This window comes from Martes martes, assembly GCF_963455335.1.
Source record: "Martes martes genome assembly, chromosome: 8".
Taxonomy (NCBI): Eukaryota; Metazoa; Chordata; class Mammalia; order Carnivora; family Mustelidae; genus Martes; species Martes martes.
The window spans coordinates 3,768,357-3,830,836 of record NC_137895.1 but is presented as its reverse complement, the minus strand read 5'-3'; the positions used below and the strand labels follow the sequence as shown (position 1 = coordinate 3,830,836).

Below are 62,480 nucleotides of genomic sequence, written 5' to 3'. Positions count from 1 at the left end.
GGATAAGGTCTGGGCCACAGTGTCCCCAAAGGCTGGCCCGTCCTGGGGACAGAGGTGAGTGGAAGGAAGTGGGTCCCTGTGAGATGCGGACCCAGAGTTCTTCGGTGACAAACCTGGGGACACCTCCTTCCCGGGCTCGCAGCCCCTTCTGTGCCTTGGGGCACAGCACTTACACCTGAGAAATCAGACGTCTCTGCCTCCCCTTGCACCCCGCCCGCTGTGCTTCCCGACCTGTCCCCAGACGCGAGGCTGCAAGTCTTTGTCCCCAGGCAGCCCTTGACCTTGGAGTCCCCCCGCCCCCCTACTTGGGTTCTGCTCCGGGTCGCCGACAACTCCCAGTGCGCCCACCAGAGGGCGCGCTGCAGCCGGGAAAGGACGTGGCCATGGGCTCTGGCAGTGAGTCAGGGCGGAGGCTGGAGGGACAGACGTCCAGAGAGCCGTGTGTCCCCCGCACGGCATTCACCTGTCCGTGGTGGTGCCTGCCTGGGGGGTGGGGGGCTGTGAGGTGGACATGGCGAGGACCCAGGTAGCTTCCGGCTGCGCCCCCGCCCCACGGGGGACACGGGGACCCAGTGGGCAGGAGGAGTGGAGTGTTGGAATGTGGGGCCCCCATGGGGCCGAGGGCGCGGAACGGGACTCCCAGAGGCCACCCGAGATGGCTGACGAAGACTGGCGCGCAGGGCTCAGGTGTCGCACCTGCCCTCCTCCTCCGGCAGACACATCCGCTGTGTGTCCACTCCGGGCCATTGTGGCTGGAGCTGCTGGGGACGTGGGGGCGTGGGCGCGGCCAAGCCCCTGCTCTCTGCTCTCCTGGGGTTTGCCCACGCGTGGGGCCCAGGGTCAGAGACTGTGTTTCACTTTTTTTTCTTTTTTTTTAAGACTTACTTGTTCGCGAGCGGGAGCCCCGGGGGAGGGCGGAGGAGAGACTCTCCGGGGACTCCCTGGGGAGCGCGGAGCCTGACTGGGGCGGGGCTCGATCCCAGGACCCCGAGATCAGGACCTGAGCAGAGGTCAGGAGTCCCGCACTTGACCAGTGGAGGTCCCCGGGCACCCGGTGTTTCAGTCTTGGAGGAACTGCCAGACCGTGTTCCCGGGGCCTGCGCCCTGGACACCCCCGCAGGAGCGCCCCGGTTTCGCCGAGCTCTCTTGTCAGCGTCCCCTGTGTTGTATCTTCATCATGATTGTTGTAGCCTCCCAGTGGATGTGAAGTGTCTCCTTGTGCTTCGTGCCTTTCTGGGGTCGGATAATACCCTGTGCTCTCCCTCATGGTCCTGAGGGAGAGGGACCGCGATGCCCAGCTAAGTCCCCAGTGGTGGCTAGGGCAGCGATAAGGGCCGAGGAGCTGGGGAGAAGTCAGCGCTTCGGGGAAGTTTCTAGAAGGCGTGAGGGGCGAGGTGAGTTGGCCAGCAGAGCAGGTGTGAGTCTACTGAGGCTGGGGACACCGGGGCAGCAGGGGACACACAGACGGTCCTCCTTGATGGTGGCAGAGACCCGAGGGGGGAGGGAGAAAGGGCCGGAAGCTACACACATAGACACACACACATCCCACACGCACACACCTTACACACACCACACACGTGCACACCCCACACAGACACACACCAGAGAGAGACACACTCGTACCCCCCCCACACACACATGTTCTGCACACACAGGTGTGCACGCACACATGTGCACACACACTCTCTCCCTCAGTCTCTGAGGACCACGGACCGCGCCCCCATCGCAGCTCCCTCACTCAGCAATATGTCGAGCAAGATCCTCCCAGAGGCTTGCTGTGTGCCGGGCTTTATGCTTCGAGATGTTGGAGATTCCAGAATAAGCAAAAACTTGAACGCCTTCCCCTTGGAAAAAAAAGGAACAAACAATGGGGCCGACTCTAACGGGTGAGAAAGCTGGTCAGAGCTGCCGCAGGCCCCTTCTCAGTGCTGGAAGAGTCCTGGACGCCCGAGAGAGCAGAGAGCCGGCAGATCCTGGAGGGCTTCCCAGAGGCAGCCCTGCTTGGCTGAGTCTGTGGGGTGGGGCGCAGAACCCACAGGGTACAGGATGCACATGGCCCTGGGCACAGCGGGCTGGGGGACCTGGTTGAGGGCCACAGACAAGGGACAGCGGGCAGCAGGTGGGGCCTGGGACCTGGGACAGAGCTGCGTCCTTGGCGGGGGACCAGGGAGGCTGGGCAGGGCTGCGGCTGGGGCTCAGACCTCAGGGTGGGGAGGGCAGCTCCTCGGTACACATCTGCTCCCTGGGCTCCCAGCGGGCTACGCAAGCCGGCCTCTTGGGCCACAGGCCTGGTGGCTGGGCAATCATCCGTCACAGGGGCCAGCCCTGGGGTCACAGAGAAAGGGGGCGGCCAGCAGCTTGGACCCCGTCTGGGCACCAGAGTACCCAGCCCCCCTGTTGCTGGGCTGCACCAAGAGTGGGGCTGGTCTGTGGTAAGATCACAGGTGACTTGCCCAGAGCACTCTGCAGAGAGTCTGTCAGCTCCCTTGGCCCAGGCTGGGGGGGCATTTCCAGGGTGGAGAGACAAACACACTTGGGGGGGGGCAGTATGGGGGTCATGATCGCTGAGCCCTGCGCAGGGCGTAGAGGGGACTGCCAGGTTGGGCTCGGGCAGGGAAGGCAGGGTGGGAGTGAGTGGGGAGAACTTACGCAGTCCCCTGGATACGGCAAGAACCAAGACAGGCAGGTCCCAGCACAGCTCAGAACCCGTGTTTGGTGTGGCGATGAGGTAGCGGATGACGTATCAGCACATTTTTTTAAAAATTTTTAAAAGATTTTATTTATTTATTTGACACAGAGAGAGAGATCACTAGTAGGCAGAGAGGCAGGTAGCGAGAGGGGAAGCAGGTTCCCTGCTGAGCAGAGAGCCCGATGCGGGACTTGATCCCAGGACTCCGACTCCGAGATCATGACCTGAGCTAAAGGCAGAGGCTTAACCCACTGAGCCACCCAGGCACCCAACACATCAGCACATTTAACAGGAACAGCCTGATGGGGAGGGACACTCCTGCAAGGGCAGAGATGAACGCGAGCCATGGGGCAGCACTGCAGCTGAGACCTGGAGGAGAGCAGGTCAAGCAGAGGGCACAGCTCGTGCAAAGGCCCTGCGGTAGAAAGAAGTTCAGCCTAACCCAAGGGCACTGACTGTGGAAGAGGCACAGAAGAGGAGGGTGAGATTTTCTGAAGCCCCCCACTTACCCACCCCCCAGACAGGGTCCTAGGGCCCCTCATCATTTTAAAGTTGAAAGGAATCAGTTTGAGTCGAATGGAGACAGCATCTCTGGGAATCTGGCACCCGAAGTCACAGCGCCTGGCTGCGGGTTCACTCCAGGACACGCTGTCTTCCTGTGTGGCTGGGATGGGGGGGGGGGGTCCTGGCGCGAGGCCACCCCTCCCCCACTGGCGCATTGTCTGTGCTGCGGCAGGCCGGAAGCAGCTCCTGCCCAAGGCAGGCGGGGCGTGGGGACAGTGAACCAGTGACCGGCTCCTTGTCCGCCCAGAAGCCTCTAGCGGCGCCACTCTCTGTGATCAGCACCCCGCTCCCTGGCCTGGACATCGGGGCTGGGGGAGGGTGACCCCCCAGGTCCCCCCAGAACCTGAAGTTGAGGAGGCTGGACATGGCTGTCTGGCCCCCGCCTGCTAGCAGAGGTGCCCAGGCTCAGATCCCATCCCTGCCCTTCGGCCCAGCCCAGGACCACCCAGTCAACAACTGGGTGGGCAACCAAACCACCATTGCCCCTACTGCAGATGGCGGCCACTCCTGGGCCAAGACAGAGGAGAGAGAAACGCCAAGACCTAATTTACAAGTGAAATGTCTCCAGGACGGGCCGCCTCCTCCTCCTCCCCAAAGAAAAATAATCCAGGCTTTGGGTTCCCACTAAGCCAGTGTAGCCACAGAGCCTCAGTTCCTGGCCCCGTGGGAATTTGCATCCGAGACTCTGGAGTCCAGTCACTGGGGATCGGTGGAGGGGGGCGCACAGGTCAAACTTGGGACCCTGTAGGCGTCCACTGGCCCCCATGGTGCACTCTGGGCTGGGGGCTGCAGGGACTGAGACATCCCAGCCTGACCCTCCCCCTGAGCACTCTGTCCCTAGAGCATCCTCGAGGATAGATGGGCATGTCCAGCCCTGGGAGGTGGGGCTCTGCTGACCCACGATGCTGGTGGTCCACAGGGTAAAGTGAGTCAGCTCGGAGTCCTGCTTCTTCTCCAGCTGCCCCTGACTGTGACAGCACCACGGCCAGGGGTGTCCAGCCTCAGACACCGTCTGTCCAGACGAGCCTCAGGGACGGCACGTTTTCCTCAGGGTGTCTGGAAATGGGGACCTGCTCCTCCGGCCAGGACCAGGACACCAGCAGGCATCAGCCAGCCCTGCCCTGTCCTGAGGCTCGGCGACACTTCTCGGGTCTGGCCCCTCACCCCATCGAGCCCGCAGCAGTGCCTTCTCAGGGTCACTTGCTCATCAGTCCCCCACAGCCGCTGTCTGGGACAAGAACACATGTTGGCTGGGGCTCTGGCTTCTAGAAGCTTCTTTTATTGTTTTTCTTTCAAAATGTCTCAGCCATTTGCTTTCCAAAGTCTATTTTAATGTCAGAAGCTGGCAGGAATCGCTGTGATCCCTCCCCGAGATATCTGCCTCCTCTCCGCGGCTGCCTGGCCGGGTGTGGGCGCCAGTGTTGGGGAGAGCGGCACATCCCCCACGGCAGGCAAGGATGGTTATGTCCCTCGGTCCGAGGAGTCACGGAGTCTGAGTAAATGAGCAGATTAGAATTGGGCGTTCAGTGTGAGCATCTGAGGGCCTGGCACCCACACCCCCCATAACCTTCTGTGGCTCCCCATTGCCTCCCTGAAGGCACGGCCCTCCCGAGCCTCCCACCTGCTCCCTCGTCCCCAGGCACATGGGAGCCCCACCTCCCGGTCTTTGCAAACACAGGCCTCTCTGGCCCGGCAGGCGAGCTCACAGGGTCAGGGTCAAGGGACCTTCTCGGCTCCTTGGCTTCAGGGGGCCTCCATCCCCTTGATCTCATCTGTCTTCAGCCTCCTTCCCACCTGCTCTCCCCAACTTGGCCTCCTCCTGGCTGCCCGTACTCGGCTTCCAGCTCCCCTTTGAGGCGCCCCCCATAGGCAGCCTCCCCTGATGGTCCTCGCCTGCCCCCAGGCTCTCACGGCCCCCTGGGTCCCCACGGTCCATCGCCCATCGCCCTGTCCCCTGGGCTCCTGGGGACAGAGGCCTGGGGTGCCACCAGAGAGCCTCGTCCGATGGGAGGAGGCAGCTCAGCGGAGGGGTGGGGAGCGCGGGGGGCACTTTTGTGCTGCTGAACTCAGGAGCCCAGGCCCAGGCTGAAGGAGACGCGCGGAGGAACAGAACAGGAGAAGAGAGAGAAACGGAGAAGAGAGGTACCGCTTAACCTCTGCCTGTGCATTCCCCTCCTCCTCGAAGCCTTCCGCATGCACTGAGCACTGAGTGGGCACAGGTGTGGGTGGAGGGGTCCCCACCCCCCACAGAGGAGGGGAGCGTGGATTTGAGCCCAAGCCCAGGGCAGGAGCGTCTCGGGCCCCTGCCGCCGCGCTTTCCCACATCACTCAGGGGTGGGAGCATCTAGAGGGCTGTGGGGGCTGAGAAGCCTAGAGAAAGGAGTCAGGCCTTGCCCAGAAGAGATTTAGGGGTGCAACAAAGATGCCACAGGACATGTAATTAGGAGATAAAAAAGGAACAGAAAGCAAGGGCAAGAAGTGAAGTCTAAGTGGAGCCAGAGATGTACTCATGGCTTTAGTTCAGAGCTTCCCAGCAGCCCAGGCAAAAAGAGAAAGTGGCAATTTACCCAAATGACAACTCCAAGGGTAGAGTTTGAAGGCATCAGGCTTTAATGCCAAAGCTTCCCTCCTGGGGAAGGTGACATGGGGACTGGGGCCTTAAGCCCAGAGAGTAGTGCCTAAAGCCAATGACTTAGTGTGGGACTTTCTTCCATTCTGTGTACACTCTGACCAGCAGCTCGGACCAGACCTGGGCTGAGCTTTGGGGGAAACTCCAAATCAGGCTGCTGGGACATACTGACCGCCCCCCATCAGCCAGGCCCTCAGCACGTGCCCACCTCCGCACCTGGCTTCGTCCTCACAATGGCCTGGACCTGTGTCTGTCACTCCTTCAACTGTACAAGGGAGGCTTGTACAGGACCCTCGCAGGCTTGCAGGTGCAGAGCCCATGACGGCCAGAAAGTGTCATTCGGAGAGAGACCGGAGAGACCGCTCACGGACGCCGGGGGCCAACCTCTGTCTTAAGCTTGCCCCCATTTGCTCTGTTGGCTGCTGACAGACGGCCCCCAAAGCTGGAGCCTCACCGTGCCCATATTCTTAGGCTCACAGACTGGGTCCAGAATTTGGCAGGGCACGGCAGGAAACACCTCGTCTCTGCTCCACCGAGTCTGGGGCCTCGAAGGGGGGCAGGTGGGCCGGCCGACCGCTCCCTGCTGTGGGCTGAGACCCTTCCAGGCAGCTGCTCCAAACCGGGTGGTCCCCAGAGGAACGCCGAAGGGGGCCGGCAGAAGGGTGGGGCTGCTCCAGCCTTAGACCACCTCCTACCCTGGGAGGGGAGGGGAGCAAGATGCTGCCCCCTGACAGGGCCTGGCAAAGTTCTAGAAGAAACGCCATCGAGCTCCTGCTGATGGTTGGCTTTAGGCCCTACTCTCTGGGCCCCGCAAGGGGAAGGACAGTCTCTTGAATGCTGAGGGGCACTCGGAACGGCGGTTTTGCTTCTGAGGGCCTTGGCGGACCTTCTGAGGCCCTTTACGTTGTCGGACCCACCGTCCTCCCGCTCCAGCCGGCCCTGCAGGCTGGCCGAGACGGACACACGCGGACTCCGCATGCACTGACAGTGGGTTCAGCGGTGGAAGGTGCTGGCGGGAGGCCTGAGGCTTGGGACCCTTGCTCCCCTCCCCCCGACACACACACCCCTTGGCTACCACCCCTGCAAACTCCCTCCCTGCAGCCTTCCTCAGGTCTGCCCGAACATGTCCCTTTGTCACATGCTCCCCAGTGACCCAGACGGAGAGTGCGGTCTGCTTCTGCAGCACGGGGACCTTGTCCGGCACAGGAACAGCAGGGGGAGAGGAGACGTCCACGCTGAGAGGGTGTCCCCCACCCCGGGCTCCCACTGTCCACAGGGCTCTGGCCGAGGGCCGGCCCACAGCCCTCCACTCGGTGGCTGGCCCTGGAGGCCTCCTCCAGAGAAATCCTGCTGTGAGGTCACTCCCCAGGGTGGGGACAGGGCTGAGCGTTTTAACTCCAGAAAGACCAGGCCTGGGTGGGGGAGCGGGCGCCAACTCCGACAGCTGAATAAACAGCCACAGTCATGTTTGCAGGCCCTGCAGCCTGGCCGCCCCCCATGCTGGAGGCCACTCGAGGCCAAGAGCAGGGCGGTGTCCCTCGGTGGAGTGGGGAAGCCACCCACCCCTCCGCGTCCCAGGTCCCACAGCAGGCCCTGGCGCGGGCGGCAGGAAGAAGGGACGGACGGATGGAGGGACAGACTGTTGGGGCCATATGAGGGCCAGAGTCGGGGTGCAGCGTGAGCCAGGCAGAGACTCGGCGGGAGGTGGACGGAGCTGGGATTAGGACGGTGGGGCGGGAGGCACCCAGGCCCCCCAACCCGGCGAGGCCAGGCCCGGTGGTAACGTCACCCACCCTGTCCTCTTCCCTCACATCCCTAGAGTCCAGGGAGCCCACTTCCGGGGCCCGAGGGCTACATCATGAAAATGCTTTCTGGAGGGGGCCCGGCCATCCCCTTAAGGAGATTCGTTTTGATTTAACCCCCAAACAACTTCTCCGCTTTCCTAATTGCAGCCGGCTGTGCCGGGCCGCCGGGCGTCATGGCCGCTTCCCTCCCACCTCGGTACCCCCGGCCTGGACCCGAGAAGGGAGACCCTGGGACATGGGGGTGATGAGAGCCCGACGCCTCCCATCTGCACCAGGCCCCGCGGGGGCAAAGCTCCCCTCGGCCGGGCCCGTGGGGCGTCATGGCCTTCTGCAAAGGGGACAAATGGATGGCCTGACCGGCCACTTTCCCTAGGGCCACTCGCGGCGCAAGGTCAGACTCCTAGAGGCTGCCGGCCCGGGAGTGACCTCTCCCTGCACCCCTAACCTCCTACACCCCCACCCAAACCTTCCGAGACGCCACTCTCCTCTTCGGGGCCACTTGGTCTCCCCAACCTCCTGACAAGCCCCAAGTCCCCAGGAATGAGTCCCTCTCTCCTGCCCCCAGGTACCCCCTGGCGGCAAGAACCCCCAGAACCGGACCATGTCTCTCTCCTCCCCAGATCCCTCCCCAGATCCCTCGTGAGCGCTGCTGTCGTTACCGCTCTGCGGCACAGAGAGGTTGAGTGAGCTGCCCAGCGACTCACAGCCAGATAGGCGGGGGCTGCCCAGGGTCCAGTGGCTGAAGGGCCTGGCGTCAGGCCCCGCCCTGGGTGTGTCTGCAGCACAACCTTCTTGGGCCTGCTTCCCTCTATTGACTTGAAGGCCGAGGTCACAGGCAGCAAGAGCGATTCCCCTGGGTCCCCTGTGTGCAGGCCCTCCTTCCGCATCAGAGCATCCGATCGGGGTCTTGACCCCCAGGGGACCACCGCACACTTCCCAAGCATCTGTGCATTCAGAGGCCTGTCTCCCAGAGCAGTGGGGGCTGAGGGCACCTAAAATGACAAGGGAAGTGGTAGTAAGACTGGCTGTCTGGCTGGGCCCTCCGGCCCTGACCTCCAAGGCTGAGTGTTCCTGGGACAGCCTGGGCAGGAGCGGGAGATTTGGTCTCTGCCCCCTGCCCTCTGTCCCCGACCAGGACCAGGCTAAGCCTCCCACCAGCCAGTCTTGCCACTGCCATTCCTGTCTCCTTCCTGGTGGGAAATTCAGAGACGTGGAGGGGCTGGGGAGAGGCTCACCTGCCCTCCACCTGCCCTGTCCCCCTGGGGACTCAGTGGCACAGATGTGGGGCTGGTGATCAGACCCCTAGATGCTGGCCCCGGTCCCACTCCAACTTCATGTAGGGCCCAACCTAGGCCTGGGCAAATCCTCCCTCTATCTGGGTCTCGGTTTCCCTGTCAGCGAAATTTGACACTTGGGCTCAGTTGGAGGATGCCCCGTCCTCTAAGACCTTGCAGCTCTGCTAGACCTCCGGTGTGTCCCCAGCCTGGTGCCAGCACCATGCCCACTGTGATAGGTACCCAGGCTGGGCACCAGAGACAGTGATGAAGTCTGGCTGAAGGGGCCTGCGCGTGCTTTGGGGATACGGGGAGGTAGAGGGTGTCCCACGTTAGAGGCCAGGGGGCACTCACAGGCGCACGCCCCTGGAGACGGGATCCAAGGGCACATCCTAGCCACGGAGCAATCAGCCCTCCCACCGCCACCCTGAGGACACCGCTGGGAGCGCATGTGCCCAGAAATGCATTCACAAGGCTCCCTCCAGGTACCCTCAGGCAGGCGGATAGACCCCGCAGAGCCTGACTGCCTGTCCTGTGAGGCCTCGGTGGTCAGCCGGCCTCCGGTCAGGGGCTGGCACATGCTGGGGACTCGCCGAGTGCAGGGCCTGGACCTGGAGGCTAAAGCAGGCGGTGGATCTGGGGGCTCCTGGGACGAGTGTGGGCCCTTGGCTCCCCTCTGCCCCCAGGGCTGGTGGTCTCAGGATCTTGAAACCACCTCATCCCCACCTCTGCCCCTGGGGCCCAAATGCACACCTTCCTGTTCCCATGAGCCGGGCCCTTCTCTTCTCCGGGTTGGTGACCCTTGCCCCCGCAGAATAGGGAGGCTCAGCGCCCTCATCGGGCCCCAGGTGGCTGCTGACTGGGGTGGGGCACCTTTCCCATGGAGGCAGGACTGCAAACATCACCAGCCACCAGCTGAATCATCTCCCGGCGGGGCCGCCCGTCTGGGCCACTGACCCCTCTGGACCTCTATGCCACATCTGTAATGGGGTCCTCACGACAATACCCCGCCTGTGAGGGGACGAGAAGCTCCCATGGGACAAAGCTCTCAGCCAGGGTGCCTAGTAGGTGCCTAGTGGGTGCCTAGTGGGTGCCTTGTGGGTACCTCTGGGTCTGTGGGCGCCCCCCACCCCGTAGGTGTCACCAGGCTAGAGGGGCCCATATTTGTGGGCTTGGGGTTTGGGGATTGGGCCGCCATGTGCCCATATGGCCACCAGGGGACAGCAGAGGGGAGCAGTTCTGCTCCGGGAGCGGGAGTCGGGCCCTCCCCAGCCCTGCTTTGTGCAGGGAAAGCAGCAGGGAGACGGAGGAGGCCCAGCGGGGTCACTCTGGGCCAGCAGAGGAGTCTGGGCTCGGATCCTGGCCCAGCCACTAATTCCCGCACCACTCAGGCCCGCCTGGCCCTCCCCGGCGCCCCCAGTGCTGCTCTGTGATCCCTGGGTCTCTTCCAATGCGGAAATTCGAAGCGAGGCCGAGAGAGAGGCTTCCCCCACACAGCTGCAGCCCCAGGCCCACAGACAGACCTGGGGGGCTCCTGGCATCCAGCTGAGGCCCCCTCTCCGACCCTGGCCCCCAGGCGCCTCCAGTCTGCAGATGGGGAAATTGAGGCCCAGCCAGGAGCAGGGGCTCGGCCCCCATCACTCAACAAATCCGAGCAGACACAGGACGGGCTGGGCCTGTAGACACCTGGGCCTGCCCCACTCCCTCTGCACACCACCAGCGTCCCAAATTCCACCCAGAGCTGGGGTCCTGCTGGGCCCAGCCTGAGAGAGGGAACCTCCCCCTGGCTCCCAGGGCCGGGTAAGGGCCCCACGAGGTCCCTGTGGCCGTTTCGGATCTTAGGGTCCCTTCCTCCACCTGGGAGGGTGGGGGCTGCGAGGCCATCTGAGCCCGTGGCCCCAGCCACCCCGTATGGAGCCCGGCAGCAAGAGGGGAGCTACAGGGGAGGGAGGTGAGTCACCCCTCGGGACCGCCCTGCTCAGTGCCCACGCCCCTCACCCCAGCGTCCCCGGCCAGGAGCCCCGGGAAGGGGAGCTGGAGCCTGCCTTGCACGGGGCCCAGAGAGGCCCTGCAGGGACACCGGGTGGACGGCCTCGGCAGCCTTCCGCGCACGCCGGCTCCACGTTTGCTCTCGCTTCGGGCACCGGGCACCGGGCACCGGGCACCGGGAGCCGTGCGGCCTCGCGCTCTCTGCTCGGCGGCCAGAACAGACTCTGTTCCAGGAAAATGCAGGCCGGCAGGGCAGCGCGGGCCCAGCATGCAGTTCCCAGCCGTGATCCCGGAGCAGGGGTCCTCCCTCGCCCCCGAGGGGCGCGTGCTTTCCTGCTCTGGGGCTGGGCCGAGCGCACCCCCTCTGGGCCACTGGGTCACCACGGGGTGGTGGCGCAGTTGCAGGGTGGGGACTCGGGGTCAGTGGGAGGCCGCAGGCCGAGGCTGGGGCTGAGGGGGCCGAGGCCAGGAGATGAGTCAATGTCTGGGGTCTCCCAGCTGCCTCGGAAGGAGGCCGCCAAGCGCTCGGCCCAGAGCCCCGCTCCCCCCCACCTGGCTCCCTCCGTGCCCCCGTGGGCAGCCTCGGGCCGGGCAGGGCAAGGAGGCCACGGGCCGCCATTTTCCAGCCGAGCTGGGGCCTGGCCAGCAGCGTTTCCCAGTGGCCTCCTCCCGCGCTGCAAGCTGCATTACCTCATCAGGAAGCCATTCCGGAAAGGAGCTGCAAAGCCCCTGGGAGTGGGAGTGGAGAGGAGATTTCCAAGGGCCCTCCTGGCAACCTCGGGTGCCAGACGAGGGCAGGCGTCACGCCTCCGGGTGTCTGCCTGCCGAGCGACCGCTGCGAGGGCAGCTGGCTTTCGTCAGCTTTTCGGGGTGACCAGGCCAGGCTGGAGCAGGCCGGCAGCGGGGCCCTGCCCTTGGCCGCCTGGCTACCAGGCAGGCCGAGGATCTATTTCAAGAGCCGGAAATGAATGACTGGGCGGGAGGGGGAGGTCAGGTTCGAGCTCGCTGCGGAATCCCAGCCCTAGTGCCTCCTGGGCCTCAGTTTCCCCCACCCCAGTCCAGCAACCCCCTTCGTTCTTGCCCCCCTCCAGCCCCGCGGCCACGAGGCGCGCTGGACATAAGTGGGCACGTGACCGTGCTCCCTGCCGCCTGCTGATGTAAAGCAGAGGTCCCGCTGCCGGCAGCTCTGAATGGGCTTTTCTGGGCCATGCGGTCAGGGCTGAGAGGGGTGGGGAGCTGGTGGCGGGGGAGCCAGGGTGCTGGGGAGAGAGGAGGAGCTTCCCGCACCGCCTGGGGTGGCTCCTGAGGGTTGAGGGCCCGCGGCGGACAAAGGGAGCACCCAACCCCGGGTCCCGGCCCTCTCACCCAGCTTAGATGCCAGAGAAACTTCTCAGCCTCAGTTTCTTATCTGTAAAACGGGGCGAACAGTGGCCACCCAGCCGCCGCAGGGGACGGTTGAAAGGACCCTTGAAACCATGTAAAACAGAAGAGGAGGCACAGGCAGGCAGGCTCCTGTGGGAGGCCTGCGGGCAAGCACCGGCTCTGGCCTTCACCAACGGTCAGGACAGGCGGGGGTGGGGGGTGGGGGGTGAGGGGGTGGATCCTCCCAGGACACAGGTCTGTCTGACGCACTTCCCGACTAAACAAACCCTTGTCCCGGAGTCCGTGAAACTGTCCTCCAGCCACAACTGACTGCGCCCATGCCCAAGCTCACCATAGCTTTTTGCCCACTCCCTGGGTCCAGGGAACTCCTACTCATCCTGCAAAACTCCAGGTGAGAGGCCCCCTCCTCTGAAATGTCCCACAAAGTTGCCGTGAGAAGCGGCACACACGTGTGACTACCTGGGCACAGTGCCAAGGAGAGGATGGCACGCTCGTGGCCGTCCTCGTGATTAGTTAGAAGGAGATCCAGAAAGAGCTACTGGGGCAGGAGTTTGCAGGAAGGTTTTCCGGCTTGGGATTTAAGCCCAGCCCCGGCGGAGGGTAGAACTTTTCGAAGAGGAGAGGAGGGCCTGGCAGGCCGGGACGTAGCCCGCGGCTTCTAACCATGGCGGCCAAGTCCTCGGTGCGCCTCCCACCGAAAGGCGGGTCCGTGTCCGAGCCCCCCGCATCTGGGAAGGCTTGTGACTTCTTCAGCCGACAGAGTGGCAGCAGGCTGCTGGGGGACTTCCAAGGCTGAGTCATAAAGGGCCCAATGGCTTGCATCCCGGAGCCCCGAGCCGCTGCGTAAGAGTGAAGTTCAAGTGCTCCCAGGCCTCCGGGCTGTGAGGAAGCCCAGGACGCCCAGAGAGCCCGCGTGGAGGCCCGCTGGCTGACAGCTCCAGCCCGCAAGTCCCCCCGGCCCCAGCGCCAGACCCGTGGGTGAGGAGGGACCCCACCAGGTGCAGCCCCTCCCGCCCCAGCAACTCGGGGGCGTCCCCGGGGGAGTCGGCCCCACCGGACCTTTCGGGGTTCCTGACCCACAGATTCCATAAGCAGAATAACATGGCCGTAGTTCTCTCGCGCTGTTCCGGAACGGTCTGTCACACGGCACTCGCTGACCGTGCCGGGTGGCCCTCAGAGCCAGGCCCGCGGCGAGACGGTCCGAGCCCAAAACTCAGTAGGTCCCAGGAACAGTCTCCCCAGGCTCCTGAGGCATCCGCAGCCCGGCCCGATCCATGACCGGTCCCGGGGAAGTTTCCTCAAATGAGTGGATCCCGTCTAGCCTCACCCCAGCCTCATCGCAGAGCCGTTCCCAAGTCACTCTCCAAACCCAGAAGAGGGTCTCCCCTTCTCAGAGCTCCCACGGGCCTTCGTAGCTTGGATATTTCGTGGGCCAGAAGCTCTGGGGAGTTATCGACACTGCATGTCCTGTGTCCATTCCCCTGTGCCTCAGTTTCCCCACCCATGGCATGGGGCGCTGGACTCATGATCTCTGTGGTCTCTCTGCCTGACTGGGGGCAGCTGTTGGCTCGTGTGTCTCCCCCTCACGTCCTCCTATCCACGGACTCTGCCTCCCAAGAAGGCAGGGGCCCTACCCGGATCCCACATTTCATGCTCAGCACCTGGCACCGGGCCTCAGCCCAAAACGAGGATGCCACTGTTGCTGACTGAACAAATGAGTGGGTCGGCGAGTGAATCCTTCCCGGCTCCTTCATTCCAGCAGCGCGTCTCGGCACCCACAACAGCTACCCTTACACAAGCAGCTCCAGGAGGCGGCTCCCACACGTGCTGTGTGCTGGGGAGTTCACCACCCTCCAAGGCAGCCCCCTTCTTCTTGGGGCAGCTCTGATTGGAGAGTTATTTCGCTGAGCTGACCTCCTTCCTGGGCCCCAGGGGCGGGTGGCTGGAGAAGGAGGGAGGAAGAAGCCCTTGGTAGCCTGGTCCTCAGAGCCTGCGTGTGAGGAGCGCTAGACGGCTAGAAGTCTCTGGGCTCTCTTCGGCCCAGCTGTGGCCCTGGGCACGCTGAGAGCAGAGCTGGGGCGGGACAGGTGGTCTGTGTCGTTTCCATGGCTTTGGGGCCTCTGCCTGCCCAGCCTGGCCTGGGAAAAACAAGCCGGGCACTGAGCAAGCGGGCCTGTGACTGCCAGGGACAAAGGCTGGGCTGTTCAGGCGCTCCTGGCCGCCAACTGGGCCTGCCTGGCGGCCCAGGGGCTTAGACTAGGCCAGCAGGGCTGAGCGGCCAGGCTCCCAGACGGTCCTTTGGGCCCCTGGGGAGCAGGCGGTGCCTGGGGGGCCTAGAGGGGGGAGGCGAGGGGGCTCGGGCTGGTGTGGGGGGCAGTTGCCCAGCTCCCTCCCTGCCGAGCCTATCGGGAGACAGAGAACAGCAGAAGCTCCTCGGATAAAGGAGTAGCATTTCTCCCTCCGTCTCTGTCTCTGAGTGACATGCCAACAGACCAGGGCGTCAGCTGCCACAGGGGGACCCCCAAAGACAGACCAAACACAGGCCCGCGTGGGAAGTGTTTTCACTGACTCCGTGGACAGAGGCCATCTCTGGCGGCAAGCCAGGCAAACACAAAGTGGGACCATGCTGGGGTCCCGAGGCAGCCCCCCCACCTCCAGGGATGGGGGAGCGGATGGACAAACGCCCCGCAGCCGGGCACTGCGGCCTGGCTACCCTCAGAGGTGACTTGTCGGGGCCACATTCTGTATTGTCTGGTCCCCTCTCTGCCACTTTCTCCACTCCCTCCGGGTGTCTCCTGGGGTCCCTCCCGAAGAAGCAGGGCTCACATGAATCAGTGCTCCAGGGCCGGCTTCTGGGGAGACTCAGAGCAAACCAGGAGCTCACAGAGGGTCTCTGTGTGCATTTCAGTCCTGGGGGCGTCCTGGAGCCCAGAGACAGAGGAGGCGGGGCTACATCATCCCAGGAGCTGTGACTCTGGGGACCGTGGGAGCCTCAGCAAGGAGGGGCACTGAGGCCAGAAGGACCCGGAATCCATAAGCCAAGAGATGCTGGGGTGCACTTATAGGAAAGGGGCCCAGAGCAAGGGGCCCGCCCGAGAGCAGCTCCCAGGCCTATGGAATTCCCTTCCACCCCTCCATCTGGGTTTGGGGGGTTCCCTGCCGCCCTCACCTGCACAGATCTCAGCCGCTACAGGCTGCTGGGCTCAGCTCGGCCTGTGTGACAGTACAGGCTACGGAAGGCCACTAGGAGGCAGGCTTGTGGGAGGGGGTGTCAGAGACAGCCCGGGAGCAGAAGGTGAGGGGTAACGTGCAGCCACGGACAGAGGCATGACCGTGCAGGGGTTCCAGAATGAGGGCGGCCTCTAGAGCCTGGGTTGGCCGGGCCGGGCTTAAACTCCTGCCTGCATCCATCACTGGGTGTGGCCGGCCCAGGGAGGCTCTGACGAGCCAGGCAGCTCAAGGCCAACCCTGAAGGGGCTAAGGCCCAGGGCTGTGGGTGCTCGGAGCCCTGCTGTGGAGGAAGGGAAGGCTCAGAGCACCCACAGGCCGGCGCTGCCTTGGGGCCTCCCTCCTGTCCAGCTACCCTGGACATCCCGCCAACCCCGCACACTCAGCCTCCCCGTGGCTGAGCTCATCACCTCCCCACGCTCCTCTTGCCTGCTATTCCCGGTCTAGGAGTTCCACGGGGCCCGCCGGGGGCTCGCCACCTCTTCCCCTCCTCTCCATCATCACCCTTACCTGTGGGCCTGAGCTCCCAAAACCTAGCCTCCACTCCCCAGCCCAAGCGACCTTTCCAAACCCTGTGACTGTCCCCAGCCACCTACATGGCCTACAGTCCTTGACCCTGCTTCCTGCTCACCTCCACCTTTGTCACCTAAAACCCTGTCTTGCCCTTTCTCTGAGTCACCCCTTAGCTCACAGCTGATGCCTTGGGAGGCCTTCCGTGGCCCTTGGCCCCAAATCAGCGTTCTCAGCATCTTCCTGGCTTTGCTGCTATAGGCAGGATAACTCCTGTGGGCCCTGGGAGGGGGCCCTGTCTGTCTCCTCCCTGTGCCCAGCACAGGTCCAGGGGCACAGCAGGCCCTCAGAGAACACAGGGAAGGAGGAGGGAGGGAGGGAGGGAGGGAGGGGAGAGGGAGGAGGGAGGGAGGGAGGGAGGGGAGAGGGAGGAGGGAGGGGAGAGAAGGATGGAAGAAGGGAGGGAGGGAGGGAGGAGTAAGGAGGGAGGGAGGGAGGGAAGAAAGGTAGGACAGGGGAAGGAGGGAGAGAGGAAAGAGGGGAAAGCGGTAAAGGAGGGACTGACACCTGACCCCGGTGTGACTGCGGACAATTTGCATCACACTGAACATTCCCTTTCGGGCCCTAGACCCTGGAGACCATGGAACCAGCTCAGAAAATGTCTTTGAACTCTGGGAGGAAGAAAGAAGCCACCTTGGCTGAGGTCTGAGAGGCCCTTTGGAACCTTCCCAGGAAAGGGCTCTCGGGGGCAGGGCTGGGTGGCTCCAGGATGCCCGCGATCCCGCAGGACCAGCCCCCCCCCGCACCCCCCCACATCCCCCCGTGGCAGCTGCGCTGAGTCAGGGCCTGAGTCAGCTTCTGCCTCCCACCTGCGTCTTGAAGGGCGACCGGCTGGGCCCGGCCCTGGCCCCCCAGCTCCCAGTCCTGCAGCACTGGGTGCCCGCAGCCCGCGCTACTCCTTGGTGGGTCTCTGTGTCAGAACGTGCACGGCTCTGAACACAGAGGTCCTTGCAGCCACCTTCCCACGGTGCTGCCCCAACCTGTCAGATTGTCACACGGATAAGTCCTCATCCCAGGTGCTGGCGGTGGGGGACGGTGGTGGTAAGAGGCGGTCCCTTGACCTGGGGCAAGGTGCTGCCTCACCCACCTGCTTTTCGGAGGCCTTCCCTCACCTTCCAGACACCCAACCCACCATGTATGCGTCCACACCCTCCCCTCCACGTCCCCACCTGCCCATCCAGGCCCTGGCCCGTCCCCTCCGCCTCCTTGGCAGCCTCCTTCCAGCTCTGCCGCATCTCCCACCGCTCCCTTCCCTCCAGTGCCAGGCTCGCTCCAGTCCCTCCCTCCGCAGGGGAAAAACATCCGCCCGCCACACCCACCTGCCTCCAGCCAGGGCCACATTTCCCGCCTTCCCCCTCCAACCCCTTTGCATCTGCCAACAAGCCCCTCGGCCACCCTCCCCCAGAAGGCCCCCATCAGGGTCTGTGATGAGCTCTCTCTTGCCAAAGCCGAGGTGATCCAGCCAACACTCCTCCTTCTGGAAGCTTCTGTTCCTGGGCCTGGGCGCTCCTTCTCTGCCGGGTGGCTGGCCGGCCTCTTGGTTGGTCTGAACCTCCCCCAGACTTTAAGGACCGGAGCACACTGAGGGTTCCCACGTCCACATCTTCAGCTCTGCCGCTACCCCAGGGCCCCACAGCAGTGTTACTGCGGGGCACAGAGGGGGAGGGGGCGGGGACTTATGGAGAAGAAAGAGTGAGCCGCACGGAGACCTTGACCTTGACCTTGACCATGAGACCCCTAATGCCCCTGTAGGCTGCTGGCTCTGTCTCTACTGTGCAGAATTAATTTGCAGAACCCTGGACGATAATCCTCTATCTGCCTTGTAATCAACTTTCCCCAACTTCCACTCTGAAAGAGCTGGTACTTACAAGCTTTTTTTAAGTACTTTTTATAATACATACTCTTCTATCCTACTATTATAATATGCTTATAATTATAAAAAAAAAAAACTCCTAGTGTAGTGAATTTTTTTTTATAATTTTAGAATTTTCCTCCCTCTCTCCTGGATGATCTGAAATTCCATTATGAGGTAACTTCGTGTGGAATCTTGAGATTTTTTTCTTTGTGTTCTTTCTGGTATCCTGCTCGGCACTCTCTGAGCATTTCCAATCTGAGCTCTTACATTTTCCTTCAGTTTAGGGAATTCCTGCTTCGTAAACAACCATGAATTCCCTACCCTTCTCCCTAGTATCTACTCATGGGGCTTCTTCCATATACAGGACAATTCTGAATTGATCCTTCTTGGTTCTCAATGAGAAGCCAAATGTCAACGACATCATAATTTTCCCACACAGAGCAAGTCGGTTTTTTTGTTCCAAACATTTCAAGATTTACCTTTTTCCTCTGTGTTTCAGAAGTGGCTTCTCTTGTGTTCCTCGTGCTTGGGGTTTGTTGAGCTTTTTGGATCTGTAAGCGAATGTTTTCTGTTAATATTGAGATGTTTTCACAAATTATTTCCTCAAACTTTCTTAACCCCCTCCCTCTCCCTCCACTCCTGCTGGGACTCCAATTACATGAATTTGGACCACCTGATGGTCCCACAGGTCTTCAAAGTTTGGGGTTTGGGGGTTTGTGTTTGTCTGTTTTTCCAATCTTATTTCTCTTGTCTCTTTCTTTGACTACTTTCTGCTGGTGTGTCTTCCAGGTTCACCGGTCCTTTCTCCTGTCATATCCAGAACTGGAGCCCACCTAGCGCCTTTCTACACTTTCAGTTACTTGTATTTTCAGCTCGAGATTTTCCACTAATAATTTCCATTCGCCCCTGGAGAGGCCCTATCTGTTTAATCATTGATGTCATCTTTTCATTTAACTCATTGAACCTATTTTCCTCTCCACATAGTTTCCTTGAATTCTCTGAATATACTTACAGCAGCCGCTTCGAAGGACTGGCCTGCTCAATCCGAAAGTTGGTCCCGCTCAGAGTTCACCTCTCTTCACGTACCTGTTGCTTGAATGATCTAAAAATGTGGGGTTGAAAACTGGCCATAGGAGTTCATACACTGTAGAAGCTCGGGAATCGGGAGCTGAGGGAGAGGAGATCAGTAGGGGCTGGAGCGTGCCAGGAATCACTGGTGTGGGAGGGGAGGGGACGGATGCCCCCGGAGGTCATTTCACATTGTCGCTCTGCTGCCCATGCCCGTTTGCCTCACCACGCATCCCACTGAATCCTCCTTGTGCGAGAGTTTCCCCTTCAGGAAGTCTCCCCAGTCATCCCAAACAGGACAGGACCCCTTGTTAAACACAGTTCTAAGTATTTGCTACAACTGCACTAACTCTGAACTTGTTTGTGTACTTTCTTCCCTTCTATCCGTCCCCCCACCGCCCTGGAAGGTGAATGAGAGCGAGAGTGAACAGCACACTGTTACCATGTGCCTGGCACACACAGAAGCTCCATAAATATTTGTTTAATGAATGAATGTCGCCCACTTTGCCTCCAGGACATTTTCTCAATTTGCTGTCTCCCAGCAACACGTTAAGAGTGTTCATTCCCTGGACTCTCCCGGGTACATATCATCTTTTGTAAGCCCATTCTTCAATCTTTTTAGAAGCTTGTTCAATCTAAGAACTGAAAATTTTATCTTCATTTGCAGCCTTCGAGATTAAACCTTTTCCATAGATGGATTAGAAATTTGAACTTTCCCTTCTGTTTTCCTCCCATAACCCTTGCATTTATTTTGTCTCATCAATTTGCAAAGGGATTTTTTAAAATATTGAGTTAGAGCTATTTTGTAGGGTCTGCATTTTTTCCCGGCCATAGTTTACCCTTCAACTCTGCTTATATTGTTTTCCCCCATGTGGGAATTGTGTTGCTTAATACTTATTTATTTTTACAATGTATTTATTTGAGAGAGAGAAAAAGCAGGGGGAGGGGCAGATGAAGAGGGAGAGGGAGAGAAGCCAAGCAGACTCCCTGCTGGGCACAGAGCCAGTGGAGGTCAGTCCCACGACCCTGAGATCACGACCCAAGCCTAAGTCAAGAGTCTGGTGCTCAGTGAACTGAGCCATCCAGGCGCCCTGAAGAGAGGACTCTTAACGCCCTTTGTCTATTTCCCCCCTCCCCCTACCCACTTCCCCCCAAACCCCTGCAACCACCAGTCTGTTCTTTGTATTTAAGAATGTGGGTTTTAGGGGCGACTGGGTGGCTCAGTGGGTTAAGCCTCTGTCTTCGGCTCAGGTTATGATCTGAGGGTCCTGGGATCGAGTCCCGCATCGGGCTCTCTGCTCCACAGGGAGCCTGCTTCCCCCTCTCTCTCTGCCTGCCTCTCTGCCTACCTGTGATCTCTCTCTCTCTGTCAAATAAATAAATAAAATATTTTAAAAAAAAAAGAATGTGGGTTTTATGTTTGTGTGCCTCTTTTTTCTCTGTTTGTTTTGTTCCTTAAATTCCACATGTGAATGAAATCAGATGCTATTTTTCTTTCTCGTATGGTATCATTTCTCTGATTGGTTTCACTTAGCATCATACCTTCCAGGTCCTTCCATGTTATAAGTGGCAAGATATCTTTTTTTATGGCTGAGTAATAGTCCATAGTGTATGTATGTGTGTGTGTGTATACATGTATATAATATAATATATAAATATATGACACGTATTTATACCATTTATCCATACACATATGTGTATATATAACATCTTTATCCATTCATCCGTCAGTGGACGCTTCCATTTCTTGGCCATTGTAAATAATGTTGCAGTGAACATAGGGGTGCATATGTCTTTTCAAATTAGTGTTTTCATTTTCTTTGGGTGCATACCCACTAGTGGAATCACCGGATCATGTGGTAGCTCTATTTTTAATTTTTTGAAGAGCCTCCATACTGTTCTCCCCAGTGTCTGCCGCAATCTGCATTCCACACGTAGAAACTCTCATTTTTATAGAGCGAAAACCTTTTCTCTATGGCCCGATGTGGGTTTTATCCACCTCCGAAGAGTTTTATCCACCTCAAAAATTATGTAAATAATCATAGTTTCTCTCAGTTTATTTATGATTTTGTTTTTCTAAATTTAAGGGTAAATGTACCTCAAGTTTATTTTGGTGCAAGAAGAAAGACACGGACGTCATGTCATGTCACTTTTCAGAATGCTTGCTAATTTCCCCATCTCTGGTTAAAACAAAAGTAGACATATCCAGAGAAACTTGTGCCCCACACCTTTCTCTCTTTCTAGACTTTCTATTCTGTTTATTGATTGACCCATCCCAGGGAGAATCTTGCAATTTTTTGAAAGTGTTTGCTTTGTATTTTACTGGTAGGAAATCCCACTTGAAATTCCTTCATTCTGCTAACACTTACTGAGCGTGTATTTTGAGTCTGACACCGTTGTAGGTACCGGATATGCAACAGTGATGGACACAGACAGGAATTCTGTTTTCATGGAAACTATGCTCTGTTCTCACACCTACTGCTCATCCCCTCCCGTTCTAGTGACCGGTATGTGGCAAGTGATCTCAGTGCTGGACAGTGGGAGATAAACTTTTACACAGACCACTGTGTTCCCAGTATTCAGAATCCACTGGTCCAGAAACCGAGGGGATCCAGATCCAGAAAGTGGGACTGTGTCCTCTGCCATCCATCCCCTCAAGGTTCATTCAAGTTGGGGTCCTGGTTTCTACAGGGGCACACATACACCAGGGCCCACGGGGACAGGCAGGAGGAGTTCTCAGAGCCGGAGAATTCACTGAGTGGCCTTTGTGGCTTCTAAGATGGTGACAGCATGAGTAGGCAAGGACAGTGACCACAGTCCAGCAAGGGTGATACCCCCAAGGGCTTGGGTCCCTCGGCAGCAAAGGTCCGGGACCCCCCTTCCCAGCCAGGCAGCATAGACCCGTTGAGAAGCTTATCAGGAGCCTGCGCTGGAGGCGGGAGGTCATGGGTGACAGTCACGGTCTCATCCCACCCGGGTGCTTCTCTGAGAATGTGGCTTGAATGCCGGAGGAACCCACTCTGCGCTCACACTCAACCAATGGCCCAGAAGTGCGGCACCCACATCCATGGAGCCGTCCTCCACCAACAGTGAGAGGAGCTGGTGATAAACTTGTCCTGCGTTCACCCCCTGGGTACACATTTCTAGGATGTATTTTCCAAGTACCCCAGAAGTTTCCAGAGGATCGAGTACCAGTTCCCAGTAGCAGCAATCAACCTGATAAAGCACTTTTTTTTTTTTTTTTTTTTTAGATTTTATTTATTTACTTGAAAATGAGATAGCAAAAGCCGGGGCAGAGGCAGAGGGAGAAGCAGGCTCCCCGCTGAGCAGGAAGCCAAGACCCCGGGATCATGACCTGAGCGGAAGGCAGACACTTAACCAACTGAGCCACTCTGGTGTCCCTGATAAAGCATTTTTTTAATTGGTTCCCCCAGGATCTCACTCCCAACTGAGCAGCCTGCAAGCGGGCTTTCGTCTTGGGCTCCGCGTTCAAGGAAACCAGATTAGGGCCCATGCAACGTGGAGAGACAAATGACCAAAAACGAGCTCACGATTTTGAATAAATACAGAAAGTGCTCTGACAGCGTGTTAACTCAGAGTGAGGGGACGGGGCTGTGACCTGGAGCCCTGCTGTCCAAGGAGCAGCCGCAAGCCACGTGTGACTATTGAAATTTCAATTTGAGTTGATGAAATGAAATGGAATTTAAAATTCAGCTTCTCAGTCGTACTAGCCACGGTTGGAGGGCTCAAGAGTCACACGGGACTAGGGGCTACTGCCTTGGCAGTTCAGATCTGGATCATTTGGACTGTCACAGAAAGTTCCACTGGACAGGGCTGTTCCGCGCGGCTTGCTCAATACCGGTCTCTCTGCTCTAGGTTATCAGTGTGACAGCAACAGTCCGCTCGCCCTCAGCCGCACTCTCTGTGTTCAGCGACTGACAGAAGCAGATACTAATAAAATGGAGAGAGAGAGTCTGGGACAGGGAGGAGAAGGAAGGAAGGGAAGAGGAAAGGAAGGAAGGACAAAGGGAAGGAGGGAGGGTAGCTTAGTCATGGGCCCGGGAGGTGACTCCAGACCATCCAGACGGGGACCAAAGCCTTCTTTTACCACGTCCCTTGTGGCCCTCATGACACTCAACGAAGCCTCGGGCTTCGGGTCTGAGTCTTCTGTCCCGTTGGGCACAAACCCTCTCTCTCAGCAGGGCAGGCAGAACAACCCTGCCCGGCCAGCATTGCTCAGACTCCGTGCGTGGGTCTTGGACACTCCGGCCCCTTTTCTCTAGCTCCCCGCTCACTCCCGCACGGAGCAGTTCGGGTCTGGGTGCCAGAGGAAGGGGGAGGAAAGACAAAACTGACAGGGCTCCGTGAGGGCCTGGGACTCAGAGGGAAAGAGAGAGCCCAGGAGAAGTACCAAGCAGATGCTGGCATTTACTGAGCACTTACTATGTGCCAGGCATGACGCTAGGGCTGCTAGCTGATTCCACGGATGATGAAACAGGACGGGGGAGGGAGGGCAGCCTGACTGAGGGCACAGCACGAGGGAGGCGCGAGCCAGGGTCAAGCCCCGGCAGGCCGGGTCCAGCACAGGCTTCTTGGCCTCCAGGGCCCCCCAGGACGAAAAGAGCACGGTGCTGGGAGACCTCACCATCACCCCCGGCCAGCCCCGGCCAGCCCAGCCAGCTGCCCACCGGGATCCCTTCTGCCCGGGTCCCAGCCCCAGGGTGGCGGCAGTCCACGGAGGAGGTCGTCCGGCGCCCGCTGAGGCTCCGGCAGCTCATTTCCCACAGGAGCCCCACCCATGATGTCAGCGCCGCCAAGACATCCTCATTCACTGCCCCCGGCTCTCGCGACAGAGCCCAGCTCCTCTGCACAGGATCTGTGGGGGACCCACTGCGTCCCAGGTGCTCGCAAGGAGCCAGGATGGAAAATCTGACTCGCCTCTTCCCCCAGCGTGGGATCACTTTTCCATTGCTAATTTCTGAGGAATCCGGTGAAGTAGTGGAAAGATCTAGAAGGCGGGAGACCTGGTTCTCTCCCTGGCCTGCCGTGGTTTTTAGACAAGAGCCCCCAGGGCCTCAGTCTCTCCTTCGGTTGGCCGGCCTCCAGGGGCCATGACGCCCAGGGCCCCATCCCATCCGGTTTTGACTCCAAGATGCCCGGGTGGCGGTGAGAGGCCGAGGGGTTTCGAGGACAGCAGCCAGCAGACATCTGGGGCTTTGCAGCGTTTGTGGGTTTTGTTTGTTTCCAGAATGTGTCTTTTGGGAGCGAAGACCAGTCAACCATGACTTACCGATTTTATTTCAGAAATCATGCTGTAATGCTAGGAGTACGAAGGACTTAGGAATTCACAACTGGGTCCCCCTCTGTAGCTGCCCTCTCTGGAGGTCTCAGCTTTGTCCCTGATGCAGCCGCATCTTCAGTCACTGAGGACCCGCAGGAGGCCCCTTCCGCTGCCTGCCCTGGGAGGCTCCTATCTTTGTGCCACCATTCCACTTTCAGCCAGAACCCAATCAACCCTTTGCCATCACCACTTCCAGGAAGCCTTCCCTGACTCCCCAAGTCCTGCCCAGGCACCCTGCCAGGCCCCCACCCCCAGTCATGGGGCCTGCATATCCAGCACGTGTCCCCTCGTGTAGACACTTCCCATGCTGACTGCAGCCACCCTGGCGCCTAGCGCTGTGTCTGTGACATTTGCTGCCCAGTCAGCGGGAAGGGGCAAGGACGTGGGGCTGGCTTTCGGGGCCACATCAAAGGGCCGCGCCTATGCACATAGCTGCTCCCGAGCAGCTCCCCAGATCTTGGGGCCAAGAAGTGTGCTTTTGCTCTCAGGCCGAGAGTGCTCCCCACCTGCAAAGCCTCAGGAGCTCAGGCCCTTCTTTACTCACCACGCCCCTCCCCCATCTCGTTCTCCTACCCCACCACGTCTGTTAGCCCGGCCTGCTCTTGTATTGTATTGTTTTTTTTTTAAGATTTTATTTATTTATTTGACAGAGAGACAGACAGCCAGAGAGGGAACACAAGCAGGGGCAGCACAAGAGGGAACACAAGAGGGAGAAGCAGTCTCCCGGCTGAGCAAGGAGCCTGATACTGGATCCCAGGACCCTGGGATCATGACCTGAGCTGAAAGGCTGACGCTTAGCCACTGAGCCACCCAGGCACCCCTCCTGTATTATATTTTAATTTTGGTATTTCTAGTGCAGCTGGCCACCTGTGAGGCAGAGTGTATAATGCAAAGAAGAGGGGAAATTGGGCTGAGGAAGGGACTTCCCTAAAGTGCATTCTCAGTGCCTTTGCCTTTTAGAAGACTCCCCCCGCCTGGAGGACTCCCTGTGTCAGGGATCCTCCCTCCGCTGGGGGTGCTCCCTGAGTCAGGTGTCAGGAATCCTCCCTCTGCTGGGGTGCTCCCTGAGTCAGGAGTGCTCCCTCCACTGGGGGGTGCTCCCTGTGCAGGGATCCTCCCTCTGCTGGGGTGCTCCCTCTGCCAGGATGCCCCCTATGTCCTAGAAGCAACCTCTGCCCACAATTTCCCCTCTGCCTGAGGCGCTCTCCACTCTCTCCTCTTCTCTGACAGGAAACTACTCATCCTCCTTAAGACTCAGCTCAGGCAGCTCCCTCCCAAGAGGGTTCCGGGACCCCTCCACTGCCTCCTCTGTGCTCCCCCTACACCACGTCCAGCACTCGGCATGCCTTGTCTCCAGCACATTCACCATCTGCTTCCTCGCCCATGCCTCCCCACCCCTCCTGCCTCCAGCCAGTCTCTGAGCTGCCCAAAGACAGGGACGGAGTCTACACCCTTTGGGGGGTCTGTTTCAGTGTCCGACCCAAAGGAGGCCCCTGTGAGTGAGCTGGCTGCTGGAAACCAGTAATGCCAGCGTGTGCAGGAGTCCTGGCTGTGACAGGTGCAGCCCGGTGCCCCACCCCCGTCCTTTAAAAAGTGGTCGTACTTGTTCATTTGCAGGTGATTGTTGAGCGTGTTGTATGTCGTATGTGCTATATGCTGTGTTCTCATAACAAACTGAGAGAGAGAGAAAACGTTATTAAGAAAATCAGGTGCCCCACCTGAGTGGCTCAGTAGGTTAAGCGTCCAACTCTTGGTTTCAGTGAAGATCTCAGGGTTATGAGACTGAGCCCCGCATCGGGCCCTGCACTCAGTGGGGAGTCTGCTTGAGATTACCTCCCTCCACCCCTCCCTCCCCACTCCCTCTCTCTCCGATAAATAAATAATCCTTTTTTTTTTTTTTAAGATTTTATTTATTTGTCAGAGAGAGAGAGAGAGAGAGCACAAGCAGGGGGAGCGACAGGCAGAGAGGGAAGCAGGCTCCCCGTGGAGCAAGAAGCCGGATGTGGGACTCAATCCCAGGACCCTGGGATCATGACCTGAGCCAAAGGCAGACACTTACCCAACTGAGCCACCCAGGCGTCCCAATAATCCTTTAAAAAAGAAAATCATGGAGGAGAGAAAATACATTGACTGTCCTGTACTGTATTTATTGAAAAAAAAAACCCACCCGTGGACCCGTGCATTTCAAACCTGTGTTGTTCAAGGTCCACCTGTGTATCTAAGAAAGCTGAAAGAGTTCTTAGAAATCCTCTCTACAACCCTCTCGTTTAACCCGGGGAAACTGAGGCCCAAGAGGGCGTGTCTTGCCCAAAGTCCCTTCCTCTGAACCTCTCACTCTTGTCCTGAGCCCGCTCTGTGGCAGAAGTGAGCTTCCTAGCACCTCTGTGGGAATGGACATGCGTGCCTGCACACACAGGGGCCTCCCTCACACCTGGCCAGCCTCATGGACCCTGGGGACCGACCCTTATACCCACTGTTTCTGTAAGATGGGCTCTCAGGTGACAGACCCCTTATCGGAGGAGAACACTGAGTCCCAGGAGGACAAGTGGGCGGCCCCAGCCATCTTCAGGTCTGGGACATCTGATTCTAGGCTGGTGCTGTGTTCAAGTCAAATTAATAGAAAGCGCTAGAATTACTGGTTGTGCACATAGACGTAAGAATCCGTGTAAGCACCTTTCCTGGCCCATGTGCTTTCTGACGCACTGTGTCTTGCCTCCTTAGTCGGGATGAAGACAATCTCCCTGCCAGTGATGACAGAGGCCCTAGGGCCCACATTTGGCCTGGCACAACCCTTCTGGGGATCACTTTGGCACCTCATGGGGAGGTCCCTCCCTGCATTTCCCCTTTGTACAGCTACTTATGGGACTGGTATGACCTTGTTGACAAGCCCCTATCTCTGCGATGGGGCAGGGGCCAGCAGGGACTGCCACTCCGCCAAGGAAAATACTGCTCGGTCTTTAAAAGGGCCATTGATGGAAGGCGTCAATAACCAAAGGAGAAGCCAGGTCCAGGAACCAAAGCAAGATGCTGGATTGTAGGAGTTCACCCTCCACGGGGAGGGGTATGCCCCAGGGGACAGGCCGGGACAGAAACCCAGCCCGGGGAGCACAAGTCCTCTCTGGGTGAGGCGGTTATTGGGGCGACATTTATTCTGATACCGATCACTTAGAGGACTTTAAAATTAAACGAATAAAAGAAAGATAGGGAAGGCGGGAGGGCGGGAGGGCGGGACGGTCACCTAAAAGAGCCCGAGGTCTGGATCACAGCCGCGGAGGCCCGTGCGCGCGGCGGGGGGCGGGCTGCGGGGCGCTCGGGGCGCGGGCGCGCCGCCGCTCCTCCCGGGCTCCCGCCCCCCCCACCGGCCCCCCGCCGAGGGTCGCCCGCGCCCAGCCCCGAGGGTCGCCCCCGCCCCCCAGCCCCGTGGGCCGGGCCGGGCGAGCCCGCATTGGCATTCCGCGCCGCGCCGCCGGGTGCGTGCCCGCGCCGTTCCCAGCCCGCCGCGCCGCGCGGGGACAGTGGCGCATTGTTCGCCCGGACACCCCGGGCGGCGCAGCGCCCTCGGGGCTTGGCGCGGCCCTGCCGCGATTTGCATGAGCTCCAGTCACAAAGGTGCAAGGTCAGGAGCGCGGGGCGGCCGAGCCCCGCCCGGCACAGGCGCTATTCTTCGCCCCGGCGGCGGGAATTCCTCGCCGCCCGCGCCCGGGCCGCCCCTGCGCGTGAATGGCCGAGCGCCGCCGCCGTCTGAGGCGCTTTGTGTCTCGGCCGGGCCAGCTGGGCCCGCGAGGGACGTGCCAGCTCGGCCGGCGGCGCCCCCGCGCCAGCGCCCCTCGCCCATGCTAATCAGCCTGGCAGCGCGTCTGGGCGGGCGGCCCGGCGGGAGCCCCCCATGTTCCCAGTTAGGAGGCCCCCAGCCTTTCCCTGCTGCCAGGAGGTCCCCAAGTCCCCCGCCAGGGGCCCCCCACTCCCATCCCCCTGCCAGGTGCCTTCCACCCCTCCTGCCAGGAGCCCCTCCTCTCCAGCTGCCGGAGTCCCCCTGCCCCCGTGAGAAAGGCAGGGCCACAGCGCGGTCAGCGATTGGCCGGGGAGCCCGGCCTAGGACCCCGTCCCTGCTGTGACGGGACTCTTGGTGGGGCCCGGGGCATCCTCTCCGGGCCTCAGTTTCCCCAGAACAGTGGGGCAGGCCGCTGGTGCATGGTCTCCAGAGGCCCATCTGGAACTGGGGCATGTTTTCCAGCAGGTCGCCAGGGCCGCCCTCCCACCACCTCGGCAGCCCTCCAGCTTGGTGGCCTGGGGACATTCACCCTCCCCTAAATTGCTGTCAACAGAGATGTGAGGACTCTGAGCCTGACAGCTTGGGGGAGGGGGGGTGCTCAGGAGCATCCTTGTCATAGCGTGGCATTGTCACCACTCCCCAGCAAGGCCCCACTCACACGGCATCCAATGGTCCCCCACTCAACTGCGAACTTCTTGTGGGTAGAGCTGCTCTATCCCCACAGCTCCCCGGCACCTAGGCCAAATTTACTGACTTCATACTCGGATGAATGAATGCCCGGCCATGTGGATTACACTATGCCAGGGCCGATGGGGACAGGCAATGGCATTTGGTATCTCCAGTTCTTGGAAAGAGGCACAGAGGGAGAAGCAGGCTTCTCTCGGGCCTCTGAGCTCCTCTGTCCCCCAGGAGTGTCCCCAACTTCTGACCCTCTGGGGAGGCCCAAAAGTTGTCTCTCTGCTGAAGGCTGCCCCCCAGGGGCACCAGCCAGGAGGTCTAGAGCCTGATGCTACCAAGGACCCTCCCCTTTCTGCAGCATCTATGATCCCACCAGGCACCAGAGGAGGCCTAAAGGGGAGAGGGAGCATCGTGTCCGGGGACGGGGGCTGGTGGGGTGGTGGGCTGAATTTCCATGGAGCTTCCAGCAGCCAAGGCTAAGTTGGGCCTCATTGCCAGTCCGCCCCAGCCATCCCAGGCCCAGGAAGGAAGGTCTGGGTGTGTTGGTGGCATAGGGCACCAGAGAGGGGACTCCCATCACCATTCAGACCCTCGGGTGGCAGGGAGTCTGCCCTTCGGAGTCAGAAAGACCCAAGTTCAAACCTCTTCCCTAGCACTCGCTCACTCTGTGCCCCAGATGGTCCTTCCTTCCCTCCAAGCCTTATCTATGGGCATAATTACATTTCCCACACTGCTTGGAGAATTACTTAGGACCCTGATGTGACACTCCCTAGTCTCCTGTCTGTCTCCCTGGCTTCCACTTCCCATGGGTCCCTGACCCGGTCTCTGCTCACGGGATCCCATACTGGGCGTTTTTCAACCATCCCAGCACATGAGGCTGCCCTGCAGAGATCAGCCCCTGTAGCCGGCCACCTCTCCCTGCCTCTCGGTCCACCCCTTGCCATCTAGCCCAACCTGCCTGCTTTGGTCCAGATACCGCCTCCTCCAAGAGTTGCCCCTAATCCTTTCTCCCTTCCATCCTCCCTCCTCCCACCTGCCTGGACTTTCCGTGACGTGCTAAGGAAGGTGACTCCAAATGTAAAGGTAATAGGGAGCCACGGCAGGTTTGAAGCGAGGGGTAGCAACCTGGTGAGTCTCCCTGGTGACCTCGGCAGGGAAAGTGCAGAAAGATGTTCTCAGGAAGACTGGAATCCACAGACTGGTCAAGTTTGAAAGGAGATACCGAGAGCCTGCTGAAGGTTGCAAACTTTCTATTTTTCCATGTGGAGGGCTGTAGAAAAGTAATTCATTTTAATTTTCTTTTTTTTAAAGGTTATTTTTAAACCAAGAAAAGTAGGAACACGACCTCAAGATAAAGGCCGTTTCCTCCTGTGGGGCACACATGGTATTTAACTTACCACATTATCCTCACGTTGTCATTTCATGTGGCAGTTACACACGCGGTCACGGCAGGCCCTCACAGTGGGATCCTCCTGGTGGCATCCCTTCCTCCCTGGACCGGGGGGGATTCTCCTGACGGGTCCCCTGGCTCCACTGGGGTCCTCTAATCTGGCAGCTCTCGGACGCCAACCTGGGGTACCCAGCCAGTCAGTGGGATGAAGGCCGGACCACGAAGAGGGGCCATGGAAGTGGCCTGCAGCCGTGATATGGGTCTCTCAGACCACTAAGATCAAAGAGCCTTTATGAGAAGAGGGGACAAAGCACTGATGACTCTCTCTGTCCCCGTGCCGGAAGTCAGGAACGTGCAAACATAAGTATTCAACGTGCACACGGACAGTCGGCCCTCCTGCCACAGGCCAGCAGGCTCCGATCATTTGGCGGGGGATGGAGCACAGGACCAGCACAAGGGCAGGGCCTGTACTGAGCCTTGCAGAATGTTCTAAATGGAGACTCATCCTCACTTCCAAGGGCAGGCTGTGCTGTGGACATTTTGCTGATTGGAAGGCGGCATCGTTGGTAATTAGCATCAGAGTCCTGAGCCCCGCCCCAGAGCTGGGAGGCCCTGGGTGACCACAGAGGGCAGCTGGGTATTGACCAGAGGGGGTACCCAGCCAGGGACAGCTCTTGCCCGCGGTCACCCAGCAGGGTAATAGTAGAAAGACAGTTGCTCCTTTAGGTGACATGGTGAACCTAGGTCACCTGCTGTTTCCAGCCTCCCCTTGCTTTTTAATCCTTCTTTGTCAAGAGTAAATTTCAAGCTTCCCTGTTTCCAGATAACGGCGTGTTTGAAACAGGAGGGTCTGAATTAATTTCCAACCAGCGCCTCTCCTACTATCAGCGCTCATACGCTGTGCCATCCTGGACTTCGCACTGGCAACAGGCCCTGGGCTGGGCACTGAAGACAGAAGTCCTTGCTTTCCAGAAACTCACAGCCCAGTGGGGTTCTGGGGCAAGGATATGGAGCTTGTTCCCAAAGGCAGCAAGGGCCGGGCACCACAGGAGCTGTTCGTTATAGCCAAGGGATGCATCCCAGAAGAGCTTCCTGGAGGAAGTGGTAGCTGAGCTGAGCCTTGCACAAGGTATACGCTCCATAACATCAACAGGTGTTGTTAGTCACAGTAGGAGTAAGGGGAGCCGCCAGCAAGGCAACTATGAGTGGAAGACCATCCCCATCAGCAGGAAGAGCTGGAGAAAAGGCAGGCAGTTCTCTGTGGCAGGAAAAGGGGGGAGGCACGATGGGGGGAGGTGAGGCTAGAGAGAGAAGCCAGGGACCACCCTAGGTAGCAGAGCACTGAAGGGGTTCAAGAAGGCCAGGGAGGGCAAGGCACCTGGGTGGCTCAGTTGGTTAAGCATCTGCCTGCAACTTGGGTCATGATCCCAGGGTGCTGGGATCGAGCCCTGCATCAGGTTCCTTGTTCAGCGGGGAGACTGCTTCTCCCTCTGCTTGCTGCTCTACCTGCTTGTACTTTTCTTCCTCTCTCCCTGATAAATAAATAAATACAATCTTAAAAATAAAAGGGCTAGGGATTGGTAATGAGGGTTTGGGGAACCATTCCAGCATCCACCCCGGAGGAGGCAGGCAGCTTGTGGGGAGCCTGTGGCCCTGGGCAGAGGACAGGGGCCTCAGAGGAAGGGTGCCCAGGGCTCTGTAACTCTGGCGGACCTGGTGGCCTGACTCGTAACTGAGATGGGCACATGCGGACAGTGTGCCTCATACCAGCCCCGGGTACTGGGCTAAGCCCCTGTGTGATGGGGCCAAGAGCACTGGCCACCAGAGAGTGTATGGGACAGCCTGTGGCAGGGGAGGCTGCGGGGTGTTCCCGGTGGTGACCCCTTGATCCAGAAGTCCTGCGTCAAAGCACTGATGTGTCCACGACTGTTGGATGCCACTCACCCTGCCACAGCGAAGCGCCAGTTCGGCTTGGTGGAAAGTCGGGGTCCTGCCACACCCCGTCCTGGGAAATGGTCCAGGCAGTCCTGGCAGTGCCAGCAAACAGTGCAAAGTGGCATCTGGGGCCAAGTGGGAGTAACACCTTTGCCAGTCGGGTATCTTGGGTCCAGGGTTATGGCCCCACCAGAGCTCAGAACCCAGAGCCTCCCTGCCCACCTGTCTTTGGAATCTGTTCAGCAAAAGTAAGAAGACGGGGTCCACAGTGGACCCATCCTGGTACAGTGATGTTCCTGCAGTGACGCGTCTCCTGTTGGGTAGAACTAAGACATCTCTAGGCAGAAACCCACGAGCACATACTCATATGCTCCGGGTGCTGGAATAATCCATTCACCTCTCCTGGAGGGCCAATGGGGAATATACCCAGGAGCCTTTAAAAAGCAAATCCTAAAAAAAAAAAAGAAAAAAAAATAAAATAAAAAGCAAATCCTTGGGTTCCTGAGTGGCTCAGTTGGTTAAGCATCCCACTCTTGATCTCAGGTTTCTTTGAGTTGGGATGCCTCATATTTATTATTTTCTCATGAGTGCTTTTCTGTGTTTGCAAAACAGACAACAGTAAATACGTATGTTTGTAATCAAGACCAAAAGGCATGCACGTGAGTGTGCATATGTGCATGTGTGCATGCGTGCGTGTGTGTGTTTCAATGGCCCAGAAAGAAAAGTCTAAATTCAGATAAAGATTCATAGTGACTCACTCCTTCCCCAAAGCAGGTTTCTGTCTCCCGGCTTGGAAATTATCATGGAAAATGCTGAATGTGTAAGGCCTGGCTTGGTCCCTGTTTCCCCAGAACAGAGCTCTCCAGAAGGGCTGCCCCTGACAAGGTACCTGGCCCGGCAGGGTCACCCATAAGGAGCTGGCCACATGCAAACCTTGTCTTACCCAGGCATCCTTGGAACCAGAATGCAGGAGAGATACATTCCCACTTTCTCCCCCACCCCGAAACATCTCGTGTGTGTGTGTCTGACTCCTAACATGTACATCACATAAAATTTACCACTCACCATTTCAGTGGCATTAAATACACTCACAATTTGTTGTGGGACCATCACCACCAACCATTCCAGAACTTTCCATCATCCCAAACTGAGACTCTGCACCTATTAAATAATAACTCCCCATCCTTCTCTCCTGCCCAGACCATGGTAACCACTGGTCTACTTTCTGTCTCTATGAATTCAACTAGTCTAGGTACCTCACGTAAGTGGCCTCATACAATATTTGTCCTCTTGTACCTGGCTTATTTCACTGAGCACATAAGCTTTCAAGGTTAATTCATTGCTATAGCAAGTGTCAGGCTTCATTCTGTCTTAAGGCTGAGTAACACTCCCTTGTATTTATATACAACGTTTCTCCATTCATCGGATGGATATTTGTTTCCACTTTTCCTCTATTGTCCATGTAAATGTGGGTGTGAAACTATTTGCTAGAGTCCCTGTTTACAGTTCTTTTGGGTGCATACCTAGGAGTGGAATTGCTGGGTCCCCTAATTCTGTGTTTCACGTCTCAAGGAACCGGCGTGCTTTTCTTTACTGCAACTGCACAACTTTACTTTCCTACTGAACACATGAGGGCTCCAATTTCTTCACACCCTTACCAATGCTGCTTCTTTTCTTGTTTTTTGTTTTGTTTTGTTTGTTTCTTTATTTAAGTTTATTTTTTTAAAGACTGTTATTTATTTATTTGACAGAGATCACAAGTAGGCAGAGAGGCAGGCAGAGAGAGAACGGAAGGAAAGCATGCTCCCCGCCAAGCAGAGAGCCTGATCCCAGGACCCTGAGATCATGACCCGAGCTGAAGGCAGAGGCTTTAACCCCCTGAGCCACCCAGGCGCCCCTGGTTTTGGTTTTTTAATAATAGCCATCTTACTAAGTGGGAAGTGGCATTTCATTGTGATGTTGCTTTGCATTTCTCCAATGATTAGTGACGCTGAGCACCTTTTCATGCGTTTATCAGCTGTTTGAATATCATCTTTGCAGAAATATCCGTTCAAATCCTTTCCCCACTTCTTAATTGGGTTTGTTGCTGTTGAACTGTAGGAGTTGTTTTGAATGTATTCTGGATATGAGAGGTTTTTTGTTTTTTGTTTTTGTTTTTGTTTTTTTTTTGGTATATAAAGTATCCTTGGGTCATATCCCTTGCTAAAACATTCATTTACTACTTAATTCTGGAAAACACGTAAAGGAAAAAAGTGTACAAGAAAGATTAGTGATTATAATCTTCCCTTTACGGATTGTGCATCCAGGATCTGTCAGGAGGAATTTTCCCGAACTTTGCACAGAGATTTAGCTACTTAGTAGTTCATCGTACAAAGAGGAAGCCAGAGATGAAACTGTAAATAATGATGTCTGATCAGAGCATGCAAGTGAAGTAAAATAAGGACCGTTCAGCGCAGGGCTGTGTGATTACAAACCTTGTAGATGCACACGGGACGTGGGGACATTTACAATATGGCCGCATATGAAAGAAGTTTGCAAAACAATGTTTACGCTACAGTCCCAAGTCTCAATTACGTTTCAAACATAGGTGTAATTCTGCAAAAGCAGGAAGGAAAAATGCCAAAATGTTAGCACTGGTAACCTCTGTGTGCTGGACTGTCAGGTCATCTTTATTTTCTTTTTTGCATTTTTCAATTCTCCAAATTTTCTGCAATAAACATGTGACTTTTACAATCAGAAAAAAAAAGTTACTTTTAAGACATCCATCAGTATGTGCACAGTGCTTTCCCGATCGTGTAAAAATCTATGTATTTACAAAAAAAAAAAGAAAGAAAGAAAGAAAGAAAAAGCAGCTCTTGGCCAGAGTTTGGGCTGTGTGAGATTCTGCAAGTTTTCTCGTTTTTCACGGGCTCTCCTGCATTTTCCAAACTCTCTACTGTCTGGTTGTCTTGTTATCCGATTAGGGAGGGAGTTAAAAGACAGAAAATTGTTAAACTTTTAAAAATATAAACTAAAGTAAACGAAAATCAGAAGCAGACGACATTCGGCTGAAACATGTCGGGCACGCCCGCGAAGGCCAGGCCGGGCTGCAGGGCGGGAAGCGCGGGACGCGGAAACTGAACCACCGTCGCAGCCCCGGCCGCGCCAGGCCCCGCCCACGGCTGCGTAAGGCTCCGCCTCAGCCCCGCCCACCGGGCTGCGACGCTGCGTTCGCTCGGCCCGCGGGCGGGGCTGTCGAACCGGGCCGCGCGGGGGCCCCGCCCCGAGTCTCGTCGAGAGCGGCGCCTTCGCCCCGCCCCCACCCCCTCACCCACCTCGGCCGCGCCGCCGCGTTCGCGCCTTTGCCGGCCGCGCCTCCTCCTGGGCTTCCGGAGCCGGCCGCGCAGAGGCTCCGCCCCCAGGCGCGTCGGGCTCCGCCGGCCCCGCCCCCTCGCCGCCGCGCAGAGCCCGCGCCGCCTGTCGCTCTGGGGCTGGCTTCCGGAACGGGACGGAAGGGCGGGCGGCGGCCAAGGCCGAGGCCGAGGCCAAGGCCGGCAGAGCCGAGGCCGCCTAGGCCGGCCGCGGAAGGGCGCGGCTCCTCGGGCGGGGGGGCCCGCGCGCACTTCCTCCTGTCCTCCTCGTTCCTGCCCCGCCCGCCCTCAGGTGCAGGGGCTGCGGAGGCCGCCGGCCCGGAGAGGGGGGTGCGGGGTGGGGGGCGGAGATCAAAGGGGGGCGGGACCCCGGGGTCGCGCGCCGCTCGCCGGCCCGGCCCGAAGGGGCAGCGGGCGGATCAAAGCGCGCCAGCCGGGCTGGCCCTACCGAGCGGCCGGACGCGGCGCCCCCGAGCCGCGGTGTCGGCGCTCCGCCTGCCGGCAGGGTGGAGGCCGGGCCCGGTGAGGCGCTCGGCCCTGCCCCCGCCGGCCGCGACCCCGGCCTCAGCTGGGAAGACGGATGCCGAAGCTGCGGTGCCGCGGCGAGGTTCGACGGCCCCGGCATCTAGCGGCAGCTGTCCTGTGTTGAAAACCACGTCGCCGACCAGCGTGGGGTACACACGCCTTTATGGCATCTCATGACTCCTCACTGCGCCGGGAAGCGCCGCCCTCGTCCGGCCCAGCCGGTGGGCGCGGGGGGACCGGGACCGGAGCGGGGCCTCGCCGGAGCCGGGGCGCAGCCGGCATTTGGACCAGACCTCCGGTCCTGCATCCCAGGCGTTCACACTCTGCAAACCGGGCCCTGATAGCAGTGGCCAGCTCTGGTCCTTACCGTAGCTCGTGCGGCCTCATCCCGGGCAGGAAGCGCCACCAACCCAGAGGGGAGCCGCACTCCCCGCTCTGACAGGGCCGGGCACCCGGGAGCCCTACCCCGGGAGCCTGGAGATCTTGTGCCAAGTAAACACCCACCTGCCAACGCGGGGTCTTTTCGTTCAGGCGATGGGAAAAGACATCCTCCGTGCAGAGAGGGTGTGGGAAAGTGGGTGATTCCAGGATGGCTGGTGTGTCGGTGCCAGTCAGACGAGCCCATGGCACCAGGCTGGGGAGTGTGGGTGAGAGCACCCCGGGACAGTCGCGCACACAGCCACAGACTCCACGGGGAAGAAAACAAAGCCCCAGTTCTTCCACGCGGCTTGCCTCTCCTCTCCACCCACTGCTCTCCCTGGGAGACTCTGAGCGGGCATGTTGGCTTTCCACATGGCTCCCCAGGGTGGCCTAGGAAGGTCACGTGGCACTGCAGGTTGGCAGCACATAGGACACAGGGGCCCCAGCCCAGGCCAGCTCAAGGCCCAGCGCGGTGTGCCTGCAGCCATCCAGATTTTTCCAGCCTCAAAATGTACCTCAGAAAGGAAGCTGCACATTTGATTTTTTTTTCTTTTGGCTCCATATTAAAGAACAAAGCATGGAACTGGACAGGCCCCTCTGTAAACAGAAAACACATGTTTTCTGAGAGAACAGGACCTTCCTTTCCTGATCTGTTCTACCATGGACAAAGGCCTCCTTAGGCCTCTGGACCTTCAGGAGTAGAGAGGCCTCAGACCCAGGGCTGAGAGGAGGTGATTCTTCTTTGCCCTGACTCCCGGAACAACACCCACATTCTTAATAGGGGCAGAAATGGGGTGTTTGTGGGCCTGGAGTGTAGTCCCAGAAAGGAAGTCCCTTGGGGACCTGAACAGGATTTAGGGAGGAAAAGGGAGAATCTGTTTGGATCATTTACGTCCTTCAAGCACTTGAGAATCATCTTGGGGTCTACTTGAACTCGCTTTGGATGAAAATGCATTTCTTGGGGCCTGCTAGCCCCACACAGGGGCAGAGACCTCTCCTAACATCGAAGAGAGGCCATGCCCTTATGTCTGCAAAGAGTAGGCATGCTGAGACTCTGCCCACTGCTGTGTGAACTTGGGCAAGTTTCTTAACCTCTCTGAGCCTTGGGTTTCACATCTGTAAAATGGGGGTGACAATATTTGCTCATCCAGGATTAAATAAATTAATGGGTATGGCCTGGTCAGACACATAGGAGCCAATTAATAAGTGAACAATGTCAAACTTTGTATCAGTTTCCATGCTGAGCTATTTCTGTGCCCCCAGAGTAACCTCAGAGCCCTCTACAAGTATCTAGGATGCCTGGGCTCCTAGGAGCACGTCCACGTCCCTTGTCCTCTGCCGGGCACTGGCTGAGCACCAGGCCTCAGCCACTTGCAGACTGGCTATGCCACTTAATGGATCATCACTTTGAATCTGCCCAGCAGCCTGATCTCTGTCCTCAAGGGGAGATTGAATTTTGGGAAATAACCAGACGTCCTTTGGGCCAAGTCTGCTGAGTAGATGCACGCAAGCCAAGTCCTGTCTCGGGCCACAATGTGCCTTGGACTGTAGTAAAGTCAGGAGCCCCTGCGGCTCCGGACTGAAGGCAGTGTGGATGGAAAATCTGGATTGGATCGTCTGGACCGGCCACCACTGACACTGGTGGGTAGAGACTGCCAGTGAGCCTGAGTGTGAGCAAACACAGAGATAGTCACACACACCCAAGCGGCATAGATGAGCCAAATCAAAGCCAGACTAATTAACATGAGGCTGCCTTTCATCTCAGCCCACAGTTTGATTTTCATGAAAATCTTTGTGGGAAAATTCCAAGCGTTCCTGATATAGGGGAATGGAAGCATACAGGACTTAGAGGTTGGGGTTCCCTCCCAGTTCTGTCCCTAACCGGCCGTGTGGCCTCTGCAGCCCTCTGTTGTCCCGTCTGAGCAGTGGGGATCGTGAAGCCTGTCCTTAATATGAGAAGCAAGTGGGGAAGAAATGGATGTGAACTTGGCTGGAAATCCTGGCCACCTGTGTGATGGGTCTTAAGAACATGGGACAACCTTGGACCCAACACTTCCACTTCTGGGAATTTATCCTCAGGGAAATCAGCACGGCCATACATTAAAATGTCCGTGTAAAGATGTTCCCAGCAGTGTTACTGATAATAGCAAAAACTTTAAAGAGACTGTACATCTGACAGTAGGGGGGAAATGGACTATTCTGCGGCTCTCAGGGGGGCTCCAGGCAGGAGATACACAGGCCATGCCCACACGGTGCTAGTGACACTGCCCATTAAAAATTTTAAAAAAATAAATCGATCAGCATTCACAAAGCTCACTTCACAATAGCCAAAATATCAGAAAAAAAACAGTTGTCCACCAAGAGCTGGGGGGGCATAATGGAATGCCATAAAACAGGAAGAGCAAGCACGAGCTACGGATGGACTCCGTGACATAGATGAAGGTCAAGTGTGCTGAGCAGGAGTCATACTCTATGGGGCACCTGGCTGGCTGAGCCGGTAGAGCGTGGGACTCTGGATCTCAGGGCTGTGAGCTCAAGACCCGTGTTGGGTATAGAGCTTACTTAAAGTCTTTTTTAAAAAAAAATAATTAATTAATTTATTTATTTGAAGAGAGAGAGAGAGAGAGCACCAGCTGGAAGAGATGCAGAGGGAGAGGGAGAAGCAGACTCCCCGCTGAGCAGGGAGCGGGACCCAGGACTCGATCCAAGGACTCTGGGATCATGACCTGAGCCAAAGGCAGACACTTAACCAATTGAGCCACCCAGGTGCCCCCAAATATTTGTTTTGTTTTGTTTTAATATTTTATTTATTCTTTAGAGAGATTGCAAAAAAGAGAGCTAGCGGAGGGGAGGAGCAGATCAAGAGGGAGAAGCAGACTCCCCGCTGAGCAGGGAGCCCAGCAGGGGGCTCCATCGCAGGACCCAGAGATCACAACCTGAGCTGAAGGCAGAGGACTGGGGTCAGGGTCTCAGGGTTATGAGATTCAGCCCCACATGGGGATCCATGCTGGGAGTGAAGCCTGCTTGGGATTCTTTCTCTCCCTCTCCCGCTGCCCCTCCCCCACCAAAAAATAAATAAAAGTAAAATCTTTTTTTAAAAAAGAGCTCATACTCTATATTCCCATTTGTATTAAAGTCGATGAAGGTGAAATGAATCTATAGTGATATGAATCAGATGGGTGGTGACCCGGGGCCTGGGAGGCAGGGCTGCCTACAAGTTGGGACCAGGGGACATTTTTTGTGACAGTGTTTTCTCTCTTGACTGTGATGCTGGGGACGTGGGTGAATACATTTGTCCAAACTCATCGAACTGTATATGTGAATGGGATCTCACTGAAAGGAACTTGTACCCCAGTAAAGTTAATTTTAAAATGATTAGTATTTATTTTCCAATTCCTAGAGAGATTAATATTTAATGACATGAAATGCCCACAACATAGTAAACAAAAAGATTTCTGAAATGACCCTAGAGCATAATCACACACACACATATCAGCACATCTAGGGAGCCGGCTCGGAGATTTTTCCAGAAGGACTTTCAACAAAATGTACCTAGTAATTAACTCATGGGTAATTTCTGTTTTATATTTTGTGCTTTTCCTGTATTTCCAAATTTTCTGTAACAAACACTTTCCTTTTTATAAACACATTAAATAAGAAAAAACATACCTCTTTTCCCTTTTTCCTGATGTAGCAGCCCAGGGACATGGGGCTGGGCCCCAGGGCAGACGGTGAGGACAAGCCTGTCGGGTGAAGGGGAACTCCCTGAGAGGTGGTAGCGGACAATTAGGGGTGCGAGGGGTGGGGCCCCCTTCCCTGGTCCTTTGGCCCAGTTTCTGCGCTGGATTAGTCTCCAGGGCTGCCATGCCCACTGGCGCCACCGGTGTAGGGAGGACCATTATCCTTGTGTTGGCTCCGGTGGCCTGGAAGCCAGCCCCTCCCATCTGGGGTGCCAGGGCCCTATGGCTTCTCTCCTGAATGAGCTTGTCTCCTGTGCTGCCCTGAGCAAGGGGTGGGGTGGGAGTTCCAGTCCCTTCGCCCCCCACCCCCACCCAGGGCCACTTTCCCTGCTGGAGGAAGTCCTTCTCTGTGAGCGCTGAACGGACTGGAGGGGATGATGGGATGGACGACCCTTGCCACCCCACCCCCCCCTTCCCCAGCCCTGGGAGGTTGGGGATATCGTTGACGATAATCCAAACTGGGGAAACCAAGAGGATAAGTAGCAGATTGCCTACCATCACTCAGCCGGTAGCTGGTGGGGCTCAGACTTGACCCCACCCAGGGCTGGATTCTCACTGGATTCATGCTTCTTTTCCCAGGAGCTTCTGGGCCCCAAATAGCTCATTAATGCAGGGGGTTTGGGGTCCGGGGGGCTGTGTTTCTCCCGTGCCTGTTGTCCGCTCTGGGTTCCTGTGCGATTTACAATCTTCTACACAGTCAGTGGACCGGTCCACTGGGCTCAGCACTTAAACATGAACTTCTCTGAGAACAGGGCTCTGCCTGCATGCAGAGCTGCTGCCCCCCTCTCCGCACATCGCCACCCCCGCCCCCATGGAAGGCCCCTTCCCTCTAGCCAGCTGGCCTCACAAAGGTTCCGAGGAGGAGGCCTGATCGATCCGGTTTCTTTTCCCTTCCTCAGTTAGCAGATTCTGTAACAGACTGTGGAAATTAAAAATAAGAGCCTGAAACTGTTAAAAAAAATTTTTTTTAACCAAGTCACAAATGGGAAAGATGAGGCAACAGCAGGTTAAGGACACTTTGTGATGTTGTGTTTTTATCACTTGGCACCTTCCCGACTGTAAATGTCACAGTGGATGGTCCTTATGAATGGGAGGCGGTGGGGACAGCTTATACCTGCATTGAGGCTGGTGCGTAGCATTAGCTCACGTGGGGCGGAGGGGGCCGGTCATTGGTCCTGCTCTGATCCTCCTTCAGGGTTTCCAGTAAAAATCAGTTGATGAGGTAAAAGAAAGAAAGTTTAACAAATGTAAGGTATTTGTATGTCCATTTATAGAACTGTAAAGAAATTAACTGTAAAGTGAGTGGCCAAAGGCTTTAGAGTCAAAGGACCAGGAAGGAAGGCAATGTTCTCCCCTTCCTCCCCTCCTTCCTTTCCTTCCTTCCCTGTATGTTCTTTAAACTTTCTGTAACAGTTGTAATTTTTTTTAAAGATTTTATTTATTTATTTATTTATTTATTTATTTATTTATTTATTTATTTATTTTTTTAGCTGATCTCTACACCTGACTTGGGGCTCGAACTCACAACCCCGAGATCAAGAGTCTCATGCTCCACCGACTGAGCTGGCCAGGGGCCCCTACAGTTGTATTACTTTTATAACAAGAAGAAATAAAGGAGGTAGAATACGATTATATTAAAAGCGGTGGGACTGCCCCTGAGCCTTCCCATCAGATGATAACCATGATGGACAAGGACACTTTGGCTCCAGTACCTGCTACGTGGCAGATCTCCTGCTACCCTCTCCCATCATCCTGGCTCCTCAGAACTGCCTGCAGGTGGGAGCTGTCTGCCCCCCCTCGCCCCAGCCCAGGGGACCTAGGCCCTGCCGGAGAGGCTGGGGGCTGAAGGGGGATGATTCTGATTCTAAGAACTGTACTCTCTCCCTAATGGCTTCCTGCCTCTTCAAGGTGAACATTTTTCCTAAATGCAATGATTTTGGATGAGAACATTTTTGTCCTGTTTACAGAAAATCTGGAATGACTTCTGTAAACAGAATTTAGTAAAAGAAATATAAAAGTCAGTTTTGTTTTTGTTTCTGTATTCATTTTGTTTACTTTCTGACACTGTCCACCAGCGGCCAAACTAAGGATCAGCTCCATCATGTTCAGAGCCCAGGACCCTTGGGGCCCCTTATTCAAAAAGGATTCCGAATTTTACGATGGGGACTATGGAGCACCAGGCCTAGAGTACCTGCACCGCCCACAGGCCCCCGAAGCCTGCTCCAACAAGGTCTGGACAGGTTTCGATGGAGCTACAGGGACATCCGCTCTGGGGACAAAGCGAGCACCAGACAAATGCCTTCGAGCTTCAGGAAGATATGTAGTTCCTGATACATTTTCCAGTCCCGGAAATACAAAGTGAGGAGAAGAGAGGAGTCACCAGGGACAACTCCAGGAGAGAACCCCCCTCCCCCACCACCCGGGGGAAGAGCTGGGCCCTGCACAAGGAGCTTTCCTGTAAAGCAAAGGATACCTACTGCCTGTTCCTGTGAAACCTCCCACCCTGCCCCGGAGCCTTGATAGAATTTCCGTGGCTTTGATGGAGTCATTTGCTGGAGGCTTTGCTGTGTGGCTGGCCAGCCTAGGTCTTGGAGAGAAATGAGCACAGACCAATGCTCATGCTTGTTCCAGCAAAAACACAATGAGAAACTCCATTGCACCTGCTTTGGGAAAGGATCTCAGGCTTCGCTGGCAGGTGGATTCCACCCCCCCCCCACCCCCAGATGAGGCCTGAGGGTACTAGGGACGGACTGGCCACCTACGCATGTCAGTTGAGGGCGACCTGTGGCTCGAAGACAGGCTCCACAACGCCACTCCAGCCAGCCCCACGCACAATATGCCCACTTTCACCACGCCCGTGTCCTCAGCCCCATGTCGGGTTCTGGCACTTTCCAGGTGGATGGACAGCAGCACTGGGTGCCCTGATGGCTGCAGCCCCTGCTATGAACAGTGTGTGAAAATGCAGGATGAACTACAGCAAGGGTCACGATGGAGAAGTTCTTGGAAGGGAAGATAGCCGCTTAACAGAGAGCTCCAGCCCTGTGAGGCCCCGTCCACTTTCACAGGACCACAGACAACGTATTCCTCCCCCGACCCTCTCTACAGCCCCCTCGCTCATTTATCTTTAACAAACAATCCACCCCACTTCTCCCAGCTTTCCACAGCACTCTGGAGTAGCAGGCCTGTGACAGAATATTTTCTCCATAAGCATGTCTTGCAAGGAGGGACGGACAGACAAACGGTAAGCTGGGCAGCTGCAGGGACATCCCAAGGCAGATTGGCAGCTGCTCTGTGCCCCTCGGCTTCTGTTCCAGTGCTCGCAGGGCCCTCGAAGGGAGTGGGCTTGGTCAGTGCACAGGTTCCCAGGCGTGGGGCCACTCAGCTGCCTCTCCCAGCCCAGATGGGTCCCCAGGACCCTGCCCTGGGACGGTTCCAAGCCACGCAGAGCAAGAGGACAGAAAATGGAGGGCAACGGCCAAGAAGCTGCTGAGAAGAGCCGGGGGGGCTCCCAGGTCAGCTCAAGGCCTTGCACAAGAAACACCTGCCTGCGGGGACAGGGTCCCGCATCCACTCCCGATACCCACTGGGAGCAGGCGGGCCTCTCCCCGGTCCTCTCCTGGACACCACGGGTCCCAACTGTCCCTCCGTTCTCAGGACAGAAACACATGGTGGTTGACCCAAGCCCTCTGCGGAGGGGACAAGATGAGACAGAGCTCAGGGGCTTGCTGCTACCCTGGGGACAGCCTCCTAGTGACACTCCCTTCCAGGAAGCATGCTGGGCCTGTCTCTCCACAGGCCTGCCTCTCCCCAGATTTGCCCAAGGCGCTTTGGAGCGGGTTATAGCAGTGGGACCAGGGCGAGGGTAGAGGAGCCCCCTCCAGAGCTGAGGGGTGGGTGTTTACCCCTTAAGAAAAAGCAACCCCAAACAGCTACTGGGCGGAATTTCAGGTTGTGGGATTTCTAAGTAGCCAAGCCCCTCTCCACCGTTTTTCTTTCTTTCCTCCCCTCTCCGGGCCTGCTTTCCCTCTTTGTTGCCAAGCTCAGACGTCGCTGCTGAAACCGAGCCCAGCGTCCGCAAAGCCCGGAAACTTCCAGCTCCGCGACTAGGCAGAAAGTTGGGGTCGCAAGGCCAGGGTGACAGCGGCGCCCCAAAGGCCGGGCTCGGCGGTGACCGAGGGCGCCGCCTGTCGCGGCCTCGTTCCGCTTGGCCGCGCCGAGACCTCGGACAGTCCAAGGGCCGGACGTGAACTTGACCGCGGGGGCTCCCCGGGATGACCTGGTAAGCGCGCCCGCTCTCCGCCCCCACCACCTCCCCCGAGGCGCGCTGCGGCCGGCCGGGTCCGAGAGCGCGGCCGCGGGGGTCAGGGTCCCCGGCCGGGGGTGCAGGGACCCGGGGAGGCAGGGGGCCGGGGCCCGGGTCTCCGTCCGGGAGGGGGCGCCGCCGCGGCCGCCATAGGAGCGCACCCCGGAGCCGCGGCCCTCCGAGGCCCCACGAGGTGTGCCTCCGGGCCTCCTCCCCAACAAGGCCTCGGGAAGTTCGGAAGGAATCCTTCCGGACATGTTCCCTCCCCGGCTGCTGGGGCTGGGCGGCGGCCATCCCGGCTCTTAAAGGGGAAAGAAGACCACCCTGGCTTTCTCCTCTCCTTTGCTTTCTGGCGTGCTCCCCCCCAAGGAGCAGGGAAGAAAGGTGGGGGGGGGGGGCAGAGATCCAGTCCACCTCTCAGGTGTTAACGCAGGAGTCCCTGCCCCGGGGATCCACACTCAGATGAGGGCCTGCCCAGAAGAGGGACCCGCAGCAGTTCGGGGAGAGGCAGCCCCTGCAACAGCAGTGGGTCCTGGGGGCTCCCCGGGGGACACTGCTCCTGATCCACTCCAGTGGCCTGAGCAGCGGCCCTGCCCTCTCCTGTGTGACCTCCCCCTGAGCGGGACCCCCAGCCACAACCTCCCTATCAGCTCTGCCCTGGGCTCCTTGTGCCTGGGTAGGTGGGTTGGAAACACGGCAGCTGTGCTCAGGGCCTATGTAAGAGAGGGAGTCTGGCCCCAGAGACCTTGTCTCTGGCTTCTCCTCCACCCCATCGCCTTTGCCCACGAGCCCAGTTCCAGCGGCCCCTCCAGCCCATTCCTCCACACCTGTCCTCTTGCCACAGATGGGCCTGTGAGTGTCCTGATCCCTGAGGGGCACCTTCAGGATAGGGAAACAGAGCTTGAAAATGTCAGAGTTCTTCCCTGGGTCTGGGCCTGGAGTTTGACTCAGTGCTCCCGGGCCATAGCAAGGTCTGCCTGCATGGCTTTGCTCTAGGCAGTGGCCTGGTCTGCAACCTTCTAGAGACCACTGTTAACCTCATCTCCATTCCCAGGGCTCCGGGAGCCCGAAGTCCTCAGTGAGAGGCTGCAGGGGTGGTGGGTAGAGGGCTCATGCAGGAGTGAGAAGGCCCGGGCCAGCTGGGGTGGGGCAGGTTGCCAACCTCAGTGCCCTGAACGTTCCAGCAGCGGCCTCAAATGGGCAGCCTGCAGGGTTCAGGAAGACCAGGTAGGGCACCGTGAAGAATTTTCAGGCACGGCAGGGAACAGAGACCCCAGGCCTGCCAGTTGCTGCCAAGAGGGTCAAGGCCTCGGGTGCCAGAGGCCTTTTGGGAGAGGGAAGTCCATATTTGTGCATGGAATGTCCAAAATTTGAAAATATCACATATCCTGGGTTGAACCCAGCCTGCAGACCCCAGTCTGCGACCCCTCGAACACCTGAGCTAGTTAGTGTTACATGGAAGAAGGATTCCCAGTGACCCCAGCCCCAGCCCAATCTCTGACGACGAAGCCCCACAGATCTGGGGAGCAGGTGGGAGAATCAGTCTGCACCCCACTTAGCCCACATCTCAGGGAAGTCAAGGCCTGAGTGCTCCGGACAGCGGGGGCGAGCTTGCCTCTTTCAAATCAGATCTGGTTAACTGAGCTGATTTGGAGTTAAAATCTCCCTTTAAACCAGGTAACAGAACTACGCCGTCCCCAAATCCTCTGAGGAGCCTCTGTGCCCACTCAGGCTGTGCCCGCAAAGTGTGCTGTGCAACGAAGCCACGCAGGGCAGGATGCGGAAAGCGAACTTGAATTTGAACTTTCTTCCCGTCCCAGGTGGTAGAGCAACCTCCAGGTGTGAAAACCTGGGTCTGTTGCTGCCCAGAAGGGCCGGCTACAGAGAGCCAGGCCTGCACCCGAACCCCAGCACTGCCTCGTGCTGCGTGGAGGCGCTGGGAGACTGACCTCGTGTCCCCTGTCTTCAGCTTCCCCCGCACCCCGTGCCTACAGCCCTGTGCTGAGCACTGGGGATCAAGAGGCGGGTCTGACACGGGCTGTACCTTGAGAAGCTGCTGGCTGCCCCGTGCAATCTTAGCACCGGGGGGAGGTTCTCTGGGCTCCCATCCAGGGAAGGTGTTTTGTGCACAGTGCTCCTGCTGGCGGCCTTGCAGCCTTTGTTGAATGCCCCCAGAGATGAGCAGCTCACCACCTCTCTGGTGGTGTTTCTTGTAGGTACCCCTGAAACTTTACTGTCAGGACCAGGGTGTGAGGCACCTGGTTTTACCGGGGAAAATACACACCTAGTAAGAAGGTCCTAAAAAAATTGGCGAGGTGTTGATTTTAGTCTCCAGAAGAAGCCTGCAAGGGATCGACGCATGTTTCCCGCTTTTGCCAACGGCCTATGTGGCAAGGAGAAGACAAGGAGTCGCTGAGTGGGAAATTAAGCAAACATAGTACGAAAGGCTGGCTGCCTCACTCAGGAAACTGGAGAGCAAAGTCGAGGCATCCAGAGGCCTTCGGTTCCTTCGGCAGGACGGGCTGCATAATTTGCAGAGCATGGGGCAGAATTAAAAGGCGGGGTCCTTATTCAAAACGAGGCAGAGTTTCAAGATGGTGACCACAGAGCATTAAGCTAAGTGTGGGCCCCTCTGAGCACGGGGCCTTCCTGAGCGTGGGCTCTTTGTGGCAGAGAGGTCACAAACCCTCAAAGCGGGTCGAGCACCCGGCGTGTACCTAAGCTGGGTGCCGAGGCCCAAGGGAACCCACAGGCAGCCCCCTCGAGAGAGCACGACTCCCCTCCTGCATTGGGTCTCTTCCGTCACTGGGGTTACATGCTAATTCTCGAACACTTCCAATCCTCACAAAAGAAGAGAAATATTTCCAGTCACCTGTGAAACCACCCGAGATAGCCAGTGGGAGCACTTTGCCCATCTTCAAACTTCGGTGTTTTGAAACAAAATCGCCATCTGAGCTTCTTATTAGAATACATATTGTTTTATCTTCTGTTTGTTCCACTAAATAGTTTATCACTCCCTCTTCCTAAGTCAGATGCTGCTGTTCTGCCGGTCGATTTTTAATGGCTAATGTTTCGTGGACACAGCTTTGTAACAATCCCCCGTCATTGGACACAGGTGATTGCCCGCTCTCTGTTATACACAGCTTTGAGGAACGCGTGTGTGCAGAAATCTGCACATTTCCGAGGGAAGTGTTTCCAGAAGTTTCCAGAAGCCTCTTGGGGTGTCTCTGAAATTCCACCTTGGCCAGGGCCGGAGCCGCCATCCCCCTCGCGGTCGCACTACTGAGGGGACAGCCCTGCTTGGCATCTTGGTTGTTCTTTTTAGAGAGAACCCAGTCGTCCCGCAGCTGACTTGCCTGGGCAGTGCTGAGCCCCCAGGGCACATGCAGCAACAAGTGGTCGCCTTCACGGCCACCCCGTGAGGGGCTGGAATCGGCCCCCTTTACAGATGAGGACCCCGGGCCCAGTGACGGGAGACCCTGGCCCAAGGACTTCCTGCCTGATCTATCGCAAGAAGGACATACTGATGGTAACGAAGCAGAAGATGGCCCCTTCCCGCCCCGAACTGTGGACAGGATTTCGGGGTCTGGGCTGCCTCAGTCACGAAGCCTGAAGGCTGGGGATGGAGTAGATCTTGCTTTGCATGGCGCCCACTCTTGGGCAACTCTCAGTAAACGGTGGTGTGGAGAAGCAGGAAGAGGACGAGGTGCGGGAGGGGAGGAGGAGGACGGGGAGGGCGAGCAGAAGCCAGGAGGTGAGGTTCGAGCCCCCTCAGGACAGGAGGGCTCCGCAGGGCATCTGCTCCCTGGACGGAAGCCTCCTGAGGGCAGGGATGAGGTGTCCTAGCCGCAGCCCAGCCCGCCCCACCGCCGATGAGCCACGTGTGTGGAGTGATGACGTAGGCAGGCCGCGCCCCCAGTCTCCGTCAGAAGCATCTGGACGTGTGGGGGAGGAGGGAAGGTGGTGTGTTAGTCTCCTACTGCTGCCATAAGAAAGTCCTCTGATGGGACGCCTCACAGGTTTCAAGTTCATTTTCCTGCAGTGGTAGAGGCCGGAAGTCTGAAACGACTCGAGGGGCTAAAGTCAAGGGGTTGGGAGGGCTGGTTCCATCACGAGGCTCCCGGAGAGAATCCTTTTTTGGCCTTTCCCAGCTTCTAGAGGCACCCACTTTCCTTGGCTTCTAGCCCCTTCCTCCATCTTCAAAGAAAGACATTGTATCTCTTTCTCAGCTGGGCCAGGGTCTCCATTTTTAAGGGTTTATGTCATTAGATTGGACCCAAGTGGATAATCCACGATGCTGTCCCAGCTCTAAGCCCTTAACTTCATCCCCCTCGCAACCTGGGTTCGGACTGTTCTGGGTTGAGCCAGATTCCTGCCAGAGGTCCTACCGGCCGCACCCTTCGCCTACGGCACAGACAAAGGTTCTGGGAGCTCAGGCATGTCCCCTGCTCAATCAGGAGCTGCTTTTCCTCACCCCAACCCACAGGGATGGCAGGAAGGGTGGGCAGTATTATCCCTATTTTACAGACGGGCAAACTGACACCCAGAGTGGCTAGATAACTTGCTTAAGGCCCTACAGCTGCCGAGAGGCAGGGCTGACCGTCAGTAATGGCTGGACCCTAAATCCAGGGCTCCTCAGGGTCTGCCTCTAGGAATACAGACTTCCCTGGCTCTCACGGAACCCCAGCCCTTGATTCTTTCCAGAAGGGTGGTGGGCCTTCTCGCCCCTTTCCCAGAACAGGCAGGCTGCTCTCATGGACAGAAAGGCCTCAGGGCAGCCCCTTGGCAAGGGGGGGGGCGCTTGTGTGAGCGTGGGGGGATCTGGGAGGCTCCCCGGGCGGCAGGGCCTCATTGCAGCGTGAGTGTAGGTAGGGCAAAGGCCTGGATGGCCAAAGACGGGTCTGTCTGTCCTGGCCGGAAGGGCTGCAGCTCTCCCTGGTCCTAGCGAGGGCCCGCCAGACGTCCCACAAGGTGTTGACCCGAGCCACGCAGAGCTGCTCTGAATAAGGACGGAAGGAAGGGCATGTTCCCAGGGCAGCGTCTGAAGCTGGGGTAGCCCTCTAGACACAAAGGCAGGCCCGGGTGTGCACCCCAAGGCCGAGAGTCTGCGGAGGGCAGGGGCGGCCTTCCCTCCAGGCCGCCTGCTGGAGCCAGTCCCACCAGGGGCCTGGGCCTGGCACGGGAGGGGTTAAGCTGCTGTGGGCACCTTGGCACACGGAGCTGCCCAGAATGTCCGGCTCCCCGCCCCCACGGCTTTTCTTCCCTTTTGCCTTTTTCCTTCTTAATTAATCATACGCTGCTGCCCAATTTAAATATGGAAATGCCCAGGCCCCGGCGAAGCAATTGCTCCCGAGGCCAGGCGGGCTGTCCGGCCCGGGCGCGGGGCACATCGCGGCATCGCCTCCTGTCTGGGGTGTGTGAAATTATGCGCACAAAAGGCGTCTCCTTATCTGAGTGTGTGAACTAAATAAATAAATAAGGGCTTTTGTTTGTTCGCCGGCTCCCGCACATGACTGTTTTGACTAAACCGCCCGTGTTGTCTGTGCCTTTATGGGCCTCGGGAGAGGGGCCGGGGGCGGGGGCGGGGGCGGGGGGCCGCCGGGCATCTGGGCCTCTCCCTCCGCGGGCACCGCCGGGGCCCGCACCCCTCCCCGCACACACCCTCGCCGGAAGGTTCCCCTGCCCGGGCCGGGCTCCCAGCCGCTGGCCCCGTGCCAGGCTCGCCGCCGAGCGCGGGCAGCGGGGTGGGGCGAGCGGAGGCGGCGCCGAGGACGTGGCCGGGCGCCCCGGGCGCGAGCCGGACCGAGGCCCCCGGAAGGTGAGGGCACCCCGGGTGGGCGCAGGGTGGGCACTGGGCGGCGGGTCCGAGTGGGCCCCGGGGGGGGGGGCGCTGGAGAGCGGCGCGGGGGGGGGGTGTGGCGGGGTGGCACAAAGCCGGGCAGTGCCAGGCGACGCCGCCGCTGCCCCGGCCTCCTCCCTCCTCTCTCCCTCCCCGCGGGCCGGCTCGGCAGGGAGGCCGCGCGTGTGCACGGGCCGGGCCGGCCGTGGCCGTGGCGGAGGAAGGCCGCGTGCGCGAGGCGGGGCCCGGGGCTGTCAAGGAGAAAAACATCCCAAGGCCTGCGAATTGCTGCTCTCAGCTTTTTTCTCCCCCTCCTCCTGCTTGGGAGGGAAAAAAAAAAAAAAAAAGCAGCGCTTCCTCTGGAGGCGGGTGCAAAAAGGATGCAGACTTTTAACCATCTCCTGCACCCGGGCCCTCCTTGCACTGGGGCCTCGAGGGAGGGCGGAATGGGAGGGCGCCCCGCGCCGTTTTCTGGGAGACGCTGGAAAGACAGGCCGCCTGGGCATCCTCGGCCAGCAGCTGGGCCCCGGGCTCCGGTGCCGCTGCGGTGTGAGGGCTGGAGGGCATGGGGCACGTGGTGGACCCCGCGGGCAGGCCCAGGGGCCTCCGATGCCGCCCTCACCTGGGCTTGGTGGCTAAATGCTTTGTCTCTTGGTGGTGAGCCGGGGTGCCCCTGCACAGCGCTGGGGGCCTCGTGTCTTGGTTTTTCCCTGACTTGGGGCCTTCAGCCATTCTGGGATCCTGGTCCTGTCTCATGACCAACTTTTTAGTTTAAAAAACAATATGGGAAGTTTTCTGGCGTCTGGTGGGGGCTTTACACACTGTCCGCTCTGGGCAGGACTTGGGGAGGGGATTCTAGGGTGAGGGATGTGACCCGGTCCCCGGAGGAACCGCAGGCCAGCGCCCAGTGCAGAAGGACAGTGAGGATGCCGGGCGGGACCGGTCGCAGGGGCGTGGTGGGACGGGGGTTCCGGAGGCACCGTGCCTGCCGAGGGCCCATGAACGTGTTTTAATTTTAACGTCTTTTAAAATCAGGAGAAAACAATGACTATAATAATAATGAATATATAATGATGAATTCAGCCTCGATCATATCCGTCTTTATACCAAGGCAGTCATCAAATATCCTGTTTAATATGTACGGAGGAAGAGGCCAGAAAGCAAAGGTGTTAGGGGCCGTGGAAGTCATAAAGGGGCCCACCGGCGGTCCAGTCTGTCCCGGGACACAGGTCACATGTCTGGCTCCAGGGAGGCCTTCGGGGGCCATCGGGCACCGGGTTCACACAGACAGCTGTGAAGAGGATCCGGGGCCTTGGTGTGTGTGCGTGTTTCTATGCACATGTGAGTGTTTATAAAGGATTCTCAGGCACATGAATGTGCGAGACTCACTTCTGGAGACCAGTGAACACAGGCTGAGGCCAGATGTGGCCACGAGAGCCCGGTCCGCCTGGTCTCTGCGTGCAGGCTGGTCACTGGGCCAGGAGCCATGGTGCTATCTCCCAGCCATTGTCTCCCTGCAGGGAGCAGGCTTCGAGGTCCGTTCCCGGCCTCGCCCAGCTCCGTGCAGTAGACACAGACTTTGACGTGTTCGAACAGCCGCACTTTTTTAAAAAGTGGAAACCAGCAGGTGAAATTCCCTCTAAAAATAAAATTTATTTTATCGAATATATATCCAAAGTCGTATATTTCGGTGTGGAATTAATATGAAATTATCAATGAGGTTTTTTCCCCTTTTTTCTGGATCCCGAGTCTTTGAACTCCAGATTGTAGTCTTCACATACATCTCAGTTTGGATGGGCTCCCTGAGTTGCAAAGGCTCAGTGGCCCCACGTGGCATTACAGTGCAGGACTGCTGTAGGGCAATGCAGGTTTAGCAGGTCCCCATGCCCCCCCATCCCAGAGTTGGGGAGACTGGTTTTTCTGCTTCTTTTTTTTTCTTTAACGGGTGGCCCTTCTTGGCCCGGGTCAAGGACACTTGCACGGGCGAGTCAGGCCCCCAGCATCCCCGAGAGCTGAAAGAATGGGCGTTAGGGCCGCAAGCTTCCAGGATGAGGGAGGACGGCTGGAAAAGTTTTCTTCGGCCGGCCATGCTCCCAGACGCCAGGGGGACGGTACAAAGGGCTGGCTTCAGGGTACAATAGTGGGGCGGTTAGTCACAGTGCCGGGCAGCGGGCAGGCACACAGAGCTCCCTGTGTCTGAGCCTGGCTGGGCTGGGCCCTGCAGCCCGGTTTCCCCTGCTGGTTTCCCATCTCTGCCCGTAGCCTTTTGTTTGCACCCCTCCCGACTCCCTGATTAACCCCCTGCTCCCCGTTGTCTACCTGGCTGCCCGGCTGGGGCATCCTGACTAAGGTCTGGTTTCCATCAGCCAGCCCGGCCAGAGGCAAGCTTCTTCTCGAAGCAGGGCTCGGGCCTGCATGATTTCACCGGCATCTCTTGGGACAGACGTGTCGGAACAGCTCCGGCACTGTGGCTAGGCGGCATTTTGGGCAGCTCGGGGGGGAGAGGTTTGTGCCCAAGGTACGTAGCCGTGCGTGCCGGTTCCCACTCAAAGATCCCACCGGCCTTTGAGAGTGCTCCCCATGAAGGGCCGTGCATCACTGGAAACAATGAAAAGCCAAAACTGAACACCCAACGAGTGGCTCGGAAGCTGACGCCGGCTCCGCACATCTTAAAGTGAACAGACTGATATAAATATTTTAATCTGGTGCATAGATGATGGATAAGAGAAAATAAATTAGTCATGTCCCAGCCCTGTCTGGGGGCCCTCGGGAAGGAGGACTTCTGTCAGCATTTGTGCCTCGGTGGTTATGACCGAAATCTCCCTCCTGGGTTGCAGTCTTCGCGGCTCTAAGATGGAATTAGCTGTTTGTTGTGATTTGACAGTTAAATTATTAACACGTGGAGAAGGTAACTGCTGTCCCAGAGGTAGAGGGCACGTTGAGCAGTCTCTCTCTTTTTAATTAAAAATTATCTGTGCAGATATTCTGCGTGTTGGATTTTCTTTGCTAAATTAAAGCAGCATGTGTTTTTATTTTATTTTAAATATTTTATTTATTTATTTGACAGGCAGAGAGGTAGACGTGCGGTGGGGGGAACAGGCTCCCCGCTGAGCAGAGAGCCCGATGTGGGGCTCGATCCCAGGACCCTGAGATCATGACCTGAGCCGAAGGCAGAGGCTTAACCGACTGAGCCACCCAGGCGCCCCTGCATGTGTTTTTATTTTAGAAGGCAGGGATGGTTTGCTGTGCCCTGTGTGAGGAGAAGTGAAAATAAAGGGTCTTGGGAAAATGTGTCCGTCTACTCACAGCTTAAAAATCCCAAGTGCCAGATGTCTTCCCGGGAGGAAATAAATGTCTCCAATTCACTCATCTTACCTGCTGATTACATGTGATAATTATTTGTTTTAAATAATTTAATCCTCATCTGAAACTGGAGGTGTCCTCGGAATGTAAAAAGCCCAGGTTCCCGGACACTTCTGTGTTCAAAATCACCACGTGCCAAACCCGGGCACGGGCCACTCTCCAGACAGCTCGCGGGTCCACAGGCCGCCGCTCGTCCCACGGCTGCCTTCCGAAGACAAGCGATGAAAGGCATATGTTCTGCTCACATCATTTTGTTCTGATTTATTTTAAACCAGTTAAGATGATTTTAGCATAAAGAGTGGTGTATCTTACTTGCTTTCCGAGAGCCATTGGATTTTCAAGCTGGAGTACAATTTTTCCCCCCCAAAATCCAAATTTAGCAATTGCCTGTTAGAGTAGAAGACAGCATGCTGGTTCGCCTTTTAACTCGCTGTGAAAGAAAGAGACTTAAGATCAAATACATCGAATTCGTAGGTCTGTTCCCATCCGTTGTTATCAAGGGGCGGGAAGGGGCCCCCTTTTAAAAAATAAGACAACAAAATGCGTGTTCCCACACGGGCATCATGAGCTCTTCTGGGGTGGACTCCGGCCTCAGAAGTTCCACAGACATGAACGTGAGTTGTCATCCTATCCGTGTTTTTTCCTTCGCGGGGGGAGTGTGGCATTCGGCTCTCCCTGTGACAAAGACAGTCCTTGCCCGGCTGGCGCGCCCGCACACCTCGGCCAGCTGCGTCCCAGTGCGCCCCATACCTCTCAAGGGATACATAGACTGTGCAAATACCAGTATTTTAAAACAAACCCAAGAAAGTCTTCACTAATTGCAGTCCCACCCTGGCCACTGGCACCGCCTCCGGTAATGGAAAAAAAAAAATTGGAATAACGGGAAACACAGGCGATCCCCGGGGAGAATGTCTCCCCCGCAGGAAGGCACCAGGACGAGGTGTGGGAACTGCTGTGGACACATGGGCGACTCGCAGCCTCTGTTCCCGTCCTGGGGCTCGTCGCTTCTCCAAGCCTGTTTCCCAGATTTAAACGGAGAAGAATAGTGTCCGTCCGAGCCCACGGTCAAGGGCTGTTGCAGAACTAGAATAAGGCAGCCAATATTTGCACAGCAAAGCTGCCCAGTTTCATTTTCTGTTTGAAAGTGTTTTTCTAAAGGGCAAAGTGCTGGAACCACGTGAATGTCATTATCATCTTAGTCACTTCTCCGGCCTTGTGGGATTATTACTGTTTATGTTAAACTCATACCTGTTTAACAATAATTTGTTTCATTCTGGTAATGAATTAGATCTGCTTGACTTACAATAAATACGGTGTTATCAGTGATACGATCCTTTTCTGAGTTTGCGAGCAATATACGCTCATCGCGTGAAACTGGGAAAATACAGGAAAATGCCCGTAAGGGAAAAATGGTTCATCCTCGTCCCCACTGCAGCTCGGTCACGTTTCCAGGATTTCTCTCCAGGCTTTCTCGCTGCCACCATGTCAGTTCCCGGGAGCACCTATTTTCGGAGGAACTCAGTGATTTCTCTGCAGTGGCCTCCAGTCCTCTCCAGGCTGCTCTCCTTCAGGGGCAGCTCCTCCCTGGCCCACAGGTCGCCTCCTTCAGGCAGGCCCCCGTGCAGGCCTCGGTGTTCGGTGTTCGGGGAGAAGACCTTGGGCTCCACGGCCCCCAGGCTTCGTCCCCCACCATTCTGGGAGCCAAGTCAGGGCAGGCCAGACAGACGGCCAAAACGGCCCCATGGCAGAGCCCCCGCTGACTAAGGGCGTCGGAAGAAAGGGGCAGGGGCCTCAGACACGGCCCCTTGCAAGGCCCAGGCCGCAGAGATGGGGGAGAGCCGGGCTAGGCCTTCTCCGTGCAGGACAGGACAAGGGGGCAGGAGGACAGAAGCAGCTGGGAGAAGGGGTGAAAAAGCAGGCCCGAGTTCTGGATTCTCGGCAAAAAAAGCCGCTGGAGCCAAATCACTTCTTAGACACACAAAGTTTCGTTAGAACGATTGAGATAATGTTTCCAAGGTGTTCAGCTTTATGGTCCTGACTTAAACCCACCACGCGGTGGGCGGTTCGTGCCAAGCAGCTGGGTAGGCAGAAATGGGCCAGCCCTTCAGTGCGAGGGCACCATTGCCAAACGCCGTGTCGCAATCCGGTATGTGCCTCGGCTGGTCCCGCAAATCCGTCAGGCCTCGGGGGGGGGGGGGGGACAAACTGATTCCTGTCTTGCTTTCTGGGGTAACTGTGATCCAGGGGAATTCTAAGATTTCCACTTTCATTTCTGATGGGACAAATGGAGCCTACGAGGTCGGCCTGAACCCCCCTTAGAAGAATGCACCGTTCGACACCCAAATAGCGGATCATTAGAGATCGATTCATAACCCACATGGCAGACAGACTTCGCAGGCAAGGCCACTGGTGGTCGTGTTAGTTACAGCAGAGAAATATTAGCAAGAAATGAAATTTGGAATAATGGGGAACGGTGGCGTAAATTATCACGTAACAAAATAATGGAATAGTATGTCCCTGTTAAAATGCTGTTGACAAAGAGTTTGTAACGGCATGGGGACCAACGGATACAACATTTCACATACAGTAAATATGGATGTAAGTGATGTAATTGTATGCACATGTTTACTGTTGGGAAGGAAATACAATAGGATGCTCCTTCTGAATAATGGCATATCGCTGAATTTTCCTTTTTCTGTGTATTTTATATTTGAATTATTTGCATTTTATGTTTACTACGTAAATGATCTCTATCTTAAATATCTATCTTTAAATTACTGAGGCTTCGGACCTTGCTGTCCCTTCTCTAAGCACATGGTATTTTGATAAGCAGAAAAGAAAAAATTTTTAAAGGCTTGTGAGTAGAAATATAGACAAATGGCGCATTCTCCTTTAGTAGTTGTGGATAGATGGTATGTAGCAGAAATATTCGTTAGACCAACAGATATGTATAGTAAGTAAATATTATTCATTTCTTATAAAAGATTTATACCTTGATAGCTTATTAATCAAACACTACACGCGTTTACTAACCAAACATGTACGTTTACACAACCAGGGCATAACAATCTCAATTCAGATTTTGTGTGAACTTAAGGAGAAATATTTTTGCCCCCTCAGCAATAGCATCGGAAAGGGAAAAAAGGGCATTCTTTCTTGTTCTCCTTGGACACTTGCTCCCGTACTTGGTCTAACCACCTACGGTTAGACCCTGTGCCTGATTGCGGGTTGGTGTTTTCTGCCTCTACGGCTTGGCAATTTAAAAGGTTCTTCAAGTTCCTATCTGGAGAAGCATATAGATTTTGGGTTCATAATGCCAGATGATAAACTGTGGTCTTTGGGGGGGAAACCTTGGTTTATTTATACTTATTATTTGTCTTTGAAAAAAGAAAGAAAACACCCCCCCCCCCGCCCCCGGCCCGGCTGTACTTTGGCAGGACTTTCCTATCACAAAATATTATTCTGCAATCTTAAGACACCTGCTGACTGACAGCTGGAGATGCATGGGAACATCTCGTGTCAAGACAGGAGGGGAGGATTTTCTTTTTTAACTACAATGCTACAGGATTTTGTGATGTGGAAAAATCAGTCCACGTTTCCATCTAAAATACGGTATCTTTCAAGCAAGTGTCATTTTCCCCCCGTAAAATGAATTTCCAGGGCCAGCTGCGATGGGAAGGGCAGAATCTTTAAAACGCAGGGGTCTGCGAAATAACGCAATGCCCCCCCCCAACCCCGCCGGCTTAAAAGGCCCCGTGGGGCGCGCTCAGAGCCCCCCTGCCCGGCTGCCACGTGGCGCAGGAGAGCCCAGCCCCGCAGGGACCCGCGAGGACGCGCCGGCCTTCCGCCGAGTCCCCCTCCAGGCCCTGGGCCGGCCCCGGGCCCGCGCTCCGGCCCCCCAGGCGGGGCCTGGCGGGCGCAGCCTCAGTTTCCCCGGCTGTCTCTGCAGGCGGACGCCGGCGGGGAGGGGTCTGCACGCGCTAGGCCCGGCCGGCCTGGGAGGCGCCCGGCTGGGAGGTCCCGCCGGCCTCCGGGGCGCGACCCTCTAATCCGCTTTAGCCAATATATTGTGCGCTTTACTTCGGCAAAGTAAACAGGGCGGGCGAACAAAGTGGCGGCCGCCGGCCCGCGACTCCCTGACCCCGGGGTCGCGCCCTTTGTTCGCCCTCAGTGGGGCCGCCCCACCGCCCGCCGCGGCTAATTGGGGCGCGTGCCGCCGCCGCCGCCGCCGCCGCCGACCCCGCCGCTGCTCCGACCCCAGACCCCGGCCCCTGCTCGGACCCGGACGCGGACGCGGACCCGCACGCGGAGGCGGACCCCAGGCCCCGGCCCCTGGCTTGGCCGGGAACTCGGACCCAGACCCGCACCCGGACCCCAGCGCGGCTCAGGACTCGGACTGGGGCCCGGGACCCCGGCTTGGACCCCGATCTCTGCCCTGCGCAGACCCGGCCGCGGACCCCGACTCCGACTCCGACTCCGGGCCTCGGTTCGGACCCCGGCCCCCGTCCTGGCCCCTGCGGACCCGCCGCCCGGCCCGGGTAGACCCAGCCGCAGGCTCGGACTTCAGGCTCTGCTCTGCGCGGGATGCGGACCGCAGGCCCCAGGCCCCAGACCCGCGGCCGACCGCCCCGGCCCGGCCCCGACCCCGGCCCCGCTGGGACCCCGCCCGAGGTCCTGCGCCGCGAGCCCGGGGGCTGCCTGGTGGAGGCGCTCGCGGGCCCTCCCGCCACCACCGCAGCTGGTGCCGGCACAGCCCCGCCCCTGCGCAGCCCGGACTCTGGCACCCCGGGGGCCGCCTGAGACTCGCCCGGGTGGGCCGCTGGGCCCGGTCCGCGGACAGACCGTAGGCAGCCACCGCGGCCGCGCGCGCACCTGCCGCCCTGGGAAGGACCCCAGGACCCCAACAGAGACACCCCTAGGCAGGGCCCTTAAGGCTCGGTGGAGGCGCGGAGATGAGGGGTTCGCTGGACCGTGTTTTTCTTTCTTGCTCTTTATTTCTGCGGGGAACCCGGCAGACGGGAAAGAAAAGGAGATCCAGGGAAGCAGAATTCCAAGTCCCAAGTGAGGAAAACAGGGACCTTCAGAGCCTGCTGTGGCTCAGGGGCTCTGTCCGGCGCCAGGCCGCACAAGCTCTCGGGGGCGTGCGGAGAGCTCGAGGGAGGGCTGGGGTGAGAAGATGTGAGCAAGGCGGTCGTCGCTGAAGTCGGGCCTTGGCCATTCCGAGTCCGCTGTGTTCTTTGTTTTTCCCTCAAATTCTGGGCAAGGTTACACTTTTTACCCCAAAAAGCTTCTGTGACTCAGCTCCTTGTAACTCTTATTTTTTTTTAGATTTTGGTCTTTTTTTTTTTTAATTTTTATTTATTTATTTGACAGAGAGAGATCACAGTAGGCAGAGAGGCAGGCAGAGAGACGAAGGGAAGCAGGCTCCCCGCTGAGCAGAGAGCCCCATGCGGGACTCGATCCCAGGAGGCTGGGATCATGACCTGAGCCAAAGGCAGAGGCAGAGGCTTTAACCCACTGAGCCACCCAGGCGCCCCAAGATTTTGGTCTTTTTTTAAAAAGCACTTTCTCCTGTAGTTAGGTGCAGAAAGGAAAGAGGAGGGAGTCTTGGAAGGCTTTGCTTTGAAGAGGAGCCTGGTGGTCTCTGGTTCTCGTTCACCCACTCCTCATGAATCCCATAGCTGCCTTCGCTCACCTTTGTTAGGAGCCTCTTTTAAATGTTACTTGTGTTTCTGAGCGTGTTGTCTGTTCTGTGGAACGTTCTAACGCGGAGTCTGGCTTCGGGAAGGTGTGGTGTCCTGGAGCCGTGGGCCATGCCCTTCTGCTGGGAGGACGGAGCGGAGCTGGGGGCGAGCGGGCAGCCAGGCCAGTGCTGGGTACGTTTCTATATGTGGTGCAGATCTCTGCCGGAGAGGGAAGGGCCCTGGAGACATGCCCTGCATGGCTCTCCGTCCCTAGTGCTATTTCCTAAAGAACCAAGTTTCCTCATTCATTGTCCCCTTCCTCATTGTCGGTCCCCCACTGCCACAGTCCCTACCTGTCCTTTCTCTGCTCTGACGAGTAATTAGTTCATCTGATCCGCTATGTGTGCCCCTGCAGAATACGGATGTCTGGACCCGGGCCCCGGGCCAGCCCTTCCGGAAAGAACTGCCGCGGGGAGCCTCTCCGCAGGCGGCCAGGTGTCAGTGGTCCTTGCTGGTGTGTGACTTGGAGATTTTCCCTGGCCGTCCTGGTCACCTGCTTGGTCTTTTATACCAAAACCGACTGGCACGGGCCTGCCGGCTTCAGAGAGGGCAGAAAGCAGGGAGAAGGCTCAGGTGAGGCTCAGAGCCACCCTGGCTGCGTGGCTGGGGAGATCCTGCTCTCGGGGTGGTGCTCCCCACATCCCCCCAGCAGGAAGGGTGGTAGACAGAGAGCATCACAACTCCCAAGCTCAGGCGAGGCTGCTTGGTCGGGAGGACTCTGGCGGGCCCAGCGGCAAACCTTGTGTCTACTCTTTTACACCGGACGTAGACTCATCCCAGCCCAGACTTGAGGGGGAAATCAGGATGCACCTGGCTGGGAAGGGTGGACGCCTCAGATGACCGAATCTGGCTGCAGGGGTGGGGGACCGCCAGAGCTGGCCAGCTTAAAGCAGTTCTAGGACCCAGATTTCAATGAGGCTCTGTTCTTCCTGGGAACGGTTCTTACCTATAAAATAAACCTGTGTGTGTATGAGTAGGAAGAGGTAGGTGGTGATGTGTAAGAAGAAAGAAAGAAAAAGCAAGCAAGCAAGCAAGCCAAAATATCAAAGTGGCATATGTGGCTTAGGGTCCCAGGCCAAGTCACTGTTCCGCCCACGTGGGACTCAGTTTCCCTGGCTTATAGGGAGGCATCATCATTTTTGTTGCATCTTCCTCTTGGGCTGTGAGATCCCATGAGACAGAGACAGGGGAAAACACTGAGTAAATTAGGATGCACTTGTGGTACACACTCGAGGTGCTCTCCTTATCAGCACAGGAAGAACCCTTTACTACGAGGCTGCGGATTTGTGATGGAAATTCCTAGCGACTCCTGTGGTACCTGGCCTGGACCATGTACTCTGGCTCTTTCTGTTGTCCTGGATGGTATGGAAACCCTCTGCATCAGTGTGGGCCAAGCGTGGTGAGCAATTGAGCAAGATAAAGAACGTCCTTGTCCCCTTAAGGCTTCTGGACAGGACACCGAGATGGCCCCCAATTTGGGGGTTTGGCTTTGACGGTTTGGAGACCCTCCTCCTTCTGGCACGGACGCCCGAGAGCCCTGAATGCTGATCCCAGAGTCTAAGCCCAGACTCTATCTGTGGCCATGCCCAGCCTGGCTAGGGTAAGTGTCTGCGGGGCCCAAACCCTGACCCAACCCCCAAAACGTGACCTTCTCTCAGAGGAATCCAGCCCCCGAGTCTCCCAGAGCTGCTGGCCCTTGCCTCACTCCCCAACGCAGGCTATGCCGCTTTTGTCCTAACGACAAAGAATGAGGTCAGCTTGGTTTGCCTTCCACAAATCACCATTTATTCCAGGCAAAGACTTTTCTGTATCTGAGATCGGTCCTTGTTATCTATAGCAGGTTGTGTTTTCGCTGGCTTTGGGTGTTCGCACATGTGTAATGAGAAAGGAAGGGGCCCAAAGTGAATGCGGGGACGGCCGGCCCGTTGCCTGGTTTAGGGGCTCTTCAGCAGGACCTCGGATCAGCTCCAAGCCGTAGGGCGGCAAAACTTGTATTCCTACGTACATATACACACGTGTGTACACACACACACACAGAGACAAGCGCGTGCACATGCGCGCACACACGTATCCCAGGATATCCTCGTGTTGTTAACATTTAATGTTCTAATTTTAAATTTTGAGGCACCAACTGGCTGTTTTAAGAGGCTCATTCAGCCTGTCTGCCTTGGAGCTATTTTATTTACAAGTCTTTGCGTGGCGTCAAAGGGCTCTGTGTTTCTTGCAGACTGTGTTCGGGCGGTTGAGTGTTTTGGTTTTTGGCCGCAGCTGGTTAGTTTTTCCAAATCTGTAGATCCAGGTGTGTGTCGAGAAGGGCCCCCCCCCCCCGCCCCCAGTGAGAGAAGTTTCCCAGTGAGCCTTGGAGCCCTCCTAGAAGTTTCCAGCGTTCTAGGTATGAGAGACTGTCAATTTCAGGTTGTCGTCGGTGTGGGGGAAGGAAGCGACAGTCACTCCTTCTAGATGAGAAGGTGCAAAAGGGGCCACCTTGAAAGCAGGATCGCGTGGCCAATCTAGAATACAGAGTTGAAAAACTGGTTAATGGGAAGATATTAGCCAAGGCTTGAGCCCTTGAAGATGATTAAAAATCGCTTCCTGGAAGCCTCATGGAGAACCAAGCCCGTGCACTTCTCTCTTTATTTTGAAATAGATTCTTTTAAAATACAGGTTCCTCTTGTGAAAATCATGTCGACTCGTATTTGCAAATTCCAAGCCACCCCTTATCCAATTGCTTACACTACCCCTTTCTCTTCGTTAAAAGAAATAAACTTTGTGTCCTTTTAATATGAAGAATTTCACCGAAAGTTGCTCTATAAATAGCAGGAAACAAAACAGAACAACAGCATCAGCTCTGCTTTTGAGTATTTTCCTTTGCAGCCATTAAATATTATCTTGTCCTTCAGTGATAAATTTAGCTAAAACACTTCTTGACTTTTTGTAGAAAGGGCATACATGCAAAATCCTGCTTTACCCTTGTCTCTGTGTTAACCAAAACTAAAAGCTACAATATTTAGGCACATTCGGGAAAA

The 62,480-nt window shown here is 57.2% G+C and overlaps 1 long non-coding RNA gene across 2 annotated transcripts; it reads right to left on the bottom strand.

Moving 5' to 3' along the window:
- Positions 1-2,751: 2,751 nt before the first annotated feature.
- On the bottom strand, positions 2,752-12,514 carry LOC308347221. 2 transcript variants are annotated; one of them, XR_013967226.1, is made up of 3 exons: positions 12,316-12,514; positions 8,392-8,679; positions 2,752-4,745 (listed from the first exon to the last, which is right to left on the bottom strand). It is a non-coding gene; the product is annotated as an uncharacterized lncRNA (long non-coding RNA). The 2 variants fall into 2 exon arrangements; XR_013967227.1 differs by lacking the exon at positions 12,316-12,514 and adding an exon at positions 11,641-12,180.
- Between the last annotated feature and the right edge of the window lie 49,966 nt (positions 12,515-62,480).